Raw genomic sequence first — 71613 nt, 5'->3', positions numbered from 1 at the left:
GGCTACCTCTCCTTCTAGTTGCCCTATTGTTGGGGCATGGGGACAGCCTTATCTACCTCAGCAGACCCCACTACTTAACTGTGTTTTTAGGGGTATTTATCTCACTCATTCATTTTTAGTCATGCCAATCTGCCCAATACCTCTTATGGGAAGAGATATTTTTTAGCAAAAGTAGGAGCTTCCATTTCATTTGCTCCTTCCATTCACCTTCCTCCACACTCACCAGCAGCTCCACTCCTCCTCCTTCTAGTCTTCCAACCTCCTAGCCCCAATGTGTCTTTCCTCTACCAGCCTCCCAGGTGAACCCCCAGTCTGGGACACCCAAAACCCCTCTGTTGCTAAACACCATTCCCCCATCGTTATCCAATTACAAGATCCTACTAAGCACATTACCCAAGCTCAGTACCCCCTCTCTCTCCAGAGCCTTAGGGGACCTAAGCCTATTATCTCTGACCTTCTAAGACAAAACCTACTTTGCCCCACCTCTTCTCCCTTTAACGCCCCTATACTTGCTGTTAAAAAACCTAACGGAACCTATCACCTGGTTTAAGACCTCCAGCTCATTAACTCCACAGGGGTCCCTCTACATCCTGTAGTGCCTAACCCTTACACACTTCTTTCCATTATCTCCCCAGGAACCTCCCACTTCTCAGTTCTAGACCTCAAGGATGCTTTTTGCTCTATTCCTCTCAGCTCTCAATCTCAAAATATCTTTGCCTTCACCGGGCTGACCAAGCAGCTAGAACAGCAGCATTCTAGAACCCAAACACACCTCAATCACTTCAGGGGGTTCATACAGTACAGCCCACATTCTCGCAGACATCCCCGGACACCTGACAAATCCTGTCCTACCTACATCAGGTCTTTCATCCTAATAGCAAAGCTCTGTTTCATTTTGTCAAGGCTCACCTCCAATCCCCCCTGAGGACTTAGAGTTTTTAAAAACTATCACTGCCTCTTGTAAAATCTGTCAAAAGTCAGATCCCAAGACCAAATATCATAGCTTCTCTTTTCCACCCACCAGGCCAGGGCTCCCTTCCAGGAACTGACTGGCAGCTTGATTTTACTCATATGCTCACAGTCAGACAAGTTAAATATCTCCTGGTTTTGGTGCTCACAATGTCATGGTGGATTGAAGCTTTTCCTACCACTAACAAGAGGACCCAGTTTCTGATGTTCTTCTCCAAGAAATTATCCCCTGGTTTGGAATCCCAACCTTTCTTCAGTTGGATAATGGCTCAGAGTTTACCTCCCAGATCTCTCAAACTTTATCTAAGGCTTTTAACATTCTCTGGCGTTTTCATATCCCATACCACCCTCAGTCTTCAGGGAAGGTAGAACAAATAACTGTTCCTTAAAAAATGTTCTTGTTAAGATTTCACCAGAAGGTTGGAGAGATGGCTCAGTGGTTAAGAGCTCTGGCTGCTCTTACAGAGCACTGGCTGCTGAGTTCAATTCCCAGCAACCACATGGTGGCTCACAACCATCTGTAATGAGATCTGGTGCCCTCTTCTGGCATGCGGGCATACATGGAGGCAGAATGTTTTATATATAATAAATAAATAAATAAATCTTTAAAAAAAAGATGTCACAGGAGCTTTACCTTGAATAGGTAAAACTTTTGCCTCTGGCCCTTCTTAGGTTAGGGTTCTCCCCAAAAGCCCCCTTTCCATCTCACCCTTTGAACTCATGTATGGGCGACCGGTTTTAACCCCCAGCCTCTCACCTAAAACCTCTCCACTTCCTGATCACCTGCTTACTCCACTGTTATCCCATCTTTGCTCCCTATTATGGGATTTTACCAACTAATTATTACCTCAACTATGTGCTAATTCATGCCCACCACCAATTAAAATAGGGGATCGGGTACTATTCTCTCCCCCAGACTAACGCCCCTCACCCCTTTTTCCTAAATGGCAGGGCCCCTTTAAAGTAATTCTTGTAACTCCCATAGCTGCCAAACTCAAGGGACTCTTTCATTGGATTCACTTGTCCTACCATAAACCTTTTATTCTTCCAGCTCAAGATATTCCCTCATATACAGTAACTCAAACAGGGTCCTGTTCCCTTAAGTTCCAGAGGACACCAAGATCAGCCTCTCCTTCTCCAGTTCCAAAAATCAAAAGTCTCATCACTGTATTCAACTCTTCTTGCCAAAAACTCCATATACTCTCCCTTGTCCTCTTTCTCCTAACTGCTTTACCAACCTCTCTATATCTCCAACGTCATACTTAAATTCCCAATTAACCACTCATCTGTTATTACAGGGACCATCATTAAACATAGAGCCAGAGGTACAAGGATTGCCAAAATCCCAGGTGGTAAGAAATAATAACGAGTTTGAGAACATTCACAGCCCCAAACTCCAAAATCTCACAAAACAGACTTTAACATGACAGGTTTATCACTGACTGCAGCAGTGTCTTCTGGATGTTTAGGTGATACCATGATGCTAAAGAAAACAAGTGCCTTAAGATTTGCTTCAGGTAAAACATTGGGGGGGGGGATCTAATAATTCCCCACCTAACAATTCTCCCTTCCTTTCCTCCCTCCTCCCTATCATCTTCCATTCCAACACCATATCATTGTAATCATAAGCTTTTACTATGTTTAAATTTTATTTTTTTCAAACATTTTTTTCATTAGCTTCGGGGAACAATTGGACCTATCTAAATGGACCAGACTCACCCAGAATAAGTATCATTTAATTCTTCCCTTATCATTCCCTCCTTCACCCACCTCCTCCCAAAAACCCCTCTATCCACCATCTTGGGACTCTTCTCCCTTAATCACCAGGATCTAAATTTTTTTTCTGGACATAATTTTCTGCCTTTCCAGCATCTTGCGAGGTCCAAACTGCCACCCAGCCAGTTCCACAGAGCCCAGAAAAAAAACACAAAAGTAATCAGCCACCCCAGGATGTGGTCAAGCATCTCAACTCTCCAATGCTCACAAAATCAGCAAAAAGCAGTCATGAGAGACCTTACCATGCCCCATTCCCACCTATTAAAAACCTTAACTCCCCAAATTTTTGCCCCATCCCCACTGTAATGATCTGTCTCTTTAAGAGACAAGCCACGCCCACTCCCTCCCCCATCCACTGAGGCAGGCAGGTCTTCCTTCCTGCTTGCAGCCTTAGTTTCTCTCTCTTTTCTGTCTTCCTCTCAAAGAGACAGCTTCCGTCTTTCCCTTCTTTCCTCTCTCCTCTCTCTCTCTCTCTCTCTCTCTCTCTCTTTCGGTCTCTCTGTCTCTCTCTCTCTGTCTCTTTGTCTCTCTCTCTGTCTGTCTCTGTCTCTCTCTCTGTCTGTCTCTCTCTCTCTCGTCTTCTTCCCTTCTCCCCTCCCTTCCATAACCTCCTGAATAAATATCCAACCTCCCAACCTCACTCTGCATCCATCTGTCTCTCACCTGCCGCCACGTGGCTCGCGGCCAGAGACCAACCACCTTCAGAGACCTGCCACGTGGTCTCATGTACCATCCCTACCTGGGACTGGCTGCTCTTGGGACCCACTGACCCCTGCCTGCCAGGGATCCTGCAGCAATTTTAAATAATCCATTACACTCACCCATTAAAAACTCTAAACTCCCAAATTTTGATAATAAACAAAAGGGTGGGATGTAATGATTTGGCCACACACTGGTGTAGGAGGGTCTTCTTTCCATGTGCAGCTTTCATTGGTTGAAGAAAGAGACTGCCTTGGCCTTTTGATAGGGCAGCCCTTAGGTGGGTGGAATAGATAGAACAGAATGCTGGGAAGAAGGCAATGTGGCAGACGTCATGATTCTCCTGCCCAAAATGGACGCTAGTTAGACTCATGCCGGTAAGCCACAGTCAAGTGGCGGTACACATTAATGGAGATGGGTTAATCAAGATGTGAGAGTTAGCTAATAACAGGTTAGAGATATGGGCCAGGCAGTGTTCAAATGAATACAGTTTCTGTGTAATTATTTCGGGGCTAAGCTAGCCTGGTGGCGGGACACAGTCCTCAGAGCTCCTCTTACCACACACAACATGGCTGACACTTCTGGGTTCCAGGGCCACACATATGCAGACAAGCCCTCCCTCAGGCAGAAATGCCTAATGGCCCGGGAATCTTAAAGGACCCCGCATGACTCATGCTCAGCGTGGTTGCATCATCTACGCATGATGCAACAGTATAAGCCCTTGCACGCATGCATGAGCTCCATCATCTGCGTATGATGTAGTCATGTCAATCCCCTGTGCACATGTGCTAGGCAGTTTTTAAAAGCTGGATGTGCTATCTCTCTCTCTCTCTGCACACTGACTTCCCCAGGCCCGTACATGCCTCCTTTAATAAACTCCCAAGCGGGTTTGTTGCGTGTTCTGTGTTTCCTTCTCCATCGCGTCAGGTAATTTCATTACCTATAGTGCCCATTGATATACCAGAAAAATAGGCCCAGAGCTGTCAATTAATGGATTTATTAACTAAAACAATCTTGCAATAAAAAGACACTTTGTTTCTTTATGCATAACCACAGAAGCAAAGAGGACATTCAAGATTATAATTCCAGTTTGGTTGTACTCAAAGATCAGAGCTACAGGGCCTAATAGCAGAGGATGGCCATTGCCCTAGAAAAAGAAATCTGCTAGCTAATGGTTCTTGGGTCCCAATACTATCTCTTTAAACCCATGGGCAAGCAGTACCCTGTCATTGGTACTTGTGTAGGGGGAAATGAAGGACCTAACTGTGACAAGCTCAATAGAAGCAAAGTCTCAGTAGTTTACCCTGAGGCAATACCTGGTTTCGATAAAGACCACAAACTGAGACTACCCAGGCACCACTCAGGAACAGACCATCCAAAGGAAATGTCTAACATTCAAACCATTGTAGATAGGATTGCTTTTCACCAGGACACCCCTAGACAAATGTCAGCCAATCAGAATTGAACCTGTCACCCTACACCCTGCTAATGTAACCTTTCTGGTTTTTGCCTTTAAATAGTGCCCTCTAGAAGGGCAGGGTACCTCCCCTCACTGCTGCACTGACAAGTTCCTTGCTGGCTTGTAACAAACACATAATAAACCTCACTTCTGCATTTCAGTGAAATGGTCTTTTGGGGTTCCCATGGACTGTGCATAACATCAGCACACAGGCAGATATGGTGCTGGAGAAGGAACTGAGAGTTCTACATCCAAATCTGTAGGCAGGAAGGAGAGAGAAGGGCATTTGGGCCTCACTTGGGCCTTTGAATCCTCAAAGCCTGTCCTCAGTGACACACTTCCTCCAATAAGGCCACACCTTCTCTAAAAAGGCTGCAACAATAATCCCTTTCAGGTAGTGCCGCTCCCTGATGACCACGTGTCTTATTTAGTAGGGTTTCTATTGCTGTGAAGAGACCATGAAGTTTTGAAAGCCCATGCCGAGCCCAGAATTAATTTCTATCTGTCTGTCTGTCTGTCTGTCTGTCTGTCTGTCTGTCTGTCTGTCTATCTATCTATCTATCTATCTATCTATCTATCTATCTATTCTATCTATCCTTCCTATCATCCATCTATCTATCATCTATCTATCTATCTATCTATCTATCTATCTATCTATCTATCTATCTATCTATCTATCTATTCTATCTATCCTTCCTATCTATCTATCATCCATCCACCTATCTATCATCTATCTATATAACATCTATCTATCTATCTATCTATCTATCTATCTATCTATCTATCTATTCTATCTATCCTTCCTATCTATCTATCTATCTATCTATCTATCTATTCTATCTATCCTTCCTTCCTATCTATCTATCTATCTATCTATCTATCTATCTATCTATCTATCTATCTATCCTTCCTATCTATCTATCTATCTATCTATCTATCTATCTATCTATCTATCTCTACTCATCTATATGTTTGTAGATCAGGATGTAGCTCTCAGCTACTTCTCCAGCACCATGTCTGCCTGCTACCATGTTTTCTGCCATGATGATAATGGACTGAACCTCTGAAACTGTAATAAAGTCCCCAATTAGATGCGTTCTTTTGTAAGAATTCCTTGGTCATGGTGTCTCTTCACAGAACAGTAACTAAGAGAGAAGTTGTTACCAGGAACTGGGGTGTTGCTGTGACAGGCCTAACCATGCTGTTGTTTGAAGGAATATGGAAAACTTTGGGACTTTGGACTGTAGGGTCTAGGGCAGCTAATAAGGGACCCAGGGCAGCTTGGTACACACCTGCCAAGACAGGCTCAATAGAGACCAACCAGAAAGTAGGCCTGAGTCTCAGTTCACCCTAAGGTAGCACCTGACTCCAGGAAAGACCACAAACTAGGACCACCCAGGCACCACCCAGGAATGGACCAATCAGCATCCAAGGGGAAAAGCAATTAACGTTCCAAATGAAATTCCTAACATTCTAACCATTGTAGATAGGATCACCTGAGGTCCCTTAGGCCAGTACACACCCATCCCCTTTCACCAAGACACCCCTAGACAAATGTCAGCCAATCACAGGTCCTGAACCTTAGAAATCCCTCACCCCAACCTCTGCTATGATAAAAACCCCACCCCAGCTGAGCTCAAGGCTCTCTGTTCCAATGAGCGCTGTTTGTACACATGGAGAGTCCAAGTTTGAACTTGAATAAAGACTTTTTGTTATTATATACGGGATTCAGTCTTTGTGGTGGTCTTTTGGGTGTCCCATGATCTGGGAATAACAGGACTAGAAAAGTATTTGGACACTTTAAGTGTGGCTTAATGGGCCATCCTAGTAAGAGAATGGAAGACAATGTGTTAATCCCACCAGTCAATAATGAAACCACTACCATAATTTTTGATTCAAGTTTGAAGCAAGTTTTATTAAATACTGACCAAGATGATAGACATTGGTGAGGTTGATACCTGGGACTCCCAGAGTGTGGCACCAAATTATATTAGATAGGGACTTATAAAGGCTATGTACTCCCTGCCTCCATCCAATCAGGGGCAAGCATACATCCTGACATACTTCCTGCCTATGTACCTCTTAGCTACATGTGATCAAGCACATCCTGTGCAATTGGGGCAGCAAGCTTACTTACAGATGTGAAAACAGGAGGCTTGCTATCTTACGTGAACAACAGGCCCAGCATTCCAGAAAGTTATTTGTCCTTGGGCAAGTAGTTAGATGCCTTACTGGTTAGAGGCATTTCTGTTTTATAGATCTCTTAAGCACAGTAATTTAGGCTTAAAACATAACTTTAGCCATCGTAAGTGTTGGGACACACACAGACGTGAGCCTGTTCCACTTTGTCTGAAGGTCAGAGAGTTTGAGCATATTTTTGTTGCTCTTTCAAAGCTGTTGACACAGGTGTGGCTACAAAACAAGATATCCTGACCTAGGGTGTGGTTACTTGGTGTTTTGGACATTAAGATGCCCACAGAGGTAGATCCACTCCACCCTGACCAAAGGTCAGAGAATTCAAACATACTCCAGTGCACCTTCATTTAAAATAGGAGGTTTGACATAGGGAGTGGCTGCCTACAGGATACTTGGTCTAGGGTATGTTTACTACACATTCCTGTCCAAGACATCAAATGCTTTACTCAGGAAATAGTGGCTTGATGTCTCAAACATTGAAGCAAGTAACTGTTCTGGTTGTCCTTCGTGTCATGTTAAAGCAGCCTTTTGCCTTCTTCCCCACACCTTTTGTATTGGGGTGTAAGAGTGTATGGAAAATAAACGCGGACAAATTCAGCATTCGGTATTCGGTGAGTTGCCCTCCTGATGTGGGATTCCCCTCTGTATGCTGTGAATACCATTGGTTAACAAAGAAGTTGCTTTGGGACTATTGCAGCACAGAGTAGGGCAAGATGGGAATTCAAGCCGGTAGAGGAGGAAAGAAGGAGGAGTCAGTAAGACACCATGTAGCCGCCAGAGGAGAAAGACACTAGTTGGCAGTTGGAACCTTGTCGGTAGGCCAAAAATCTCATGGTAAAATATAAAATAATAGAAATGAGTTAATTTAAGATGTGAGAGCCATCTAAAAATATGCTTAAGCTATTGGCCAAACAATATTGCAAATAATATAGTTTCTGGGTGATTATTTCATGTGTTGGCAATTGGTAATGAACAAGCGGCCTCCCCCAACACCTTCCTGGTACTCTCCTATGTCTGTGTGTTTCTTTCTTATCTCTGTTCCCCATACCTAACATTTCTAATCTTTATGCCCCTACGCTGGAATATATGAACCCGCTGTGGTCAGGATCATGGCAGAAGTCACCCCAAAAAGGTGACTTATGACATATAAGCATTGAGGGCAATTTAACTGTAGGGGCCCAGCTCAAGAAGTTTCAGAGGGAAATAATATTAATATATGGCCTAGAGACCATTCTCTTAGTATTTTGGCAAAGAATGTGGCTACTTTTTGCCCTTGGCCTAAAACATCTGCCTGAAGCTAAACTGAGGAATTTTGGGTTAATGGTGATGGCAGAGGAAATTTCAAGACAGCCTAGTACTGACTGTGTTATGTGGCTATTGGTGGCCATTCTTATGCAGATCTATAATTGAAAGGAGCAAGCTAGTCAAGAAAAAATGCAAAACATCCAGTTTGAGGAGAAAAGGGATACCAGGAAGTATAATGTTGGAGCCAAGTCCAGTGCTCGAGGAGGTAAAACGTTTAAGAAAGCCCCGTTTCAAAATGGAATGAAGGGAGTGGTTACCTCAGTGAAGACTCCATTCAGCTAAGCTTCCAGATTGTGAAAAAGAATGAAAGCAAAGCTTAGGTAGTGAAGGGAATCAGGACATCAGAAAACAGATGCAAGTGTGTTTGAGTGAGGGGCTCACGCTCCAGTGCCAGCAGCAGCCGAGCTCGAGCGTAGCAGTTGGCCATGCGGCTCTGACTTTAGATTTAAGAATACAAGATAGGGATTGTGGAATCTCCCTCTGCAGCTAAGGAAAGCCACAGAGGGTGTCCCTGCATGGAGGCCCAGACAGACCACTGTGCAAAGCTGTGAAGTGAAGCCTGGGCTGATTTGGACATCCTTGGGGTTTTGGAGATGCCAGAGTCATGGGACACCTGCCAAGGAAAGCTGCTAACAGGTAATGGAAACCGGCTAAGAAAGAGAAGTGTGTTGTATTGCGTATCGCAGTCACTAAAGCTGAAATCAGGGGTTGGAGATCCCAAGAGCACTTTGACATGAGACGTGGAGATGCAGAATTTGGAGTTTGCCATGTGGTTTGAGGTCTTGTTTGGGTCCAGTATTTTCTCACTATGCTCTCTTTCCTCCATTTTGGAATGGTAGTGTATATCATATGCCATTATATGTTGGAAGTATGTGATCTGTTTTTTGATTTTAATTTCACAGAAATTACAGTTAAGAGATTACAGTTGAGAGATTGCTTGAATCTCAGAAGAGACTTTGGATTTTAAATGGTCTTGAAACAGTAAAAGACTATGGGGACTTTTGAAGTTGGACTAAATGTATTTTGCATTATGGTATGACTCTAACCTATGGGGCTCAGGGGGTGGAATGTGGGGACTTGAATACGAATGGCCCCCATAAGCTCATATATGTGAAGGCTTAGTACCAAGGGAGTGACGCTATTTGAAAGATTTGAAAGGATTGGAAGGTGTTGCCTTATTGGAGGAAATATATCATTGGGTTTCAAAAACCCATGCCAAGCCCAGAGTCCCTCTCGCTCTACTTTCGGATCAGGATGTAGCTCTCAGCTACTTCTCCAGCACGATGTATCCCCCTGCCACCATGTTCTCTGTCAGGATGATAATGGACCAAGCCTCTGAAACTTCAAACAAGCTCCCCATTACATGCTTTCTTTTAGAAGAGTTGCCTTGATCGTGGCATCTTTTCACAGAAGTGGAGCAATAACCAAGACATCGTGTCTTAGAGAAAAGTTGCAGCCTACTTCTCCATTGGTCTTACGCCCTTCAATGCATCTTCCACACAACAGGCTAATAGTCTTTTTGAAGAGAATAGAATTCCCATAATCCCATTGTTTGTTTAAGGTCCCCTGTGCACCTCATGGGATTCAGAATAAAGTCTGAATTTCTCCCTGTGTTCTGTAGAACCCCGCTGGCTCCAGATATTCTCCTGTGCCTCACTCTGATACACATGGCATTGCCTCAGTCCATAGGTACATCCTACCCCAGGTCCTGGGCTTTGTTCTTCCTTTAGCTTCCAGGGGTCTTTTGCAGCTCTTCTCACAGTTGGGTGTTTCTCATCTATCAAGTATAGCAAACAGTACCTTCCACTGAAAGTAGATGCCATGATTTGGACGTGGTTTGAGGGTGTCTGCTAAAGAAGGCCTTCCTCAGTCTCTTGCTTCTGATTCTAACACTCAGCTTTCTCTCTTAAGCATACTCTAACCATGATGCAGTCCACCATGAGATTCCTCCCCAGAGACAAGACGACGTCAGCACAATGCTTTTGGCCCTCTAGAACTCTAGGCTAAATAAAACTCCTTCCTCAATAAAATGCCCAGTCTCTGAGACTTGTTGAAGTCACAGAAATGCAGTGGAGGCCCCCAGTTACTCTCTGGTCCATCACCGTGGATTATTTATCGTCGTGTTTAATGTTGGAACTGGAGAGACAGACTGGCAGTTAAGAGCATATAACAATCCTGCAAAGAACCTGAGTTTAAATTCCAGTATCTGGGGTTGGAGAGATGGCTCAATGGTTAAGAACACTGGCTGTTCTTCCAGAGGACCTGGGTTCAATTCCCAGTACCCACATGGCAGCTCACAACTGTCTGTAGCTCCAGTTTCAGGGGATTTGAAACCCTCATCACCAGTGTCCATAAAATAAAATTAAATAAATTATTTAAAAAATAATTTCCAGCATCCGTATCGAGAGACTCATAACTACTTGCAACTCCAGCTCCAGGGTCTCTGACTCCTCTGGTCTCCTTGAGAAGGTGCGCACACACACACACACACACACACACACACACACACACACACACACACACTTTAACATAATATAAATATTTTTAAAGGTTTACTTGTTTTATTTACTTATCTGTGTGGACACCCCTAACTAGAATCTAAAGCCCACGAGAGTGAGAAGCCGGTCTCATCCTGTTGCTCACTGCCTCTCTAGCTCCCAGCTCGGTCCCCGGAGCACTGGACACTCCATACTGGTGGAAGGCATGTCAGGTCTGCATGACTTAGACACTGCCCTTGTAACATAACTCTACTCTTACATCCTAAGAGACCCTGAAGCCCACCAAGCCCACCGGAGCTGCATATCTGGCCCTGTCCAGCTCAGCCCCCAGCCATCCGGGCTACAGTCAGAATGTAAACTGGCCCCGGGAGCTGAGAGGAGTTGAACTGCAGAATTAGCAACGGCTCACCTCCATAAGCTGATCTCCCTGGAGCTCCTGGTATTAACTCTGGTTCCAGGCACCTCCACTTCAATTAAGACTCGGCACATTTCAAAATATCTTGGAACAGCAGGACACTGATTGAATTTGAGGTGCTGGGAAGCCAAATGGAAAATACAATAGTCAAACCACTAGTCCTCTTACATTGTCGTTAAAAGCTTGACCAGACAACTATTACACCTCCTTTAACGCGCCATTCTGTTCCAAATTAATCTGGAATAAGTATAGTAACTTGGGCTGTTTTTCACCTGTCCCTGAGGTGTCTGCTCTGACTCTCCATCTGAGGTCCCAGTTTGTGCCTCTGCCGTATTCCTTACAGGATTTGTGGATATCGAAAGTGTGTTTGAATTATTCAAGTGGTGGTCTGCATGCATTTTTCAAAAATAGTCTCTGAATGAATATTTCATTATGTACATTAAATACCCTGCTTTGGTCATATGAATTATGATATAGTCATCCAGCAAAATACTGATTAATCATTAAAAAAGAATGGTGAATCAGTACTCATTCATATAGAAACATACTCAAGATTTGTGTTAAATATATCTCTGTATATGTGTGCAAATGGATTTCCTTCCTTCTCCCTGCCCTCCCCCTCTCTCTCTGAGACAAGGTCTCAGTATGTAGCTCTAGGTAGCCTGGAACTTGCTATATAGGCCAGAGTGGTCTAAAACTCACAGAGATCTGCCTGTCCCTGCAGATTCCACGTGCTCAGATTAAAGGCATGTGCTGCCTTTCCCATTTTAGTTTGGTTGGTTTTGTTGACTTTGTGTGTGTGTGTGTGTTGTTTTGTTGTTTTTTTGAGACAGGGTTTCTCTATGTAGCCATGGCTATCCTAGAACTCACTCTGTAGACCAGGCTGGCCTTGAACTCAGAGGTCCTCTCGCCTCTGCCTTCCCGGTGCTGGGATTAAAGACAAGCACCACCGCCATTGGACTCACAATGTAACCTGCTTCCTGCCTCTGCATTGTTGTGATCACATGTGTTTTCTTTGAGCACAGAATATTTCTGCAAAGAGGCTCAAAGCCATCTGTGGAGACAGAGTGTCTACGCTAGCAGCTGAGATAATGTGTCAGGAGCTGGTTTCTGTCAGGCATCACCAAGGGCTTCTTCTCTGCACCTGTTGGGAGCAGCCAAAAAGCACTTATCCCAAGTGCTGCCGTCTTAACTTCAGACTCCATTTTACCTGTGAGGTGAAACAAAGTTCCGGTTCCCAAGCCCTAGGAGAGCTGGGAACTTTCCAGAGGCTGACCTACCTCCTCCCTGAGCCATAGAAGAATAGTCATTATGCATCTTTAGTTGTCCAGATATAATATGGCTGCTCCTAACCACAGAAGGAACAGTGAATCTGATTGGTTGGATGGAAAGGCTTGCTTGTATATCAGTCCACAATGAAGGCTCCTCGTCTTTGATTTCTGACTGGTAAAAATGGTAACTGTATCTTGGCAACAAATGCTTGTGATTTTTGTACTTAAATATTTGCTTCAGCTGGCATTCAGGGTGGCAGTTCAGCGGTGGAGTCTGCTCTGCAGCCCTGATGGATCAGCCCCCACCCCGGGTCCCTCACCAGGCTCTTCTTTCGTGCTCCCTGCGTTGAGTCTTGCTTTGCGGTAACCTCTTGTGTCTGCTTGGGTTGATTTGGAGCCTTGAACCACAACACAACTGTTTAGTCTCCACTGTAACCTGAAGAGGGAGATGCTACAATTATCTTGCATGTACAGATTAGGGAACTGAGGCTGAAAGAGGTGTCTTACACTATTTAAGATATTTTTAAAAGCCTCTTTATTTCTATGTTTTATTTATTTGGATGTGTGAAGGTTTTTTTTTTTTTTAAAAAAAAAAAAAACTCTTTGCCCTTTGGGGGCCTGCCTCCCAGCCCCCAGTAAATACACATCGACTTACTTTTACTTATGAATGTCCAGTCCTTGCTTGGCTTGTTTCTAGCCCGCTTTTCTTAACTAATTATCCCACCTACCTTTTGCCTCCAGACTTTTATCTTTCCCTATTCTCTATGTCTTTCTTCTCACTCCGTTGCTCTCTGTGTGGCTATGTGGCTGTCACCTGGTATCCTCTCTCCTTCTTTTCTCATTTCTCCTTCTTCCTCAGCCGAGTTCCTCTTCCTATTTATTCTCTTTGCCTGGCAATCCCACCCACGTATCCCACTCCTGCCTCGCTATTGATGGTTCAGCTCTTTATTAGACCAATCAGGTGTTTTAGACAGGCAAAGTAACACAGCTTCACAGAGTTAAACAAATGCAACATAAAAGAATGCAACACACCTTTGCATCGTTAAACAAATACTCCACAGCGTAAATGAATGTAACACATCTTAATATTCCACAACAGATATGTGTGCATGCTTGTGTGTGTGCACATGTGTGTGCCAGGACACAAATGCAAAGGTTAGTTAGAAGACAGCCTCAAATGCTCAGTCTGCCTTCCACCTTGCTTGAGACATGGCTCTTTCGGTGTTCACCACTGTGTCTGCCAGTCCAGCTGGCCCATGAGCCGCCGGAGATTGTCCTGTTCCACCTCCCTGTAGCTAATCTGGGAGGACAGATGAACACCACTGCACCACCTTTCCTGTGGGTTCTGGGGATCCAAAGCAGACACTGTCCACTGAGATATGTCTCCAGACTCTTAAACTGCATAAACAAACTATCTGGGCATTGGTGGTGCACACCTTTAATCCCAGCACTTGGGAGGCAGAAGCATGCAGATTTCTGTGAGTTCGAAACCAGCCTGGTCTATAAGAGGTAGTTTCCAGGACAGGCTCCAAAGCTACCAAGAAACCCTGTCTCGAAAAACAAAAAAACAAACAAAACCAAAAAAAGCAAAAACCGACACTAAACCTTTTCCTTTTCTGAAATATCAAAACTGAGAAGAAGATGGAAATGTTTAACTTCTGTTGCGGCAGTGAGCGCATACCCAGGTTGTACGCCCTCCCTCAGCCCTTCTCCCACAGCCTCCAGTGAGGGTAGTCAAGAAGCTTCTAGATGCTATGTAGAGCTCAGCAGCAGAAGTAGGGCAGAGAGAAGGCAAGGCAGTAGGAGGCCCTAGGTAGGAGGCCCTGGGGAAAAGTCCCTTGAGATTGCTTTCCTGACTGAGGGTGACAGCGCAGGAAGTCCCTCAGGCTGCCCTCACTGTGACCTTTACCTAACAGCTCCCAGGTAAGACCTGTTATTAAGCGTGGTGATGTTAGACCTCCCACGAGCATTTGTGTGACATTCATCTCCAACAGCCGTAAACGTGACCTGTCCCATTTTCATAATTTGGTATTTTATAAAACCGTGCACCACAGAACACCTGATGGAATGCAAGCCTGTCCTCTCCTGCCCCTCGCTTGGGCCTGTGCCAGACACAGCACTTTCTTCAGCCCTCTTTCATCCGGGGTCCCTTCAGAGCTGCTGCTCCCTGTGCTGGGGACAGAACTCAGGGTTTCAGGTATGCGAGACAGGCAGTCCACTGCTGGCCCATACCCTGCTGATTAAGCCGCTCTCACCCAAACTGTATGACTTAGGGAAAAGGAACAAGTATGGGCTCCCGATTCATGAGTCAGCGCCTCCCTTCAGTTACTGAGTGATTTCCACATTGGCAGTTTGTTGTTGTTGTTGCTGTTGTTTGTTTTGTTTTGCTTTGTTTTGAAGAGAGGGTCTCACTATGCAGCCCTGGCTGGCTTAGAATCCACTTTGTAGGTCAGGCAGACTTGAACTCAAAGGAACCCATCTGCCCCTGCCTCCAGGATGCTGGGACTCAAGGTGTGTGCTAGCACATCCAGCAGGAGGAACTTTTTTTTAAAAAATATATTTATTTATTTTGAGGAACATTTGATAAAGCAGTAACTGATAGCCATCTCCCAGTCGGTCTCTGGAACTTTCTCAAACTCATTCCTGTGGGCTGCCGCTGAGTTCTTCTGGAATTGGTTGTAGCCCAAGGTCTTCCCCAGCGCCTGGTTCTCTGGCCTCTGTGGGCCTCCTATTCTGCTGCCCACTGATGCCTGATTCTGAAACTGAGATAGAGATGGGGTTTTGGAAAACAAATCTGTACCCTCTACAAATTTTAGGAGGGCTCATGAGGCTGCATCTTTTAGGTCCTTGAAATCTATCATCTTGAAGACAAGACACTAAATGTCTTAGTGACTTTTGTGTATCTGTGACCAAAATACCCGAGAGAACAGCTTAAAATGGTAAAGATTTGTTTATTTATTAACATTATTTCCGAGGGTTCTGTCTAGCCTGGTAGGGAAGGCATGGCAGAGAGAGCAGCTTTACAGCACAGCAACCAGGACACAAAGAGAGGATGCAGAGAAGACCTGGACGGAGTCAGGGACAAGATGCCCCCAGTGACCTACTTCCTCCGGTTTAGCTCTGCTCCGAAGGTTTCTAGAACTTCCCACTTTCACCGGCTGAGGATGTATTGTAGGGGACATGAGCCTTTGGAGGGAATTTCATATTCAAACCATAACATCTGGGCAGTGCGTAAATTAGGTCAGTGTGTGTGTGTATGTGTGATGCCAAAAATATGAGATTCCAGTTGCCTGCTCATCCTGTCTAGGCTCTCTGAGATCCTATGTCAAGTTACACATGTAGAGAATCACTAGGGAAGACGTAAGACTTTTGGGGATGTGATGTGATCATCGTGTGGAAGGGTTTCCGGATCCCTGTAGCACCTTGCCATGGATGCTACAGACAGCAAGGGAGGGAAGAGCCTCTGCCAATCAAGAGTGTTACCTCCTGGGATCTGAAGCTAGAGCACTGCACACTCCTCTGGCCTCTGAGCTCAGCCCTGCTAGTCACCTCCATCGCCCTGCCTTGCAGGAGGACATGGTTGCGGGCTCTGTAATTAGTTAATGAACTGTCTTAATGGTATTTTTGTATTCATTCAACCTCCACCCTTAGGGCGTAATGGTATTGTAGGCTATTTTTAAAACGTTCTTGTATTCAAATAGAGTTTGCATCAGCAGAGACCACGGTGGTAGTCATCCTACTATCCCTGGTGCTTCCAAGCTGTGCTATAAACTACCCAGTGAGTTCTACCAGGAGCAGTCAGACTATCTTCACTGCTCCAGGGGCTGCCCAGCCAGAGGCCACTAGCCCTCTAAGATGGAAAGTAGTAAAAGCAGTTTATGGTCTGGATCCTGTGGGCCACGGTTTAGAACAAATTGTTTTCAAGAGCGCTGGTCATCATCTTTGGATGAGAACGAATTCTTCTTTATCTTTACAAGAAAATACTGACATGGTTCTTAGTCTTGCCTTCTTTTACCTCCTTTTTTGGAAATACTAGAGAGTTACAGTTACAAGTTTGAGCATGGGGTCCTGGCAGTGTAGCTCAGTGGTAAAGCTAGTGTGCACAAAGTGCCTACTATGTGCAAAGTTCTGGGTTCCATCCCAGCACATCCTTCCCCCACCACCCCCAATAGCCATGGCTTAATGAAGACCTCAAGCTTCTCTTTCTTTCATTTCTTCGACAAGTGGAGGGCATCGTTATTCTTAATTCCTTGTCTTGTTGTGGTGACGAAGAATCCTGACAAAATCAACCCAAGAGAAAGAACATTCCCTCTAGTTCACAGCTCCAGGCTGCAGGCTGTTGCCACAGGGAGCTCAAGGCAGCAGGGGCTTGAGGCAGATGCCATATTATGACGGTAGTCAGAAGAGGGTTAGTGCTTAGCACACTTTCTCCATTCTAAGCATTTTATTTACTTATTTATTATTTATGTGTAGATGTGTATGTATGTGTGTACACCTGTATGTGTATATATGTAAATGTATGTATTGCATAAATGTGCATTGCATATATGGAAATATGTATATTGCATACATGTGTATCTGTGTATATGTAAATATGCATACGTGTGTACATGTGTATATGTATATATGCATATGTGTACATGTGCATGTGTGTATATGTAAATATGTGTGCATGCATGTATATGTATATATGTAAATATGTATATGCATACATGTGTATTGTGCATATGTGTATATATGTGTACATGTGCATGTGTGTATATGTAAATGTGTGCGTATATATGTGTATGTATGTATATGCGTACATGTGTATGCGTGCACATGTAAATGTGTATACGTGTGTGCATGTGTATGTGTATATATGTAAATATGTATATATGTGTGCATGTGTATGTTTATATGTGCATGTGCGATCATGTGTATGTGTATATGTGTATGTGTGTGCATGTGTGCATATGTATGTATGTATATGTGAATATGTGTATGTGCACATTTGTATGTGTATATGTGTGAACATGTGTACACATGTAGACGTGTATGTTTCTGTGTCTGAATGAACTTCATGTGTATGATGTGCACGCAGGTGCCCTCAGAGACCAGAGGACAGTTTTTATGCCCAGTAACTGGGTTATAGACAGTGGTGAGCTGCCCAGCATATGTGATGTGACCCTAACTTGTGTTCTCTGGAAGAGGAGTAAACATTTTTTTTCCTGGTTTTCCTAGGCAGGGTTTCTCTATGTACCTCTGGTTGTCCTGGAACTCACTCTGTAGACCAGACTGGCCTCAAACTCACAGAGATCCCCCTGCCCCTTCTTCCTGAGTGCTGGGATTAAAGCCATGCACCAGCACCGCAGGGCGCCATTCTTAATCTATAAACCATCTCTTCAGCCCCACTTCCTCCATTTTAAACAGTCCAGGATCCCCTGCTCAGGGAATGGTCCCACTCAAAAGTAAGATGAGTTTCCCCACATCAATGAACTTAATTAAAATAATCTCCCATAGGCTTGCCCCACGGTCCATCTCCCAGGCTGTTCCAGTGGACGGGGGCACCATCTCAGCCATGGGCATTGTGATGAGTTGAATACTTCAGTGTATATTGGTGTCCAGCCCCATGCCAAGTGTGGTTCACAAACCTTCCATGACACCCTCATGGTAACTGAGAGTGATTATAACTGGATACTGTCTTTATCTACTTTTAATATCAGGAAACTGAGTCCTGGAGGCACTCAGTAACTTCCAGGTTCACATACAGCAAGTGAGAGAGTCAGAATCCTTAAGGCTGTTATAAGAATACCATGAGACGCCGGGTGGTGGTGGCGCACGCCTTTAATCCCAGCACTCGGGAGGCAGAGGCAGGCGGATCTCTGTGAGTTTGAGACCAGCCTGGTCGACAGAGCTAGTTCCAGGACAGGCTCCAAAGCCACAGAGAAACCCTGTAGCCTGATCTACAAGAGCTAGTTCCAGGACAGGCTCCAAAACCACAGAGAAACCCTGTCTCGAAAAACAAAAAACAAAAAAACAAAAAAAAAGAAAAAAAGAATACCATGAGACTCACTAATAAATATCTACCCTGTGCCAAACATCACCAACCGTGTTAAGCACGTCTCTGGCGGACCCTGTGCTAGCTGGGAGGGTTAACCCCCAGAGCTTTTCGTGCCACCCTTGAGACAAGGTCTCCCCAGTTCCCCATGAGGAGCTTTGGACTGTTCTGCATCGTATTTTAGTTACTTGTATGCAAGTCGGAATGCTCCCACAAGACTTGGATCTCTGAACACAAGATCAATCTCTGCTCCCTCTTAATCTCGTCTAAGTCCTCACACAACGTAGGAATTCCTGTTAACAGCCATCTCTACAAACCTAACTCTGCTGGCATCCACAGTAAGCAAAGCTACGTTGTTAAACGCCCAAAGGTCACATCTGCATTACGAGGAGACTTCTCTGGAAGCCTAAGAAAAGTTTCCTCACAGATTTGTCACCAGACAAGTCCTCAAGCTCCTGCAGCCTTGCAGCCTAACTGCTTCAGAACGTAGTGTGGAGACAAGGGACCCCTTTGTACAGTCCAGGACACCAATAATCACGTTCCAGCAGACTGGAATTCACACACGATAGAGTGAAGTCTGAGGGTGCCTGCCTGTAGACTGTCTTGTTTACATGTCCTAGAGCCAATTGTACAATTGCCGACTGTCTTTGCACACAGCTCTATTGCTGCGACACCGTGACCAAAGCAACACTTTTGAGAGAAAGCATTTAACTGGGGGCTTGCCTACAGTTTCAAAGGGTTAATCCGTCATCAGTCACAGTGGGGAGCATGGTGGCAGGCATGATATGCTGGAGAAGTAATTGAGAACCACATCTTGATGGGGGGGAGGGAGGGGGGGAAGGAGGGAGGGAGGGAGGGAGGGAGGGAGAAGGAGGGAGAAAGCATGGGATTTTGAAACCTAAAAGCCCACCCTCAGTGACACAGTTCTTCCACAAGGCCTTCCCTCCCCCAACAAGGCCACACTCCTTAAACCTAACCTTTTCAAATAGTACCACTCTCCAGCATCACACATTAGAACCTACAGGGGCCATTCTTACTCAAAACGCCACACCAGCTATGTTCGTAGAAGGCAAAAGCTTATTTTTCAGAGACATGGCTCGCTTTGGTGACGATGGCCTTAAGATTGTAGAGGCGTCTATGAGCTGCACAGGCTGACGTTCAGAACCCTTCCCCTCTTGCCAGTCCACCTGAAATTGCAGTCCCCTTCTATGCGACGGTGGGAAAGTTCCCTTAACTCCCTGTACCTCAGTTTCCTAACCTGTGAAATGGCAGCTTCACAGCCTCCCTTTGGAGCTTCTTGTTGGAATTCAGTAAGTCCTAGAAGGATTTAACTCTTTGAGGACATTATTTGGGCTCAGAGGTAGAGAGACTTTGGGTTTAATCCCCAGGAAAAAGGAGGAAGAGGAGAAGGAGGGAGGGGGAAGAAGAGGGGGGATGAGAAGGAAGCTTTATGTGGCATTCAGAAAGCTCCATGGGGGCTGGAGAGATGGCTCAGCAGTTAAGAGCATTGCCTGCTCTTCCAAAGGTCCTGAGTTCAATTCCTGGCAACCACATGGTGGCTCACAACCATCTGTAATGAGATCTGGTGCCCTCTTCTGGAGTGAAGACAGACACATAGAAAGAATATTGTATACATAATAAATAATTTTTTTTTTTTTAAAAAAAGAAAGCTCCATGGTGGGACGGGAAAGATATCTCAACAGTTAAAAGTGTTTGCTGCTCTTACAGAGGGCCTGGGTTCAGTTCCTAGTACCCATGGTCAGCAGCTCACGACCATCTATAACTCAGGTCCCACGAGATGTGACACCATCTTTCAGCTTTTACAGATACCTGCACACATGCACATACACACAGCGTGTACACATAACAAACAAATGAAAATAAAATAAATCTTAAGAAAGAAAGCTTCATAGAAGTTCTTTCCATGATTATACTCTGATATACATTACTTGATCTGCAACTGTGCTCTCAAGAAGCCGTACTTAATGAATTTGTATTTGGCATTACCTACCACAGTTAACAAATTGGGCTAATGAATTGATCTTATCAAAGAAGTCTTCCCATCCATCCATCACCAAGGTGGGTGGGTTTTGCTCTGAAATATGCTTGGACTCTATCTGTGTTTTCTCCATGGTAGGTTAAAACTAAGCCTTGAAGTTCTGGTTATCCACTCACCAACTGTGTGACACTGGGTAATTTTCTTCTTTAAAGAGTTATTTAATCTCAGCATTTGGGAGGCAGAGGCAGGAGGATCTCTATGAGTTTGAGTCCAGCCCTGATCTACAGAGCTAGTTTCAGGACAGCTAGAGCGGTTCCACATAAAAACCCTGACTCAAAAAAAAAAATTATTTTTATTTTATATGTATGACTGTTCTGCTTTCATGTATGTACATACACTGTGTGTACCTGGTGACCATGGAGACTAGAAGAGGGCAACAGATCCCCTGGAACTGGAGTTAAGGGTGGTTGTGAGCCATCATGTGAGTGCTAAGAAGGTCCTCTCTTAACCTTTGAGCCATCTCTCTAGCCTCTATGAGTCTGCGTTCTCCATTAGCCAAACGTAATAACCATGTTCCTTTTCTAGGTCCTTAGGAGAACAGAGTGAGAGTGTACTGCCAATGATAATTGGTTGAAGGCTCTTTTACTTTATTTGGATGGCAATTGTGGAAAGACAAGGACCTTTATGTAAATGAGAAAGAACCAAATGATTGGTATCTTCTCCCACATCTAGCTGTGGGATGTGAGGATCTTGAATATAATTAATCAGAGTAACTTTAGGGAATCCTAATGGGTTTTCCTTGGATGAGGGTAAACTCCAGGCATGGATCTAATAAAATCAATCCTACAGAATGCAAAGAAATGAGCTGGGGGTGGAGCTTAGTCCTAGAGCAGTGCCAAAGCACACCCAAGATTTCATCCCCACTACCAAAAAAATGAAAGAAATGAAGGAAGGGAGGGAGGGAGGGAGGGAGGGAGGGAAAAGGAAGGAAAGGAAAGGAGGAAAGGCCAGAACAGAACTTGTTAGGTGAAGCCGGATGAGGTGGCACATGTCTGTAATCCCAGCATTGAAAAAGCCGTCTCAAGAAGATCATGAGTTCAAGGCCATCTTCTACTATTTGTCCCCTTGTAGGTCAGCTTTGAACTACACAGTGAAATCCTATCTCAAAAAACCAAAGTGGGCTGGTGGGTAACGGTGCCTGCTACCAGACCTGACCACCTGAGCTCCATCCCCAGATCCACACAGCAGAAAGAAAGAACTGGCTCTTTTGTTTTGCTTCTTGAAAAACAGTTGGATACAGTCCTGGTTGTCTTGAAACTTGCTCTGTAGACCAGGCTGGCCTCAAACTCATGGATTCACCCACCTCTGCCTCCCAAGTGCAGGGATTAAAGGCGTGCACTACCACCGCCTGGCTATGAGAGAACTGACTTGGCAAGTTGTCCTCTGATGTCTGCATGCAAGTCATGCCATTCATGCAACCACAGATTTACACATGCACATAAAATAAGACATAATAAAAAATTAAACTCTTAAAGAATAAAGAGAAAAGACGCATTGAAAATGCTTCCTGCATGCAGTTGTTTAAATTTTTAAAATACATTTCCAAATAATGACGGCCTTTCTATACTGTTTGTGCTCTTACGGTTATTAACATAAAACTATCAAGAAGGGAAATAGTGCACACTGCTGTGGTTCTTTCTTACTTGCAAAAAACAAAGCTTCTTTCCATCCCTGAAAAGAGATCAAATTAAACCAGTTTGACCTGCTGGGGTGAATAGCTGCTACCCAGTAGAAGAATGTGATCTTCAGAAACAGACAACAAACCAAAACATTTCATTAAACTAAGGATGAAATTCCAGACAGACCTAAACGAAGCCATGAAAAAGAGCTCTTCAAAATGTCATACCCTATTTTTCTAGAAAACTGGGAATGGCTTTGGAGAAATTATCTGAGGAGTTTTTCTGTTTGCTTTCACCACAATTTGGGGAGGAGATTAGGTTTTTTGTTTGTTTTAAAGTGTTTTCAGGCTTAACACAAGAGTATGTGTCCAACAGCCAAGATGTGACCCAGAAACAGCAAAGCCCTTTTTAGAAACTTGGCTTCTAGAAAATTCTCTGATCACTGGGAGCTCGCCCCAAGGCCCCATGCTGCCTGTCTGCTTGTATTTAGACCCTTCACACAGACAAATGCACACGGATGCTCCATGGATGTGAGGGTTTGGGCTGAAGAGCAAGGAAGTCCATCCGATAACAAGACAGTAATAAAGCACCCTATTTTACAGCTGAAGATGAATTATTGTCTCTGCTCTCCGGGCAGCGGAGCCACCAGTGCCTGTTTGTAGTTTTATGTACTGTCTGGATTGTTTACAAGTGTGTGATTTTGGAACATAAGGTACTAAGGACAAAGCGATCCTCATAACCGTCATCGCCAGAGTCCCAATACTTCTGCGAACAAGGGAAGGGACTAATCATGCCACAGACCATAATTCACTAATTCCAGAATATTTATTCAGCATCGGCTTCAGCTAAGACTGAAATGCAGTTGGCCACAGGGATACATGCGTGCGAGGGACCCCTGCTTATGTCCTAAAGATGAAGATGTGCGTTATACACATACTCATTTTAAGGAGTCCAGTTGCAGCCACGGCAGCTGCCTGGGGTGCCAGGAGCACCTGTGGGCCCTTGACTGGCTCCTTCATGACCCTGGCTCTGCGCATTGGTTCCTGTGAACATGTTTCCCTTTCTTCTTCTCCAACCTGTTTAAACTTGACCTTGGTTCAGACACTACTCATTCATTTCCATCTCCTTCTCAAGACCTCCCTAGTTGGAGGCATCTCTCTGACTGGCATCCCACATCCTGATACTGTCAGATAATCACGTTGCTTGAAACAGGTACTCTGAAAGTGTTTTGGGGAAAAAAAAAAATTGACTCCTCACTTGGGCCTGCTACACAGATAAATTTGGGGTAAAACTTGGTGCTTCTCTGTTTTATGTCTGTCTCCTCTACTGTGTGTTCCCTGCTTGTCCCTGGAACAGGTCAGCATGTCAATCACTCAAGGAGGGTCTCTCTAACTTATTTCATCCTTCCTTAGGGCTGAAGGCCCTACACCTGCAGTCACCTTAGATTCTAGGAAGAACAAATTCCACAGGAAAGATGTCTCTTCCCCAAGATGAGGGCACTTATCCATGATGGCGAGGCTGCACCCTGGAGCAGAAATGACCATCTACTGAGAACAGACTGCGTCCCTCAAGTGATGACTGTGCCGAGGACGTCTTCAGATCACCTTGCAGAACTGACACAATGCTCAACCAGGCCATAGCCTGGCCAGGATTGCCTGATTGCAGACCCTTCGCCATCCCATTCTTCCTCCATTTACATCTAAACTTCATGTCAGTACCCAGAGGGTGAACTCCAGCTCACTGGACCCCTTTTTGTTTTCATCTCACCAGCATATCCACTCTGAGTTAAAATCCTTTCTCTGCTTGTCACTATCAAATTGGTGTGTTGGGCTGGGCGGCAGACACTCTTTTGGAGATGTGTGAACCTACGCTTTCCCCCTAAAACCTCCAACTACAACCTCTGATGGGCATGCAACCCATTTCTAATTAGCCAATTTTTCCCAGAAGTGTGTGTGTGTGTGTGTGTGTGTGTGTGAAGGAGAGGAGAGGAGAGGAGAGGAGAGAGAGAGAGAGAGAGAGAGAGAGAGAGAGAGAGAGAGAGAAATTTGTGGAATTTGCAGTATAGGGCATTGAGCTGAAGGCTTGGGAAGCATCCAAAGACAAATTGCTGGCAGAGTCCCTCTGGGAGGCCAGTCTGTATCCTCTTTAAGGCCTTCAGTGAACTGAACAGAGTGTCCCTTAGTTATGGGAGGCAATCTGCTTTGCTCTGTATCTGTGGGCTTACGGTGGTGCTAAGGACTGAACCCAGGGCCCTGCACATGCTAGGCAAGTATCATCGAGCTACATTCTCAGCTCTACACTCTATGGATTTAAATGATAATTTCTTTCAAAAGCCAACCAAACAAGAAGTCTTCCCAGAATCACCCCAAATAACATTTGCCCAAATACCCAAACACTGGTGGCACAGCCAAGTTGAGGTGTAAAACTAACCAGCTCTAGTACGTCATCTTGAAAGGCACAGAACAAGCTGTGTGTGTCCCGTTCTAGGTCGGGGATCGTTGAGGTATTGGGTAAATCCCTAGAGAGTCTAGAAGACCAGGACGCCCAGGAAGCAACTGTATACGCACCTTCTGGAAACAACAGGAGAGAAGGAGGCACCGAGACCCGCTTGAGTCCCACTTTGCACGACAGAGACGCCACCAGCACAACCCTGGTGCTTTTCCCATCCTGAAAATAGCCTAAGAACAGATTCGAGCAGAAATGTCTGCTGTCCCTCTGGGTTTGAACTTAGCCCAGCCCTAACTATGGGAGGAGGGGGGTGGGAGGAGAAAAGAAAAACACAAAGGAATGCTGTGGCCCCGGGAGACCTCCTTGGCTCTGGTCTCTGACCTGCCCTTTATGACATATGTGTGCCTCCTGTGGTCTTCCGCTTTCTCCCAAGTCTACTTAATGCATCCAGTGGATTTTCTTACCTTCTGTCTGCAACCAAGCTGACATCAGCCCCCTAGAGACAAACCAGGCTCAGGGAAGGGGGCCTGGTGGTTTCTCAGACAATTCAATTCCGAGCTTGAATTTGCAATTCTAAACCCAGAATTTAATTTCCTCCTTGGTTCTAGAGCTGACTGTTGATTGGACAGGAGGGGAAAGAAATTCCAGGCAACTGGAGCAGAGGTGGAATGCCTTGGGCTGTTTTTCAATGACAGTCCTCATCTTTGTGTGTCCACACTATCCGGTGGCCTTATTCACTTCCCTGTTTTGCATCTGTAAAAATCCCTTTCATTCCTCCTCAATCCTAAAAGAAAAATGGGCAAAGGATAGGGACAGACTGTTCATAGTAGAGGTGTCCAAACAGGAAAAGACACCCAATAGCACTCAACAGAGCCGTAACACAAACGAAAAGCACAGGGGAAAGGCGACCACTTGGCCAAGACATGTTTAGCTAGCGCAGTCCAGCAAAATTCTGAGACACAGGCACTCAGCTCTGTCCGCACAAGGCTGACCCTTCCTAAGCTTCTTGGAGAGGGGCTTAGCAAACTGACTGGCATTTTAAAAGGCACCGGCCAGATGACAAAAGCACTTGTACTTGCAGGTATTGGTGGATCTGGTTTGCACATCCATGCAAAAATCCCACTCATAGGAATATACATTGCAGAAGACTTAACATGTCTACCAAGCAGCGAGCAGTTAAATAAATAAGCAGACACTCTATAAGACCCTGCAGGGGGAGGAAAGGGATGTGTGGCCAAGACAAAGTGTTTCCCAGGGAAATTGTTAAGGGAAAGAGTGAAGTAGAGGCTGGGGAGATGGCTACACGCATATGAAGATCAACCCCAGACCTTACCGAAAAGGCCAGGACTGCCAGTGCGGTGCCTGTGAGTTCAGGGCTGGGGAGATGGAGACAGGAGGATCTCCGGGATTTGCTGGGCACCCAGTTCAGTCAATAGGTGGGAGATCGTGTCTCAAAAATAAGGTGAAAGTTAAGACAGCTGATGTCAGCCTCTGGCTGGTACATGTATGTACAAAGATGTTCATGTGCTCACACACGTGTGTGTGTGTGTGTCTGTGTGTATCTGTGTGTGTGTGTGAGCGTGTGTTTGATGCCAGAGTACTGCTATGCTTTCATCTGTTAAGTAGGAGGAACAGACTCATGGATGCTGACAAACAGATGGGCCGGGGAAGAATACCTACTAACCTAGGGATGTTGGTGGCTACTGGAATGGGGGCTGGCACGCTAGGAAACACTAGAAGAAGGTAGACTTACTCTTCACTGAGGGCCTACTATGGGTTGAGCTGTCTCCCAAATTCATACATTGAAGTCCTAACCTCCATCCCTCCGAAGTGTCCTTATTTGGACATAAGGTTAGTGTAGACAGAATGAGTGAAGACACATTGATGGATTTTAAAAAAAGGAAGATATTTAGCTGGGCATGATGACAAATACGTACAATCCCAGCACTCAAGATGATCCCCAGTCTACGGTTCAGTTCAAGGCCATCTTTTTGTTTGTTTGTTTGTTTGTTTGTTTGTTTGTTTGTTTGAGATGGGTTTCTCTGTACAACAGCCCTGGCTGTCCTGGAACTCGCTTTACATACATATGCCAGTCAGGGGCTGACCTCAGGTAGACCAGGCTGGCCTTGAGGTCATCTTAAATACTTAGTGAGTTCAAGGCCAGCCTGGGCTAAATAAGACTCTATCTCAAAAATTAGTGTGAAACTCAGGCACAGCTGAGCGAACAGGGAGAACGTCACGTACAGGAGAGAGAGCATTGTGTACAGGAGAGTGTCATGTACCGGAGAGCATCACAGGAGAGAGAGCATCGTGTATAGGAGAGTGTCAAGTCACGTACAGGAGAGCGTCATGTACAGGAGAGCGTCACGTACAAAGAGGAAGCTGGGTATGGTAGTTGTAAACCAAGTACTTTGGAGGCCATGGCAGGAGGATTGCTGTGACGTCAACAATCAGCCTGAATTACAGAAGGACACCTTGACTCAAATAGAAGAACAGTCGGGTTTGGTGTCACACCCCTTTAATCCCAGCATTTGTTAGACAGAGGCAGACTCACCTCTGGTTGTTCAAGATCAGCTTGGTCTACATAGTGAGTTCCAGAAGAGCCAGGGAAATTTTATATGCATATATGCATAGATGTGAATATATATTTGAGAGAGAGAGACCCTTTTTCAAAAAAATAAAAAAGAAAAGGAAGAGTACAAGTAGTCTTTTTCTGTCCCACCATCCAGTTCTCAAATGACAACACAGAGACCTATTAATTATGAAAGTGTGGCCTTAGCTTAGGCTTGTCCCACTAGCTCTTATAATTTAAATTAACCCATTTATTTTAATTTTAATTTATGTTCTGTCATGTGGCTGGTTATTTCATCTCTCTGTATTGTTCATGCTGCTCCTTCTGAATCTGGTGACTCTGCTTTTCTTCTTCCCAGAGTCCTCTCTGTCTCTGGAAATCCCTAACCGCTTCCTGCCTAGCTATTGGCCATTCTGCTTTTGGTTGCACCAATCACAGCAATGCATCTTCACACAGTGTGCCAATGTCCCACAACAGAGGAGGAGGAAGAAAGACCAAGGCAGAGTTTGGAGTGGTGTTGTAATTTGAAAGAGAATGGCCCCCATGGGCTCAAGAAGCTAAACTGTTTGAGAAGGATTAGGAGGCGTGGCCTTGCTGAAGGAGCTGTGCCACTCCAAGTGTCTGTTGCCTCTGGGTCAGGATGTGAAGCTCTCAACTACTACTCCAGTACCATGCCCGTCTGCTTCCCACCATGATGATAACAGACTAATCCTCTGAAACTGGAAGCTAGTCCCCAGTTAAATACCTTCTTTTGTAAGAGTTGTCTTTGCATTCCCAGAGCTCCAGAATTCCAGGGATGTCAGTGGGGTGCCTGTGACCTCAGTGGGCAGAAGCTTCCATGATGGGTTCTTTTTTTTTTTTTTTGATTTTTCGAGACAGGGCTTCTCTGTGGCTTTGGAGCCTGTCCTGGAACTAGCTCTGTAGACCAGGCTGGTCTGGAACTCACAGAGATCCGCCTGCCTCTGCCTCCCGAGTGCTGGGATTAAAGGCGTGCGCCACCATCGCCCGGCTCATGATGGGTTTCTGTGCCTGACAAGGAACAATGTGTGGCTGTGCTTGAAAGAAGACTGCTCTGTGATGACAGCAACGACAGTTCCGTGTGTCGCTCTGAAGTTAGGCAATAAAGACCTATGGTGTGGCTGCTTGGTGTTGTCTTTATTTTCTAGGGCCACTCTAATAAAGGTTTCACACGTCCCGGGTCTTAAAACAATAGACCGCATAGTGCAGGAGGCCAGAAGTTTAAAATTGATGAATCTCTCTCTCTCTCTCTCTCTCTCTCTCTCTCTCTCTCTCTCTCTCTCGTGTGTGTGTGCATTCTCTTTCCTCTCTCTCTCTCTCTCTCTCTCTCTCTCTCTCTCTCTCTCTTTCTCTCTCTCTCTCTCTCTCTCTCTCTCGAAGGTTCTAGGAGAGAATCCTGCTTGCTTCTTGTGCCTTCACTGACAGTTGCCAGTTGTCCTTGTCAATGCATCATGCTGGTTGTCTGAAATCACAAGGTGCTCTTCCCGTGGGTCTTCCCATCTCTGTGCCCACACTTCTTTCTTATAAGGATGCCAGTCTTTGGATTAGGGTCCATCTTAATTCAGTGCAACCTCCTCGATATGGTCACATTTGCAGGTGGCCATGAACTTGGGTCAGGAGATGGACTCTATCCCATAAAGCTTCCCACGGGAAGGAGAGAGGCACAGCGGCACGAGCTGTGTGTGTTCAGGCCATGGAATCCCAGAGACCTGCGATTCTGACTCTCAAGGAATGTAACCCCCTAGTGAGTTACTCGGTAGTTCTAGACTGTTCCTCATGCCTCCAGTGGGCTTAATAGCAGTCACACCCCTAGGTCTGCTGGACTGATAAATGAGTCGGGTCCTGACAGTCTTACCACAGTGTCTGTGAAGGTCACTGCCAACTCCACAGTCATCATCCAAGCACACCTCTGGGTGTATCTAGGAGGGTGTTTCCCGGAGGGTTAACCGAGAAGGAACGGTCCACTCTACACGTAAGCAGTATCATGGGCTGGGATAGGGGACTGCAGAAACAAAGTGAACAGGCACTGGTACCCGTGCCTCTGTTTCCTGACTGAGGTTGAGGTGCCCTGCTGCCTCTCGTGCCCGCTGCCCTGCCTTACCCACTGGGATAGACTGTACCCTCAAACTGTGAGCCAGCTAGAGCCATCCTTAAATTGATTTTGCCAGGGCTCTTGTCACAGCAATGAGAAAAGTGACCAGCATAGTGTGGACTGTTTTTAAGTTTGGGGAATGATAGTGAGGGGAACAAGTTGGGCTGTGTATCTAAGGCCTCTGATAGAGGAACTATTGAGGGAGGTAGTTAGGGGAGGTAGGAGAGGTAGTTAGGGGTAGTAGTTAGAGAAAGTAGTTAGGGGAGGTAGTTAAGGGAGGTAGTTAGGAGATAGCAGGGGAGGGGATTGTATTTTGTTTTTTGGGTGTTTTTGTTTTTTCGAGACAAGGTTTCTCTGTAGCTTTGGTGCCTGTCCTGGCACTAGCTCTTGAAGATCAGGCTGGCCTTGAACTCACAGAGATCCACCTGCCTCCCAAGTGCTGGGATTAAAGGCATGCGCCACCACTCTCCAGCTGAGATTTTATTTTCTTAAAGTGTGTGTGTGTGTGTGTGCGCACTCGCATGTGCGTGTGTGTATACACCACATACGTTTGGGCATTTGTGGAGACCAGAAAAGGGTATTGAATCTCCTGAAGCTGGAGTTATAGGAGACTGTGAGACCTCGGTGTAGGCACTAGGAACCAAACCCAGCTCCTCTGGAAGAGCAGTAAGCACGCTTAACCACTACTGAGTGGTCTCTCCAACGCCACCAGCAGAGTTCAGGCTTCCAGCAATGCACTCTGCACTGATGTGCTGTCTGTTAGAGCCAGCTGGGCAGTCCTCCCTCTGCCCTTGAGCTGCTGACCACACTTCAGATAAATCTTAACCTCCCTGCCAACACCAGAGTCACACCACCATCCTGCCCCCCACAGGCTCACTCGGTTCTCTTCTGCCAGCCCCAGCTTGACTGGAGATCAGTTCCACATCACTGTGTGACTCCCTACCTAATTTGATCCCTTTAAATCCTAGGCTCTGACCTCTTCTGGGCAGTACCCAGATGCATGACTGCTCACTCCCTCTTCCTTTTTCCCTTCTCAAAAAACAAACAGAGGTGAGAGAGAGGGCTCAATGGTTAAGAGTGCTTTTCCAGAGGACCCAAATTCAGTTCCTGGGACCCACATTTGTGGGCTCACAACTGCTCGCAGTTTCAGCTTCGGGAGAATGCCCTTTCCTGACCTCCACCATAGCATATACACACAGTCACATAAAAAGAAATATATAGCTCACATGGTGGTGACCACCTTTAATCTCAGCACTCAGGAGGCCAAAGTAGGCAGATGTCTTTGTGTTTGAGGCTATCCTGGTCTACATAGAGAGCTCCAGGCTAGCCTCTTTTCTGGCCTCTTTCATAGCATACACACACACACACACACACACACACTCACATAAAAAGAAATCTGTAGCTCACAAGGTGGGGACCACCTTTAATTTCAGCACTCAGGAGGCCAAAGCAGGTAAATGTCTATGTGTTTGAGGCTAGCCTGGTCTACATAGAGAGCTCCAAGCTAGCCAAGGCTACAAAGTGAGACCCCATCCCAAACAAAATAAAACAAAATCCTTACAAACAAACCGAAAAGGAAACCCCAGTATTTACAATTACAGCAGTTAGTTCCTTGGTTCCTTCCTTTTTTTTTTTTTTTCAGGGAAGAATGTAGAGAGTAAACTAGCACAATTGAATGTCTCTGATTAAAAGCCAGATGTTTGTTACAGGGTGTACCTGCCACAGGAGGTCAGAGAGTGCAGGGCAGCTGTGCTGGAGCCCGCACAGACTTCAGATTTTAATGACAAACAGACACAAGGTTAGAGCGACAGTCTGAAATGCTGTAGCTAAACCATATTGATTTTCCCCTCCACCTCCACCAGGGTGTATTTATAGAACTTATCATGAGTCTCCGTAGCATAGTCAGACCAGACATCTCCTCTCCCCCCTGTCTGTCCCAATGCCTTCTGCCCATGTCACCCCTTTCCCCAGCCATGTCTCCCACCTAGGCATTCTTTAGACGCCTCTGCCTTCCTCTTAGGCTGCTCATGATGGAAGGGGCCTCTGAAAGGGAGTGGCTGGAGGTGTGCCTGGCTGCATGCATTCATCTCTGATAGCAACAAAGGCAAACAAACATGATTTGAAATGATCAGTGTTCTGCATGGATCCCAGAGAACTGGCTGTTCTCAGTGCCAGCTCATGTTCCATTAGAAATGTATTAAATCATCCAGGCACTAAAATCTTTGGGGTAACATTTCCATTTAAAAATCATAGCTGGGCATGAGTCCCTCGTCTTTGACCTGAAGTATGAGTCAGGTCAATTGGGACCCATCCTTGATAGGCTGATTTAGACTCTCCCATAGTAACTGTCTGCTGCTCACGGTCTTGGCATTGAGAAGAATCATGTACACACAGCTATGCTTCTCAATTACAGCTTTCTACATTTTTTTCCCTCTCGGTGACTGCGCCATTGACTAATTTACCGTATGTACTGAGTGCCAGATTAATAGCGTGGGCCTGAGTCAATTGCTGAAATGCAGATCCCACCTCCACCAACCAAAGCTTCGTGCAAGCATCTCCAAACCCAAGCTGCCTCATCTGTGAAAAGGAAATCGCCAGCTGCCTAGCCATGGAGCTACTGGGAGCACGTGTGTCCCTGTAACCCTGGCAGGCCCTCAACTTTTGATCCCCCTGACCCAGCCTCCTAGGTATCTGGGGTCGAAAGTCTCTGTCGCAGGTCTGGCCCTACTTAGGGTCCTTAGGAAGGGGACTGTGATGTGAAGGTTATGGAGCAGGAGCCAGGAGCCAGTCAAGAATCCTCTTAGCAGCACAGACACAGGCTGAGCTATGGTACAGTTCCAGAGAAAACAGTAGTCAAACCCAGAGGGCACAGGAACTGGGATGACCTATTGGTCCTGTCCTGGGGGCTGGGCAGAATGGCCCTCAGTGAACACAGGCCACTTTAGAAGAAAGGTTGACCTTGGGCAAGGTGGTTTTCTTCACTTAGGTTAGTCCCCAGACAGTGAGCAAGTTACTAAACATCTCTAAGCCCATTTCTTCAAGCACACAAGGCTTTAATAAAAATTCCTATCTCACTGGGCCTTATGGTGCATGCTTTTAGTCCCATTATTCTGGAGGCAGGGACAGTGGAACCTCTGCAGGTTTGAGGCTAAATATGAGCCTGGTCTACATATCACGTTCCGGGACAGCTGGGGCTAGAGAGGCCCTATCTCCAAACAACAAACAAACAAAAAAGTCCGCGTTCTTTTGGCACTGTTGGTAGAGAAATGGGACAGGTCCTGATCTCCTCTGGCAGGTTCTCTGCGGAGGGGAGAACCAAGCCTTCACTCCTGGAAGGGGATCTAAGCTGCGTATCACAGCTTCCACCACAGAGATCAAATGCGACAATCCAGGGAGAGCCATTAACGCAGGGCCGGGCATGCAGTAATTGCCCGCCGAGCGGTAGCCATTACAACTGTTGCTGCCTTAATAACTATTATTTACCACACACTGCGCCCGGGGATGGGGACACAGTGGTGATCAAGATCCTGGGCCCGCTCTCAGAAACTCAGCCCAGAAGTAAATCAAATAAATAAGCTGTACAACGTAGAGCAACTGGGAGGGTGGGGCAGGATGTGGATGGAGGGTCACGCCACTCAGGTGTTGTGTATGGGGTGCTGGGAGGTGACAGAGAGTGGTGCCAAAGGCAATACCGGGGAAAGCCGAGATGGGAGGGCCAGTGAAGGGAGTGGAGAGAGGGGCTGTCCTTGTGGAGGAAGCAGCGTGTGCCAGACTCAGCTCAGCAGGACCAGCTGTAGTACGTGCCAGGGAAGTGAGGAAGAGTCCTTCAAATACCAGACTGAAGAGAGTGGACTTGGACGCTTGAAAAGGTCTCTCTGGCTGCTACACGGACCAAGGGCTTAGGGACAAGATCAGAGACTGGGAAACCCATTAAGAGGCGGTGTGAGGATATGGAGGGTGGGATGATCTGGACAGGAAAGACAAGAGTCAAGGAATATTTAGGAAGTTATGATTGGATGGTGAAAACGAAAGAACAATTGGGCGGGAGTGGGAAGGGCGGGGTACCGGAGAGATGGCTCCGCAGTTAAAGCATTTGCTAGTCTTATAGAGGACCAGGTTCAGTTCCCACAAGGAAGTCTGAAACAATCTGCAACTTCAGTTTCAGGGTTTCCAACACCCTCTTTGGGCCTCTGCAGGCACTTTACACACAGTGTACATACATACAAGCAGTCAAAAACAACCATACATGGGAAATAAATATTTTTTTTTAAAAAAGGACTTAGTCAGGCATAGTGGTACACACACCTTTAATCCCAGCACTTGGGAGGCAGAGACAGGCAGATCTTCTGTGAGTTGGAGGCCAGCCTGGGCTACATAGAGAATTAAATAACAGCATGGGCACATAGACCAGGTCTTTTTAAAAAGTCATTTCTCATTCATTCTTCAATAAATATTGATCTTTATTCTTTTATAGAAGGTGGACTCTGTGCTGGGTGGGTTCGGGTATAAAGATGGGTGGGTTCAGGTATAACGAAGCAAAAGGCAGACACTGGCCGGTGAATCTAAGGAGTCTAGACATTTCAACGTGACTGCCATATGATAAGTCAGGACACCCACATTATTCCCAGGTGTGTTTGGTGTCAGTCAATCTCTGGAGGCTAGCCATGTCAGTACTTATACTGAGGCTTCGGGCCTTCCAGGCTGGTAAGACGGTCCCTGGACGTAAAAATCACTCATTGGAAATACCGGGCAGAACCCTCTAGCATTTGCTACAGAATAAAAATCTTAGGGGAAGAGGCCAGAGATGGTATCTTTGAAGGTTCCAGAACATTCTCTGAATCTGAATTGGGAATTTGGGTTCAGTATTAGGCCACGGTGTTCCTGAAGTAAGGAATGAGTCTGTATCCTAGCCTCAACTGGATCCCCTAACACTCTCCGCGGGAGTGCACTGGGAACCAGGGGCGGACGACGCGGGGGGGGGGGGGGGGGGGGACGGGGGGGGGGGACGGGACGGGGACGGGAACCACAGGGACGCTTAGGAATCAGAGTCCACCTTTACCATTAAAAGCAGAACCAAATAAACAACAAACACACTCCAAATCCCAGAGAATATAAATTCTAAGGCTAGTCACTGTAAGAAAGTGTCTATACTAGAGAAGGCCAAGAGCATGAAACCATCAGTTCATTTCTTTGTTCTTCAGGTTTCCAAAGCAGGCAGGTGAGTTTCCACAGTACTTTCTTGCTTTTTTTGTGTGTGTGACGTCAGATCAGCATTCTAGAACTTCTCGGGAGAAGTCCCAAAGCCCTTGAGAGAAAATTATTAAAACGTCACTGCAGGACGCCAGTGTATTAGCGTAGTTGGGCGTGGGGGCGGACGAGACTTTCCGAGTTTAAAGATGATTTAGTCCCGTCACAGAGGCGGGGCCACAGGCACCCGGCCCGTGGGCTTCCTGGCCCGAGACTGCCTACGAGGAGTGAAGAAGTAGCGGCGAGTCCGGAGATCAAAACCACCGTGGGCGCACAAGGACACCGGTGCACACCCATCCACTGCGAGGCGCACTGGCCCCAGGACGCAGACGCGCCCCGGGACGCTCACAGGACAGCTGCTGGGAGGGACAGCGGGAGAAAACGAGGAGGCGGGGCGGGTGACAGATCCCCGCCTCCGATCCCGCCCACGGCCCCGCCCTACCGCGATTATAGCTGATGACTCAGGGCGGAGCTCCACATCCAGCCCGCGGCGGCCGCCAAGTTCTCTGGATGGGACCAGAAGTTTCTAGCCGGCCAGTTGCTGCCTTCCCTTTATCTCCTCCTTCCCCTTTGGCAGCGAGGAAGCTATTTCCAGACACTTCCACCCCTCTCCGGCCACGTCACCCAGTCCTTTAATTCATAAAGGTGCCCGGCGCCGGCTTCCCGAACACGTCGGCGACGCAGAGGTGCCCGCACTCCACGACCTCGTCACCCGCGCCCTAGCTCCGCGCCCCGGGCGGACCCCGACCCAGCATGAGCGCCGCAACTCAATCTCCCGTGATGCAGATGGCGTCCGGCAACGGAGCCGGTGACCGAGACCCCCTACCCCCGGGCTGGGAGATCAAGATCGACCCGCAGACCGGCTGGCCCTTCTTCGTGGACCACAACAGTCGCACCACTACGTGGAACGACCCGCGCGTGCCCCCCGAGGGCCCCAAGGTGAGTCGGGCTCGCGATCCCACCTCGACCGTGAAGGGGCCGGGTCGGGCCAGGGCTAGGGGGATCACCCCACCCCGCGCCCTGCTGCGCCCGCCCGGAGAGCCCCTTCCCGTACCCTCCCCGGACAGGCGTCGGGCCCTGGGGAGCCTCCGGAGGGGTGGCCTTGGAGGGTAGCCAGCGAGGTGCCACCCTCGTGGTGACATCATGGGGTCGTTTTCACCAGCTTCTTGCGGAGGACGAAGAGCCTGAGGCCGGAGCTGCCGTGCGCCGGGTCCCCCGGGAGGGGCGAGCGGCCCGATGAGCGGCCGAGGCCCAGGCCTGGCCCGGCCGCCGCCTTTCTGTCCCGCCGCCTCGCGTGCTGAGACCCTCGGCTCTCTCCGGGGCTGACGGCGCCCGGCCGGGCTCCCAGAGAGGCTAGAGGTGGAGTTCTTTGGGAATTTCACCTTCAAGTTCTGAACTTAGTTTTTTTTCCTGTGACTTTGCTGGATCTCAGGCATAGAGTGACTCAGTAGGCTCGAGTAAATAAGTTAATTTACCCCTATATTTAAAGTTTAACTTGTGTTATTGATTGAAACAGCTTTCATTTAGAGGATACTTGATCTTGTTGTTGTTTTTTAAGGATACTCTTTCTGACAGTTTCAAAACTAGAGATCCGACATTGTCTCGCACGCTTAGCCATTGCCTCACACTGGAGAGAATATATTTTTAATGGCGTAATTCTTTCTTGTTATTGTCGTATTAAAATACTCGGACTCTGTTAACAGAAACAGCTGGGGAGTCTTGTGAACACAGCAGGTGTATGCTGCGTTTGCGTACAGCCGGGCATGTTATGTCAGCATCAAGGGCAAGAAAATTTGAAAGCACAGATTTGAGACGAAGTCTGGGTCTGGCGTGGTGCAGTCCTGTCGTCCCAGCACTCAGGAGGCTGAGGCGGAAGGGTCTGGAATTCAAGGCCAGAGTCTGCCTCAAGAAATAATAATTAATTAAATTTGGAATGAAACTAGCCTGTGCTGCAAAATAAGGCCTTGTCTTTAAAAAAATTAAATTTTGAATAAAATACCTAAAGATACAAATTTAGGTAGGCTCTCTTAATATATAATTAATAAGAGTCATACTTAGCATACTGATAAGTAATAATTTTTGTAAATTTGATCTTTTGCCAAATGAAAAGTTTGGCAAAATAATTACACTTCAAGACTAGTCTTAAAGGCGTCGTGGCGCACACCTTTAATCGCAGCACTCGGGAGGCAGACAGGAGGATCTCTGTGAGTTCAAAGCCAGCCTTGTCTACAGAGAAACTTTCCCTTACACAAAACAAAAAAACAAAACAAAACAACCCCCCCCAATTATTGCTGTTTGAAGAAAATAAAAGCAGTAAAGAGTTGATATATTATTTGGGATTTTCAAAAAAAAAAACTCACCAAATTTGAAATGCTTTATAAATCAGCATTTTAGAAAATTCTATTTTCATTTTTATGCATGTGATGCTGGGGTTGAACCCAGGGCCTTGAGAATGCCAGACACACTTTTTTCTTACAACTACCGCTACAACCACGATACTCAGCAGTGAGCCACATACTCAGGAGTTTACCTTTACAAGGAATTAATTATGTATTTATTCCTGGCTGAAATTGGGTGGGCATACTTGTATCTTTTTTGTGTGTGTCTGTTTTACTCATTAGTGGGTAAAAATGTTCTCTTTTTCTGGGGAGTAGAAAACCCGTAGTGTATTACAGTGGTATACAGCTGTATTTTTGAAACCTCCTTCCTATAACTCCAAGAAGAATCACACACAACCTGGTGGCACCCCTTGTTGGGAGTGAGGATCCAATTTGAACATGCCCATGCTGGTGCTCAGCAAGTGGGAACTGGTTTTTGTTTTCCAAACAGGGTTTTTCTGTGTAGTCCTAGCTGTCCTGTAACTCTGTGACCAGGATGGCCTCAAATTCACAGAGATTCCTCCTGCCTCTGCCTCCTGAGTGCCAGGATTAAAGGTGTGCACCACCACCACCCAGCTTGAAGGCTGGGATCTTTCTGTAGCCACGAGGTAGGTGTTATAGCCACGAAGTAGATGCTTTAGACTGTGCAAGGTTAAAAAAAAAACAACTATCCAGGCGGTGGTGGCGCACGCCTTTAATCCCAGCACTCGGGAGGCAGAGGCAGGCGGATCTCTGTGAGTTCGAGGCCAGCCTGGTCTACAAGAGCTAGTTCCAGGACAGGCACCAAAGCTACAGAGACACCCTGTCTCGAAAAACCAAAAAAAAACTAAGCAAGTTAACATTGTTCTTACTAAACAAAGTGCAGAGTACTAAATCAGATAGATGTCCTAGGCTTAAAAAACCTAGAAATTTTCACCATTGTAATTTTAAACTTACAAGACCCTTAATGGTGCCCTGCTTCCTTCCGTATAAGGAAATGCAGAGAATTCAAGTGTGTTTCTGAAGGCCACCCACCTAGCTCCAATAGCAAACAGAGGGGTCAAACGGACTGACCTGTACAAAAGTGGAAGTGGGTGAACTTTTATGAAACTGGAGCATGCCGACTGCCCTGCTAGCCGGGATTTTGATGGTGGGTTGTGATTAACTCAGGAGAAGGGGTTCCTTTGCCAGCATGGTACCAAAGCATGAGGAGAAAACGAACATTTCCGTCCAGGAGCCAAGTCCCTCAAGCTGTGCTTGCTTTGAGCCTGGGCTTTGCTCCTTCCAAACTGAAGCTTTGATGGTCACAGAACATCTGTGTGACTGGGGCAGTTTTACTTACTGCAGGCTGCAAACTGGGAAAACCTTTAATATCCTACAATAGAAATTGGTTTCTACGGCTGATGGCGCACGCCTTTAATCCCAGCACTCAGGAGGCAGAGGCAGGTGGATCCCAGTGAGTTCTAGGCCAGCCTGGTCTACAAGAGCTCATTCTAAGACAGAATTGATAGCTACAGTGAAACCCTGTTTCAAAAAACAAACAAACAAACAAAAAACCAACAACAACAGGGGCTCGGAGAGATGGCTCAGTGGTTAAGAGCATTGCCTGCTCTTCCAAAGGTCCTGAGTTCAATTCCCGGCAACCACATGGTGGCTCACAACCATCTGTAATGAGGTCTGGCCTGCAGACACACACACACACACAGACAGAATATTGTACACATAATAAATAAATATTAAAAAAATTATAAAACAACAACAACAACAACAAAAGAACTAGTTCCAGGACAGGCTCCAAGGCTACAGATGAAACCTGTTTAGAAAAACAAAACAACAAAGAGAAAAAAAGAAATTGGTTTCTTTGTTTTTATGTGTCTGCCTGTGTACAGGTGCCCTCAGAGCCTAAAGGGTGTTGGATTTCCTGGAGCTGGAGTTATAGGTGGTTGTGACCCAACTTGTGAATATTGGGAATCGAACTCAGGTCCTCTTGGATAACAGAAGGCACCTCTTAACTGCCAAGCCATCTCCCTATTCCTTGACATAGATTTCTTTTTTTTTTTTTTTTTTTTTTCGAGACAGGGTTTCTCTGTGGCTTTGGAGCCTGTCCTGGAACTCACTCTTGTAGACCAGGCTGGTCTCGAACTCACAGAGATCCGCCTACCTCTGCCTCCCAAGTGCTGGGATTAAAGGCGTGCGCCACCACCGCCCGGCGACATAGATTTCTTGAAGCCTAAGGAGAAAGAGCTGCTGCCTAAACAAAGACTTGTCTGGGAAGAGCTAAGAGACCCTCAGAGCATATTCCCCTTGGGTGGGAGCTGCTTCTCAGTCGATGAGGATCCTTTCACTGAGCTGGGAAAGAAAGCCACGTGGTTGTTGACAGTCAAAGCTGATAAAGATGAGTCCTTCGTGGGGAGAAGGGACCCACTGGCCCTTTGTGTTGTAGTCAGTCTTACACTTTGTCTCCTCAGGGTTGATTTTTGTAGTCTCTGAAGAGGTGGTAGCAGGCCTCCTACCCCTGTTTTGTAGTGAACCAGTGTCTTGGCCTGTTCCTGCTGGAGCCGTGATGTCTGTATGCAACGCCTTTCTCAGCAGCCTTAGTTTTCCGCACAGTTTTCCACTAATCAGGGAGACCCACGCCAGCCAAGACCCCTTTTTCTGTAGCAACGTCAGTGTTCACTTTGGGGTCTGGAGATGCATGAGCCCTGGTAGCCCCTCCCCAGCATCTCTCCCCCACGAACAAACAGAGGCCAGGTACTCGAGATTGCTGGTCCCTTACCAGGCAGATTGTCCTCTTTCATGGAGCAGGGCTGCTTACCTCTGTGGATCTGGGGACTCACCAACCTGGCAGTCTCCAGAGTTTTGTTCTGTTCTTTTAATTCAGTTTAATTTTGTTTGCGTGGCACACACATCATGGCTTCTATGTAGAGGTGAGAGGACAAGGAGGTGGAAGTGTCCACCAAGTGGGTTCTTGGGATGGAACTCAGGCCCGTAGTCTTGGTGGTGGTAGGTGTCGTTACCTGTCAAGCCATCTTGATGCCCTCCACGGTCGCATTTTAAGACTGCTAAGGGGCTGGAGAGATGGTTCAGGAGGTAATCGCATTTGCTGCTCTTGCAGAAGACCTGGGCTCACTTTCCAGCACCCATATCACGTGGCTCACTCCAGTTCCACAGACATATATGTAGCCACGTGTAAATAAAATAGAAACAATAAATCTTTAAAAATGCACATCGTAGTTACTTGACCCACCCCACTTTGAATCTGAATTGGCCAGAATGGCACCCAGAAGTAAGTTCAAAGGGTTTTCTGGCGATTCTGATTCTTCCACCTTGGTCGTGACCTGCTTCACATCTGACCTGCCAACACTCCTGGTGTTTGACTGCTGGAGCCTCGAGACCCTGTGCCCAGTGGCAGGGTGATCGTGGCAGAGCGAGGAGACTGCCCTCCTCCCCGGGCCTGGAATTTTTGCCTCCTTTCTGTCCTCCACCGTCTCACCTCCACTCTGGGAGACTGGACGTAGATCTGCGAGAGGGAGCAACGTCCCTTCTTCACAGAACATTGGAAGTCTTTTCTGAGTTACGGTTAAAGTGGAAAGACCCATTTATTCTGCTTCGGGCTCAGCCGAGCCTCCTATTCTCTAGAGATGAGGTCATTTTGCTCTTTCTACATCCATCACAGGCCAGTGCGCCTCTTAGCAGAGTCAGGAAATGAGTGGCTGTTTATTCCCCTCGCCTTTCCAGCAGGTCAGTGGTTTGGTGGGAGTGGACCGGGAGCAGAGCCACGTGCCGCGGGAGGGTGTGCATCCAAGACCTTCGTTTTCCCTCTAAAGAACAGCCTGTGTATTTGGCTCACACAAGAACTGATTGCACCGCCCAGGACACAGTCTGTCCCTCATTTTGTGAAGTAGATTTGTCCTTTATGAGGGTTAGATTCGTACACAGGAAAATTGTGGCAGCGTTTGACGTTAGTCAGGGCTGAGAAAGCTTAAAACGTTGGGTGCCGTTGGGGCTGGTGGTGAGTCAGAAAGCCTCATACCACCCCATGAGGCTTGATTAGCACTGGCCCTGTTTCTGGGATGGCACATGGTTTCCTTATATAAACCACTCTACATGTTTATGACCGTTTCTCGACATTAAAAATGTTTGTTCTGGTATCTTCCATCCAAAATAGGAAACCATACCTAATCTGAACCTTTTCTTTTCTTTTTTTCCTTCATGTTTTAATTTGATCTTAAACATATGCGAGGCCTTATGAAGGAAAGCTGAGAGCTGAACAAGGCTCTGAGACTCTACAGTGACAGCCCTGATGAGCATCCTCATGCCCCACCCCCACCCCGCTGTTCTGTTCTCCTACCCCTTCCCCCCTGCTTTGCACTGTGAGGAACCACAACATAAATCTACTGCTGCCTCAGACCTTAGGGACGCCTAGCCAGGGACCGGATCTCCTCACTGCACATATATACAGGAGCTGACCTTTGTCCGTTGTCTGGCACATGTGACTCTGTGTGTGTGTGTGTGTGTGTGTGTGTGTGTGTGTGTGTGTGTGTGACAGTTGATGTTACAAAGCCATCAACTTGTTTCTATGAAACATATCTCTGGGGCCTTGGTAGCTCTGGGGGAAGCCAGGCAGTGTGGATGTGTGTTGGATGTGGATATGCGCTTTTGAAAACCTTGTCTCTTTAAATACTCCAGACACTGAGGTGGAAACTATTCCATGACGCAGAGGGATGTACCTAGCCTGTGGCTCCACAGACAGGCTGGCCTGTCGTTCCTGCTCCTGTTTCTGTGGAAGTGTCAGGCATGTTTACTGACTTGCCTCGCCTCTCTCGGGCCAGAAGCAGGCTGTGGCAGCTCTAGACTCCGCACTGCTCTCTAACCTGAATCTTTTCTAAGTGGTGGTCTCTCTTGCTTTGCCCTTTTGGCTCTCAACCCTGTTGAGTGTTCCCGGCAGTCTGTTTCATCTCGGCTTCTCCTTGCCTAGCAGAATCTGTGGGCATGGGACAATGGCTCCATAGAAGTATAAACATAAAGTGTATCTTAAGAAGCCCTTTGGCAATCCCCCAGCACAACCGTGTTGTCCTTAGGTTCCCAGATGTCCCCCAGAGGCCTGTCCCCTTAGTCACTTTCTGAATGGCCTTTTCTGTGCAGCGGTCAGTGCTGACTCCCTGAGCCCATCCTCGCAGGTCTGGAGGAGCTGTTTCGTTCCCATCAGTGACACAGCATCTTCGTCGGGTCTGTAGGGAGGGGCTGGGAAACGACAGCAACCAGACACTGCAGATCCGGAGCAGACAGCGCCTGGTGGCTCTGGCAAAGGAATCTAATTATTTTTTCTTGTGGCTGGCAGTAAGATCAGACACCACATATATAAAGTTCTTTACTGTCTATCCAGAACCACTTAGAATCGCTATTTGCCGCCAGTCTGCATCAGGGGAGCCTGTAAACCCATCACGTTTCCCGAGTTCCCAGCACAGGACTGTGTCCTTCGAACTGGGGCTTCCCACTGAAAATGCCTTAGCATTTTCTTGGAAAACAATTCTTCCTATTCCAAAGGATCTTCTCCAGTACTCACCAAAGTAGAAGTGTAGGGGCTTTTCCTCAGTTATTTCGAAATGTCTTTCTCGGACACTGAATGGATGAATAAGGAATGGGTAGTTTTGAAAAACCAAATGGTGGGAGAATTGGAAGGCAGCTGAGTGGGTAGAAGAAAAGGCATTGTGGTTGGTTCACCCTTCCAGGTTAACTCAGGCTGTCTGCATCCAAGCCAGATCCCCTCATCTGTGAGGTGTGACTGTCTTGTCTCCCTCCTGTAGCACCCCTATCTCTGGTGATGGTGAAGTCTTAGAGGCTGGGTGACTCGGAATGGAGCCCAAAGTCTTTGCTTGCCGGTCATGCCTTGGCTGGGCCAGTGACTCAGCACACAGCGGGCGCTCCCTGACTTGGAGAGTACCCAGACTGAGCCTCGGTTCAGGAGCAGTGGAACCGAAGGGTTTGGAGAGATCACAAATGTTGACACACAGCATTCAAGAGTGACAGTCAGGGAGCATGGGAAAAGTTATGTGCCCGGCCTTACTGCCAGACAAGCCTGGGTTCTAGAAATCTCAAGCAAGTTGCACGTCCTCCATTAGCCTGGTCCCTCTGTCGGTGGACCACTCTTAACAGGGTTGAGAGGATCAAAGGAGGGAGTGCATGGACAGTGCTTCGTTCAAGTTCAAGTTCAGCTTGAACTGAAGCCTATGTGTTGTTCCTAAAGATGTTTACCGTGAAGTGGGGAGGTCTCTGTAGACCGGCATCCAGCTGACCTTCCCATGTAGCAGACCTGGGTATACATGGGTCTTTCGGACAACAGCCAGGCCTGAAGTCTTTTCTCTCGTAAGTTTGTCCCAAATGTAACTGGTTCTCCCTTGGTTGGTGTCCAGATGGCCCTTAGAACCCTGACCTAGGCTTCCATTGTCCCTGTGAGGGTTGTGTTCAGGTACACGGTAGCTTGGGACACAGCAGGGGTTCAGATGAAGGCCTTGGCACCTTCTAGGGCCTCCATCAGGCCCCTTGGCTCTGAGGACTTGTTCTTTTATACCAGGGACGGACAGGAGGGACACTGCATTGTGCTGCATTGGACTCTTCTTCATTCTTCGGCCCTGACTCCTTGAGAAGAAGTTGTCCCTCATTGTCTCCTGAGTGCTCAGAACAGTGCCCGGCAAGAGCCAGGAGTCCAGTTCACGGCAGGGAATAAGTGACTGAGAACCTTAACATTAGAGGTGAAGGCCCTGTGACAGGACCACCGCGTTTCCCTTCAGTCTGCCATGAGTGACACCTGAGGAAGGCTGTGGAACCGCTCCAGGCCCGAGGAGGGCCTCCTCCTGAGCTTTTGAAATTCAGTTTGCTTCCCAGAGTAGAACTTTTCTGTCTGCAGGTGACCTTTCTTTTTCTTTTCTCCCCCAGAAGAAGAAAGTACTTGATTTTTCCCTGAAGCTGTGAGTATAGGAGCCTAGTGTCTCTCGACTGGGCTCCTCGTGGAGCTGTGCACCAGCTTCCCCTGTGACTAGGGATCCATCCCATTCTTTTATCTGACGTGTGGAAAACCAGAGGAAGGTTCCAGGGCTTGGGAACGTGGGAGGCTGGAGGCTGGCTGTGGGTTCCCATTGCTCCCTCCAGCAGGGGAAACCCTGGCAGCTGCTGCTGGTTACACTAGCCCTCAGACTGTGCGTGGGCTCCTCAGAGGGACACAATGTGAACTTTGAGGAGGTGGCAACAGATGCCTTGCTCCCAGGCCAACCTTCACGCACCCTGCCCTGGCCTGACTTTCCTCCCCACTAAGCCTTTGGGTGTGCAAGGGAGCCCCATTCCTTGCATTTATGTGCAGTTTCCCAGTAGCGAGGTTTTCTGTGTGTAAGCCCCTCCCCAAGTAGCTGACTAGCGTCTGAAAGAATAGCTCAGGGCTTAGGTTTTTAGGGTGCTTCTTTGGCCCTGTTTATTTCCAGGTTAGTTAGACCTTGGCATTCTTGCTAACTAGTCTTTCTCTTTATTTTTAAAAAAACTTTGTTTTTATTTTCTGTGCATTGGTGTTTTGCCTGGATGTCTGTGTGAGGGTGCCTCTGGAACCAGAGTCAGACAGTTGCGAGCTGTCATGTGGGTGCTGGGAGTTGAACCTGGGTCCTCTGGAAGAGCAGTCAGTGCTCTTAACTGCGGAGCCATCTCTCTGGGAATCTCTGGGAATGATGGTGCGGGATTGTAGCTCAACACAGGGAATAGCTCAGTCTTTACAAAGACTTTCTCATGTCCTTTAATGATAGACAGTTGAGGTGGCACATGCCTCTAATCCCTACACTTGGGGGACAAGAAGCAGGAGGATCGTGAGTTCAAGATCATCCTCAAGTACATAGCAAGTTCAAGGCCAATGTGAACATGCAAACCCACCCCCACTATAGATGGCTGTGAGCCACCATGTGGTTGCTGGAAATTGAACTCAGAACCTCTGGAAGAGCAGCCAGTGCTCTTATCCGCTGAGCCATCTTCAGCTCCATGGCCCTCTGTCTTTCCGGGAGTCCCAGAACAAAACCTGTCTCCTCAGAAGCACTGTGAACAGACTTGAGTGGCATGTGGGTCTGCCTTCTGATTCAGAATTTGCCCAGAATTTGCCCTCCAGAAGCAATGTCACAACCCAGGGGAGTAAGAGAGTTTTGAGCTTAGTTGCCAGAATGCATGTTGGCTTAGGTATCTCATCGATGATCAGTCATTTATGTGGTCTTTTGGACCCAAAGGCTGTGATGAGTACCCCACCTGATAGAGGCGAGCCCAGCCACTTCGTTTCTGCCCAGATCCTGGCCCCACTGGGGCTTACACTGTGTCTCTTTGAAACCTCTGCCTTTTCACTGGTGTTAGCAGTTTTGAGTATTGTTAGTAAGACTCAACAGCTCACCTGGGAGAAAGCTCTTCTGGCCTGAAAACCCAGCTCATGGAATTAGTGTTCTACTTAAGACTCTGGGGCTTGAGTTGAAGTCCTGCTCGCCACCATTGCTCCTGATAAATCGGAACTCTGATTTTAGGTATTAAGCCCAGTTCATTTAAGAGCCAGGAAGGGGTATCCAGGGTTCAGAGAGCCACCTACTGAGTGAGTGTACAGAGAACCAACTGTGGTTGGGTCGAGGCTTGCTTTTCATTCTGTTCTGGGAAACTGAGTCTGCCAAACCCAAGAGCTGTTCTCCCAACCCTGCTTTTAATATATGAGGGTGGGGGTGGAGTTCAGCCTTGTCTTAATTTGGGCTATAAAACTTTGGGGTACTGGTTTCTGATAAATGAAGGCATGTCTGTGGTGATATGGCCGTCGAGGAGTTCCAGGAGTTTCTGGTGAATACCTCAGGTCCTTCTTCACACCAGCACCACAGGCTGTCCTCCCAGTTTGAGTAAGATTTCTTGGCATGGACACAGCTTTCACCAGTTTTATTTTTCCTGGGTGCTCCATTGTCCTACAGCCTGAGAACCAATACTTTGTAGGATATTTCTGGGCTCCCCCTTGAATTTTATAGCTAAGAAAAACTGAGGTCTAGGGAGGGACTGCAGTCTGCTCACGGAGCACATGGGTGGGGCGGGGCAGCCAAGTGCGATTTTCCTGTCTTCTTGTCGGTGGTGTGTCTGTCCCTTAGTGTTTTCGCACTTCCTGCAGACCTGCAGACAAACCCATCACTCACTGGGCTCAGAGCCTGTCTTCAGGCTTTTTCTAATAATGTTTTATGCCTAAAAGGACACATTTGGGCTCATTTAGTATTTTTCCTGATTTTTTCCCTGGGTCATCTCATGGAGTTGTTTGGTACCCTAAGATAGCCTCAGGATTTTAATGTTTGCAATAATGTTTTCACTATAAAACAAGAGTAAGATTAGTGCATTCATTTATAAATTAATGCAGTAAGATAAGTGAAAGTCAGCCCGAGGCCCTCGTTTCCTAATTAGAGTTTGTAGGCCTTCCTGAGGGCTTTATCAACGATAAGGATAATGAGCTGGACTGCAAGGAGGTCACCAGGAAGAGGTGAAAGGTTCTCAGGCATCTGATCAGTAGCTGTGTTTGTGCCCAGCCCTTGTTGTGTGGGTGGAGAGGGTTCCTGAGGTCCTCACTGCAGTCAGGAGTGCAGGTAGAGATGGTGAGTCTTACCTCAAAGACGCTGGTGTGACCCCGAGTCTCCTGTGGACGTGAGCTTGAACTTGAGAATAGCTCTGAACCAAAGAGGTATGTTTAAATGGTATTCAAGAGGAATTACACATATTATACATTTTCTTTTGGTGTGTATGCATGCATGTTTCATCATGAGACCATCACACGTTAGAATGGACCCTGCATCTCTCCCAGGCAGTGTTTTTTCTTAATGAAAACAGGCTTTTGCCATTGAGACTCCAGAGTAAGAGCCGGAACATCAGCAAAGCCAAGGCACTGTGGTGCACACCTCGCTATGGCTGAAATTATTGTTGAAGTAGATGTGTTATTGACCTATTCTGTGAGTCAGTTGGTTTTTTGAAATATTTTTTTTTTCAAACAAAACCCAGCAGAGGGATAGAGGGGAGCCTGGGACTTCTTTAGGGTGCAGCACTCTTAATGATGGCTTTCTGTCAGTTGGCGTGTGTGGGTTACTAGTTCACACACCCACGAGACTCAGGACTCTAAGGAAAGTCCCTGGGCCAGGCTTACCTGGATGCCCGTCACTACGCTCCAGCTACTGCCAGCCAGCAGCGCCGTTTCCTGTTGACTCAAGGCCAGAGTCTTGGTGGAGGTTCCTGCTTTTCCTTCCACAACGGAGGGCTTCCTATCTCTTGCTCACTTCTCTTTCTCATTACACTCCTTCCCATGTCTGCCTTGGTGTCCCCACTCCTCATTCATCTCTGACTTCTTCAGTCCTCCTTGGCTCCTCCTACCTCACTGAGGCGTCTGTTGATGACCCTCTCCCTTCAGTTCCATCTGCCATAGCTGTAGCATCCGCTCTTGGTTACCGCACCTCTTCCTCCCTGGGCCCAGGCCTAACACTTCTGGCAAGATGCGGGTTATATGTTGCCCCTCCTGTCTAGGTCCCTGTGTGAGCTGAATGGGGCTGCCTACTTCTCTTTCTTTGCTTTTCCAGTTGAGGTATAGGTGAGCTGCATAAGATGCAAGGTCGTCAGTGCCTTTGGTATAGGGGCTGACCCTAGGAGAAGCCCCCCAGTCAGGCCTGTCTGTGAGAGGCATAGGGTCCGGTGGGTAAGCTGTGACGGAGCGAGCGGTAAGGGGCTGCAGAAAAGTGCAGTGTTTGAGGTGTATGCACATATGCACCACCCAGATGCAGAGAATCTTTTAACTCAAGGTTCCTTCTAGAACCTTCCAAGCCACTTTCATAGATGACTGCATGCAGGTTTATGTCACCATCAGTTAGCTTTGTCCTTCACTTTGGGTTCCTTTGATGCTTTGGAGTCTCTTGTGTCTCTTTAGGGAGGGAACCTTGATTTGTTCTAGGTATTTTGCATATCCCTCTTCAGTGTGTTGTATAAAACTTCACCCAAGGGACAGCAGTTAACGACTATCTAATAAAGGCCAGCAAAGGCAATTGGATCTGGAACATACAAGTGAATTTCAGTCTTTAAAACAAACAAACAAACGAACAAACAAACAAACAAAACCCTCAGGCCTGGAGAGGAGTCTCAGCACTGAATGCTCTCTTCTAGAGAGCTGGTGATTGATTCCCAGCATCCACGTGGTAGCCAATAGCTATTCGTGACTTCAGTCCCTGGGGATCCTATGCTCTCTTCTGGCCTCAGAGGATACCGGGCACACATGCATACATTCATGCAAGGAAAACACTAAAACACATTTAAAAATTGAAAAAAAAAATCAGAAAGCAAGGCCTAGCATCACACCTGTAATCGCTGTACCCGGGTAGTTCAAGGAAGACCAGAAATTTGAGGCCAGCCTGGGCTACATGTAAGGCCCTGTCACAAACAAACAATCTCACAGTACTGTAGGGCGCTTGTTGCCTGCTTTGCTTTAAAGAAGTGGAAGTAAAGGCTTACGGGGAAGGGAATTATCTGTGCTCACTGAGCTGTTGGCTGATGGTAAAAATGACGTTGGATTCTAGCGAGGCTATGGTAAAAATGGGCTTGGATTCTAGTGAGGCTGGCCTCCACGGTGGGAAACACATATCTAATACCTCAGCCACCCCGGCTTTTCAGGTAAACACGTTTCCCATTTGTTCCATGCGTTAACTTGTCTAGTTTTTGAACAAGGTCTCATGTAGTCCAGGCTGACCTCAAACTCAGTGTGTTGCTGGAGATGGCCTTGAACTTGTGCTGGGATTATAGGTGTGCACCACTGTATCTGTTCTTATGTACTCCTTGGGACTGAACGCAGGATTTCTTGCATGCTAGGCCAGCACTCTACCAAGTGAGCTATATCCCCAGCCCTTTAACTTGTCTTATTTGCAAGGGTCATATCTTGTTGGTTTGATGACCCCTGGGGCCCATCGGAGTGGTGGCTTGATGTTCCCTGGAAGTTTTAGATGAGGCTAGCTCAGGCTTGTTAGCTGCCTGACTCTAGGGGGTAAGTAGTGCCTGAGACTCTGTTCGTGCCGAAGAAACAATAAGTCACAGGCAGTCCCCCAAAACATAGGACAGGACTATGCAAAGTCTGATTTCAACTGCAAAGCAGGGTGCCTGTCCCAGTGAGTGGATACATTGCCTAGAAAATACGTTATTATAGCAGGATTCTTTGGTTGTCTCTTGCCAGCTCCCTATGGTGCACGCCTCATGGCCAGAACTGGGTTCTGTCAGTGAAGCCTGGATCTCCTCCCAGCTCTTGGGTGACCTGAGAGTTAAGCAGGCTAAAATAATGCTGATGTCCTGAGCACGTGGGCATTCTAATCTGAGAGTACCAAGTGCTTGTCTGCCCCTCTCCCCAAGGACACAGTGACACCCTTGCCTTTTCTGTTTTTTGGAGGCCCTCCAGGGGCAAGGTCTCAACAGGAGAGAGGCGGTGGATGGGCCTGAAAGGGTCACATTCCAGGACCAGCTACCTGGTGTCCAGACCCGTACATAAATAGAAAACGTGGCGGAATTAATGCCTTTTCACTCAAGGTGCAAATGAACCGTGAGGGGTCCGTTCTTAGCCTTTGCCCGGGTCTGCAGCTGTAGAAATGACACCCCGAGCTCACAGAGTCTCAGCTTCTGACATTTGTTTGCCATTTAGAGAACTACCCCACAGAGGAAGGCTCGCTCTTCTAAATACCGACCTACTTGGATATGTACAAGTGACAGAGCCCAGCTCCCCTCCTCTGTGGAAGGACGCGTCTGCTCAGGAGGCGGCTGGAGGCTAAGTTGCACAGCCGCTGATTGGAGAGAGATGTCATTGCCCAGTGAGTGGCTGGCCGGCCTCGGTATCTGAAATAAGATCTTCCCCAGAGGTACATCTGGAACTTGGCCTTCTCAAGGGTCCCCCAAAATAGCCAGGCCTCTAAAGGAACAACTTTGTGATAGGACTTGAGAAGGACCCCCAACTGTTCTTAGCCCAAACAGGGTTTAGCTTATTGGGGGATAGGGGAAATGTTCTGTGGTATCTATGGTACTTGTCAAAGCAGGGCCAGGGAAAGTTTAGATGAGCACAGCTCCTTCTGAGCACGGCAACGCGCAGGGAGGGACATGTGGCCAGGAAATCACTCAAAGGGAAAGCTGCTCCAAGCCAAAGGAGATTCTGACCAAACTCACCCAGCAGGATTCTTCCAGCCGAGGGTGATCAGACACCTGGGGAGGATGGGAGGATGGTAGCGCTGGGAACCTGATCGGATAGCCACTGTGGTGGGCTGGGAGGAGGGGGTACTGCTGACCTGGCTCAGTGGTTCTTTTGTCGTAACTGGATTTTACAAGGAAATGCACAGATGGGCCTAGCAGAAAGTTCAGCAACCTTGCTGTAAAGTCTAGCCAGGCAGAGACTTGCGAGCTGGCCCGGGAGACTGGCACCGTGACTAATCCCCGGGTTTTGTTCTCTTCTTGCACCACTTCTGCATTCCTGTGTATCTCCCTTTCTTGCAACGTGTTCTAAAAATATTTCCAAGTAGCTAGCCCCTGAAACACACACCACACCACACACACACACACACACACACACACACGACCACATTCACGGCACACAAACATATATGCTTCTCCAGAAAGATTTTCAAGTTAGGTTCTGTGATTGGATCAAATACAAACTTTGTGGTTGGGAAACATGAGAGCTTTATTGGGAGCTGAGAAGTTTGGTACAGTTTAGTAGCCCTAGTTGAGTCTTTCCGGGTCACCTCCTGGTGTCAGCCTCTGCAGATCTGCAGGGGCAGTTAGCTGCTGTCTGCTGCTGCCCTACACTCTGCTTTACTGTCACCCAGAAAAACCTGTCTCCCCACTGTGGGAGAGTGGGATCCCTCTTGTGCTTCAGACTGATACTTTGACTTCCAGGTGTACCTCAACTTTTTTTTTTCTCCTGAGACAGGTTTTATTACATAGCCCAGGGTAGCCTGGAACTCACTAGGATGGCCTCCAAGTCAGAGAACTGCTCGCTTCTGCCTCTCAAGTTCTGGGATTAAAGGAATGCACCACCATTCCTGGTACCCTTAAATCTTAAACTGTTGATCACATAGCGTCTCCGGGAATCTGGGAAAAGCAGAGCTGGTAGAGTGGTCTGTCCACTGTGCTCAGCTTGCCTGTCTGACCTGTGATGCCCAAGTCACCCTGGGGGATCAAGGCCTTCGGCACCACCCTTCCCCCTCAGGGTCTCTCTGCCCTCTTTCTAACCAGTCTTCATTTCTCCTTACTTTATTTTAGGAAACTGCATCCTCTGCCAATGGCCCTTCCCGTGAAGGCTCCAGGCTGCTGCCCGCTAGAGAAGGCCACCCTGTATACCCCCAGCTCCGACCAGGCTACATTCCCATTCCTGTCCTCCACGAAGGCGCTGAAAATCGGCAGCCACACCTTTTCCATGCCTACTCCCAGCCTGGGGTGCAGCGATTTCGAACCGAGGCAGCAGCCACTGCTCCTCAGATGTCCCAGTCTCCTCTGCGTGGCGGCATGACAGAAGCCACCCAGCCGGATAAACAGTGTGGACAGGTGCCCGCAGCTGCAGCAGCTCAGCCCCCAGCAGCCCATGGACCTGAGGTAAGAGACCAGGCTCATGCTGGGCCAGATACCTGGTGGTACACAGGGCTCAGGGCCCGGCCTGCTGCACCAATGCAGAGACAGTTTGGCAGCCTCATATTGCTCCCTGTATCTTACACCGGTGTTATTTCTGTAGTAAAAGAATTGGTGCCAGGCTGGCAGCTGCATGGTCAAAATGCATAGAGGAGAGGCCATAAAGGAGCTGCCTGCCTCCTAGGTCAGAGCGCTCTATTAACCCTGGACTCTGTTTCGGAGAGAGCCCTCAGTTATTCTGCTCAGTCCTTCCAGACGCACATCAACCATTTGGACCTATGCTGAGGATGAAATCAGGATGGCATCTCTGTCTTCAGAGCGTGCCGCTAAAGGAAACACAGCTTAAGTCAGAGGGCAACAGCTTTAGACTTGGGCTTGAGCCCTGGAGCTCAGCACTGCAAGGTGCGTTAATAGCGAAAAGATAGAGCCCGTCCGGTTCTGAGCTGAGGCTTGTGGCCGGCAGATCTGGTAGGGTTCCTCAGCAGTTAAGCCCTCTTCCTCCTCCTGTCTCCAGCTCATCCCCTGGGCCTCTGGCATTGTTCTTGAGTATGAGCCTTTGTTTCTTGCTTGTATCAGAGTCCTGACTGCCTCCCCTACATATGTTCAGCTTCACCATCCCGGGGTGAAAGGTCATAGTTGATGTGGGACACTGGAGGTCCCTCTCCTTCTTTGGAGGTGTGCTTCCTATGTTTGTAAAGTTTTGCAGTATCTGAGTCAAAACAGCATACTGGGCAGAGATCTTAGAAAACTTAAGTTAACAAGGCTTTTAGTTGTGAGCCGTCTAAGGAGCCATCTTCTTCACTTTCTGGATGGCTAGAGGGTAGATTAGAAGAGAAAGGGACCTGGCCTGCGTGCAGACACGGGCAGCTCCCTAATAGAGGTCCCACTGCATTCTCCAGTAAGTGGTTAAGAGGAAGTGAGGAGACCACACCCTTCCAGTGCACACCGCTGCCTGCCAAGGCACGTGCGCAGACGCATTCGGTTAATCCTTAAAGCAGCCGTGTGAGGTGGGCAGGCGGCCTAACCTTTGCCCGTATTTCAGGTGAGGCCCAGAGAACTGACCTTCCAAGTGTTTGAACCTGAGCCTTTTCATGCTGGGGTTCTGAGAACCTTGTGCGTGCTAGGCAAGTGCTCTCCCAGTGAACGACATTCCGAGCGTTAGGAGAGATGGTGCTGGAGATCGAAACCAGGGCCCCAAACACACTGAGCACGTGTTTCCTCACAAAGGGACACACAAAGGCTGCCTTTCTCCTCACACCTTGAAAATGTTTGTAGTGGGAAGGTTTTTGGGAACTGTGCTATCCTGGCCAGGGGGTGCCTGATGGAAATTCGGAGTGCCAGGACAGCAGGGTCACTCATGACACACGCCTCTGCCCTTTGTCTCTTCCAGCGGTCTCAGTCCCCAGCTGCCTCTGACTGCTCCTCCTCATCCTCCTCAGCCAGCCTGCCCTCCTCCGGCAGGAGCAATCTGGGTAGCCACCAGCTCCCGCGGGGCTACATACCCATCCCCGTGATACACGAGCAGAACATCCCTCGGCCGGCAGCCCAGCCCTCCTTCCACCAAGCCCAGAAGACTCACTACCCAGCTCAGCAGGGTGAATACCAGACCCACCAGCCTGTGTACCACAAGATCCAGGGGGATGACTGGGAGCCCCGGCCACTTCGGGCAGCATCCCCATTCAGGTCACCAGTCCGGGGTGCATCCAGCCGGGAGGGCTCTCCGGCCAGAAGCGGCACACCGGTTCACTCCCCGTCACCCATCCGCGTGCACACCGTGGTTGACAGACCTCAGGTATGGAGAGGCAGTGGCTGACAGAAATTCAAATGGCTGTCGCAAGCTGAGGGATTCTACAGGTGCGCTGGGCTTTCTCAAAATGCTGTCTAGTCAGCATAGGCAGAGCTCGAGAAACGCTGAACTCTGGAAGTTGCCGGTCCTTGATGAAACGCAGGACAGGGACTGTCGAGCCTTTAGAACTTTCCACAGCCGTTTGCTTCCCATTGCACTCACTGTAGGGGCAGAGGGGAGCTTGGTAATGCTGCCTCTCAGTGTTGTCTCTCATTCTTTATTCCTGAATGCTCACCACACCGGTGGTTCCTGGTCTCCCTGTGCCCCCACTCACACTCCAACCACTGTGTAGTCTCAAGTTTAAGAGGTACACTGTTTCTCTTTCTCTGGTCTCCAGGCAATCCTCTTGAACCCCCTGGGAGTTTGCTCAGGCCGGATCCAAGGCATAAAACACCAGCGCAGTCCCTGCTCCCCGCCCTCCAAAGGGCAGCTAGTCTGTGCCCTGAAGCCACATCCTTTCTCCCACGTCTTTCTTGAGTCTCTTAGGGTCCAGCACCTGATTATTCTGTACATTACCAAATGGCTCTCTTATCTCGTCAGCCCTGAGCCTGATAACAAGGGACCATGTCTGACACACTGTCCTCCCTTTACAGTAGGGCACTGCGGCCCTTGACTGATGCGTTGGCAGGTGGTAATGGAAAGTCATCTTGGTCCGGGGTATAGCATGGGTGCAATCCTGTGTATCCTCCTGGGAAGCTGGGAAGAGAATGTTACTGAAACTGAACAGCCTGCAACTTAGAGGCAGGACACTCAGTGTCCTTGGCCTCCTCTGGCTGCCACATGAGCAGCTGAATTATTATCAGTGTTTTTAAAAGGAAATCTCCTACAAATAGTGATATTATCTGAGTCCCTGAAACAGAAAACCTTCATCTTTTTGTTGATTCTGCATGTGTGTGGCGTGCATGCATGCATGGATACATACATGTTTTGTGTGGTGGAGGCCTGTGGTGGCCAGGACATGTCTTCCACTCTCCCACCTTTTATACCGAGGCAGGGTCTCTCACTTGAACGCAGAGCTTTGCCAGGACAACTAGTCTAGCTAGCCAGCTTGCTTTTGGGGTACCTTCTCTTTGCCTCCTGAGCTCTAGGATTACAGGTGGCCCACCACACCATCCAAGCAGTCACGTGGGCTCTGGGGACCCGAACTCCAGCCCTCCCGTGTGTGTAGCAGGTGTCTTGCCTGCTGAGTCATCTCCCTAGCGCTGTCTTTAGCTTTTTGATTTGGAAATTATTTCAAATTTTCAGAAGTCTTCTAAGACTCATACAAAGAAGTCTCAGGGGCCCTTCATCCATGTCCACTGTTTCGTTTGTTTAAGACATTCTCTCAAGTAGCCCAGGCTGGCTCCAAAGTTACTGTGTCTCTGAGGATGACTTTGAACTTCTGATCCTCCTGTTCCTATTTCCCTAGTGCTGGGTTTACAGGGTGTACCACTGTGTTGGGTTCATGTGGTGCTGGTATCAAATCTAGGGCCCTTTACACACTAGTCGAACACTGGCAACTGAGTTACATCCCCAGTACCCCCTTCTCGCCCCCGACAATGCCCGTCCTATCCGTGCTCACTGCTCTCATTTTCTGTCGCTTCTTTCTCTCTATCGTCCACTTTTTAACTGCACGAGAAGTGTTTGCAAATACCATGCCCTTTACTCCTGGAAACTTCAGCAAATATTTGCCCAAGAAGCACGACCACAGTAGGATGGCCCGATTCCAGAAATGCCATATTCTTGCAGTAGCACGATCCAGTATACTCTCCACTTTTTAGATTTCCTTCCCAGCACGTTCCCGTTTCGGGATCTGATCCAGGACTGCAAACACTGCCTTTAGACATCACTTCTCTTTAGTCTCAGGAACTGTTCCCCAGCCTCTCGAGCTTTCATGACCTTGACATTTCTGAAGAGCACGGGACGCCCTTTCCTAAGTGTTTCTCCTTACCCGGCCTTTTGTTGCATTTAGAGCCCAGGGTGGGGGGTGGCTGTGGAGGCAGGAGTGGTGAGGGCTGATGTGGGGCAAAGGGCATTTGGTGGAAGCAGAGCTTGCCAGTGAGGCAGACATGTCACTCGGGATCCTGGGGTTTAGCAGTCCCAGGAAAGAGCGCCCATTGGTAATGAGAATTTCCCTCAGGCTTGCTCCACGTTTCCCATGTCAGCCAGGGAGCATTTAATACTAGTTTGACCTCTGTTGACCTTGACCTTGGTGGCCTTTCTCTTACATTTTGTTCATAGAACCATTTTTAGAGCTTTCAAGGATTTCACTTATCTGACCATTAAAGCAGAATTAATATTTTTACTTGGGGCGAGACTAGAGCAACATTTCTTCCTGGTTGGTGAAACCCGGGCATACGAGGATTTTAGAGTCCAGGTGTTCATCTAGATGCTAGAAGAAGAGCCCTTCTCAGTTCCCATTCGGAACATAATTCATTTTTAAAAATATGACCGTGACCTCCAGTCCCTGGAAGGACTGTATGACAGATGCCAGGGTAAGGTGTTGTATCTCAGCAGGGCACCAGTGTCCGGGGGCCAACCTCTTCCAGGGGTCAACTGTTTTGAGCATCTTGCTTATTCTCAAAAACAAACAACTGGTCTGAGCAGAAACCACTAGACTGTTACAAGTCTGGACCAAGCATTTGAAAGGTCACCTGTGAGGGTCCAGCAAGGAGAGGCTGGAGTGGAGGCAGGGTCTCTGCTGAGGGCTGAGATAGAGTCACTCAGAAAGTACCCTGAGCAAACCCATGAGCAGCCAGCATGCTGTTTCATTTTTGAGAATTACTGTAGCCTGCTTTTTCTTACCATAAGAATATCATCTAGAGCCGGGCGGTGGTGGCGCACGCCTTTATTTAATCCCAGCACTCGGGAGGCAGAGACGGGCGAATCTCTGTGAGTTCGAGGCCAGCCTGGACTTCAAGAGCAAATTCCAGGACAGGCTCCAAAGCTACAGAGAAACCCTATCTCGGGGGGAAAAAAGAAGAAGAAGACTATCTATCATCTACAAGAAATACATTGATCCCTGGAGGCTTAGCAAATAATTTGGTCACATACGTAATTAATACTCAGTTTGTAATTTGGCTCTTGGCTGACCTTAAAGTCTCACTACAGGCCTAGAGAGTTGCTCAGCAGGTAAGAGCACTTGTTTGCTCAGAAGGTGAACAACTGCCCGTAATTCCAGCTCTAGGAGATCTGACTTCCTCTTCTGGCCTCTTCAGGACACATGACGTAATACAGGTCACATAGAAATAAATAAAAGTAAATCTTAAAAAATATTTTTTATGAAAGGCATTTTCTAGCTCAGTGGCTAAAGAGGAACTTGCCGTGCGAGGCTGACGTCCGAGTTCAGTTCATGAAGCTCATGGAATGGTGGGAGGCCAGAACTCTGCAAGTTGACCTCTGACACCCACAGGCACACCAGGCACACACACACACACACACACACTCAATAAAAGGGTTATTTCCGATTTTCTTACTATTTGGTATTAGCTATAAATTATTGCTTCAGATGGCTATTAAAAGTCTGTGTCCTCTTTTCTCAGCAGCCCATGACCCAACGAGAGCCTCCATCTGTCACCCAACCTGAAACCAAAGCAGAAAGTAAGCCAGGCCCAGCTGGACCCGATCTCCCTCCTGGACACATCCCCATTCAAGTGATCCGCAAGGAGGCAGACTCCAAGCCTGTTTCCCAGAAGCCGCCTCCTCCTGCGGAGAAGGTGGAAGTGAAGGTCTCCTCTGCCCCAATTCCTTGTCCTTCTCCAAGCCCAGCCCCTTCAGTTGTTCCTTCTCCCCCCAAGAATGTGGCTGCAGAACAGAAGGCAGCCCCGAGCCCTGCCCCTGCGGAGCCTGCATCCTCCAAACCAGAAGCCGAAGCCCCTCCTAAACACCCAGGTGTGCTCAAAGTGGAAGCCATCCTGGAGAAGGTGCAGGGGCTGGAGCAGGCTGTAGACAACTTTGAAGGCAAGAAGACTGATAAAAAGTACCTGATGATCGAAGAGTATTTGACCAAAGAGCTGCTGGCCCTGGATTCTGTAGACCCGGAAGGGCGAGCTGATGTGCGTCAGGCCAGGAGAGATGGCGTCAGGAAGGTTCAGACCATCTTGGAAAAACTCGAGCAGAAAGCAATCGACGTCCCAGGTCAAGTACAAGTCTATGAACTCCAGCCCAGCAACCTTGGGTCAGAGCAGCCACTGCAGGAAATCATGGGCATGGGTGTCGTGGCCGCTGAGAAGGATGAGAAAAGCCCTGGAAACGAAGATCCGCAGACTGAAAGCCAACAGCCGGAAGCCAAAGCAGCCTCGCCTCCGAATCCCAGCAGCACAGCGGACTCGGCTGGCAATCCAGTGGCTCCCTAGAGTCCACCCGGAGCCTCGGACTGACTGTGTGCTGTAGAGACTTTTAAGTTGCATGCACTGCAGGACCTGCAGTCAGCTGGTCCTTATTATTCATAGCCGCTTGGTATGCAGTAATGTGGGGTGGAGGCAAAGCACTAACCAAGGGGGCTTTTCTTCTGTATTCTTATCTGTATAAATAAAAGAAGTTGCCTGTTCTGAAGTCTAACCCTGCTGCTTGTTTTGAGAGCCCTTTCTGTGCATGAGTAGAATGAGTTAACCTGACTGTGAGCTTCCTGTAGCTCTGGACTGAAGGGCTTTGGGGGGATAGGCAGAGAGTTACAGGAATCTGAAACCCGGTTTTTGAGGACACGTTGCCATTTTGATGGGATAATCTTCATCTCATTACTGAAATACCTACCTTTAGCCGAAATGAGATGTGCAGGAAGCCCTAGGAATATCTGTATGTTGGAATGGCTTTAATGTTACATTTTGGGGTGGGGGAAAAAATAAAGTGATTATATAACTCTCGAGATGATTTTTGTGGTTTCTGAACTTTGAAGAGTGGCAGGTAGCATCAAGGTTGTTCCAGGACTGGGGGTGTAGCTCAGTGGGTGAAGTGGGGATCCACATATGAAAGGCTGGGCACAGGACTATCATCCCAGTGCTAGGGAGGCGGAGCCTAGGATGCCCAGGGCTCACTAGTCAGGCAGCCATGATGGACCAGTGAGCTCCAGGCTCGGTGAGTGACCCTGTCTCATTAATGAGGTAGAGAACAGTTGAGGGCAGCACCCCATTGACCTGTTGACTTCTTCACACGGGTATGTGCACACACATGAAAACACACAGGAAGGGCTGGAGAGATGGCTCAGTGGTTAAGAGCATTGCCTACTCTTCCAAAGGTCCCTAGTTCAATTCCCACCAACCACATGATGGCTCACAACCATCTGTAATGAGGTCTGGTGCCCTCTTCTGGCCTGCAGACATATACACAGACAGAATAGTGTATACATAATAAATAAATAAATTTAAAATAAAAAAGAGAAAACTCACAGGAAAAGACTGCCCCTGACTTTAGGCAAATGATAGATGAACTTGTAAGATGGTTTTGGGATCTGTCTGACCATGAGTCTTGGTCTCATTCTAGCTCGAACACAGGGGGACTCAGGGTTGCCAGCTTAGGGAGTGGAATTGCTTGCTGCGCTCCTCAGTCATCAAATGCTACCTCTGCAGACTTTCTACTCACCTGACCTCAGGCATCACTGTGGGGCTGAGATGGTTTATTGGTGCACAAGGAAGCCAGTTCTCACTGTTAACAAAGTGCTGTGTGGGGTCCAGGCCCCTGGGGACTGGAAATGCTCCCAGAGAGTCATGGAGGTATCTTGATTTGTCACTTCTGAGTCAGAGCTGGATAGGACCAGGTTTCTCTCTTCAGATTGGTTTCCTAGAAGGCTTTAGGGTTCAGGGTTTTTAATTTATCTCAGGTCGAGAAATACCAGGCTAACTACAAGATACATCAATTATATTTTTCTTGATTAAAAGGGGCAAACTCACGAAACAGGAACGAGACATCAAGCTCAGCTGTGTAGCACAGGAACCACAGAGAGTGCACCTGGGCCATGCATTTTTCTCCTGGTATCCAGAAAGCCACGCCCTAACTTGGTCCCTCCTCTTAAAGATAATTGGCTGGCAAAGATTCCCAATCACCTCCCCCTTTTGTCTAAACAAGAGCTATCCAACCCCAATACAAAACTATATACAATAGGAACAGATATCAAGTATAAAATTACAGCCAACATAAACAATATTAAGCAAGGAACACATGACAAATGTTTTAATAAACATTCTATTCTAAAGAGTCTAAGTCTTGCATCGGAAATTGGCTTGGCTAAATCATAAGAGGAAGGTAACCACGACTATCTAATCTTCAACCCCATCGAAGGCCTGAGAAGGGAGATAATATTATTAGAGTAGGCAGGAAGTGCAATCAAACAGCTTCCAAGAGTGAGCAGAATATGACAGAGACAACTGGCTACCTGAGCAATCACCCGAAGTCTCATTTGCAATGTTGAAGCAACGAACTTTGGCTAAGGTCTAGCATGATTGACAGACGATAGACCATTCTCAGAGGCAGGAAAATTTTTAGAACTGTCTTACCCTGTCTTGGCAAGGTTTGGCAGTTCTTTTCCTTGTATCCTGTTTATCCAGTCCGGATACCATGTATTTTGTCAGTGGTTGGAGCATGGGTAGTTCCTTGCCCAAAGGCCAATTGTGCCAAGAAGAAAACAAACTCCAAGTAGAGTGTCTTCGGTGTTCCACATTCTCTTGGGAATAGATTGGTGCTGTCAGGAGCAAGCGTGTCTCATGTCAACAGAACCCTGTTACTTAAATGCCATGTTCTACAGATCCTTGAAGTGGCTGAAAATTACTTATCTAGGCAGAATACAATCTCTTTGTATCTAAAGAACCTAATTAATCTTCCTATATGTATAACAAACATGAATAACTATTGACCTATAATATTTAATACTTGTATAACTTAAAGACTAAGACTTCGTATCAGAATATTAAATAATCTGTAAATAACTGTGCAGCAAATGAGGACAATGACCTCAAAATGTAAACGATGTCTAAGTATCTTGATCAGAGGTAAGAATAATATATAATGCAATATGAAAATATATCCTAAAAGTTGTATCAATATACAAAATGTCTTAAACAGAGGGAGAAACATGCATGTATACATTCTGACAGAATAACTTTGCATAGGCGTATAAATGTTGTAAACAGAAATAATAAATATAATTTGCACTTGTATCAATATACAAAAAACTATACCAATGTAAATTATCCACAAATTATAGCTCACAAATATTCACTGTATTACCCACTATTATTATTAGTGTGAATAAGTCCACACTAAATTATCTATTATCCCATTTTCCCCATCACAGGGTCACATATACTCAGAGGAATTTAAAGCTCTGCTGGGGCCATAGAGATGGCTCAGTGTGTGAAGGCGCCTGCCGCCAAATCTAACAACCTGAGTTCCATCCCTTGGACCAGTGTTAAAGGAGAAAACTGACTTCTACAGTGGTCCTCTGATCTCCATGCACAGGCCGTGGCACAGATGCATGCACACACAGTGTAATAAATCTAGGTGGCATGATGGTGCATACCTGTCCCAGCATTCGGGAGGCAAAAGCAGGTGGATCTTTGTGAGCTTGGGGTCAGCCTGGTCCACACAACAAGTTCCAGGACTGCCAAGGCTACGGAGATCCTGTCTCAAAATAAATTGGGTTACCCAAGAGACTCCCAAAACATACAGCCTGTTGTTATTTCCCTTGGTCTCCCCCCAGAGGTGGAAGATAAGTCTCTATTGCTGAAGACATTGTGCATTTCAGAAACAGGGCCCAGAGGCTCCCAAGCTGGAACTGATCTGAATGCCCCACCTTCATGGAAACAGAAATTACCATGCAAGCGTCCAAAGGAGAAGCAACAAACAGTCCCGCCCAGCTAAGATGCCTACAAACCATATCAATGATCAGCATGGCACCATAACCCTAAGGATGCAGTAGTGGCACACATACTTTGGTGGTGACCAACAGCTCTAATTGGACTTAAGACCTGCTCAACAGGGGAGAGGCTGCCTGGTACTGCCAGCTACTCACTGCTAATGAAGTCCTAGTTACCAAAGGAGAATCTGCAACAGCTTCGCTAAACCAGCATCATCACTAAGTGCATTTTAAACCTTTGTCCTCCTCACAGGTAAGTGTAGTGTTCACCCTTCACCTAGGAAGCTTCTTGCAACAGAGGGAGGCAGCTACAGAAAGCTTCAACTGATCAGAATGCCAAGCTGTGGATCCCGGTGTCAATGGGGATACATCTACAAAACACTCCCACACCAAAGACTCAGGGAACATTGCAGAAAAGGGGGGAATATGTTGTGAGCTACAGGATCAGGGTATTTTCTGTGAGATTGTGTCTCCTGGTGTCTTAGTTAGGGTTTCTGTTGCTATGAAGAGACACCATGACCATGACAAGTCATGCAAGGAAAACATTTAATTGGGTGGCTTACAGTTTTAGAGGTTCAGTCATTGTCATGGTGGGACATGGCAGTGTGCAGGCAGATACAGTGCTGGAGGGGTAGCTGCATCTTGCTCAGGCAACAGGTCTGCCTCTCTGGGCGTGAGCTGAGCATATAGAAGACCTCAAAGCCCACCTCCACAGCGACACACCTCCTAATGGTGTCACTCGCTTTGGGGGCCATTTTCTTTCAAACCACCATGCCTAGTTGTGTCAAAAGCTACACCCATAATAAAGTCCTACCAATGTGACTGCCTAACATGAGCTGAACAAGTACAGCACTAGTAAACATGACCCATGTAGGTAAAAGTCCCTGAAGCCCTAACCCTACACAAAGAACTACAGGCAACTAAGGGATGCTGAGTGGCAGAAGTGATCTTCTGCAGGGAAGAGCACACCAATTGGTTATCTAATAACAGACTAAGCAGGTTATATATATTAGGGATATATATGCAGATGCATATTCATATATGAATGCAATAACAGTGAAAAAGAGGCCATGAATTTGAAAGAGCAAAGGGGTATATCGGAAGATGCAGAGGGAGGAAAAGGAAGGGAGAAAGGTAATCATAATCATAAAGAAAAAAGTAAAGTCAAGACCACAGCCCGTGTGGAGATGTGCTCAGTGTTCTACCTCCTTTCTTCATGCATCCCCACCCTTGCCAAATGAGGATGAAAAGGAAGAGAGGGGCCTGAGACACTGAAACATGCGAGTAAGTTGACTTCAGGGCCCCACGCTGAGTGCCTCATGATGATCCTGAGTTTAATATTGGTGCCTGACGAAGCCACACAAAAATACACACTGCTGTATTTGCGGCTCTTAGCTTGCTGAGGAAGGCTGAAGTCATGCTGGTGGGGTTCTGCCAACATCATTCCTGAGTGAACTCACTTGGGGAGGACAAGCCAATGTGCCAGAGACTCTAGAAACTCAAAGGTAAACAGAGAGAGAAGCCTGCTGAGTGCACCCTCCCCTGCCACCTCCCAGAACTGGAGAGCAAACGAGGAGCCTCCTACATGCTTCTTCCACTAAGTGGGAATCCTAGTCTGACCATGTTTGTAAACTAGCTACAGACAGAGAAGGCCATCATCACCCAGACATTAAGGTCCCTTGAGATTTTACTGACTCAGATTGAAAGAATTTATATGTATATATAAAGCATGCATACATATACAATATCCATAAATAATTGTGAGTCAGTCTCAATCTCTAACACAGACTACTTTGTTCCATCTAAGCCAGATATAATGTGGACATCAAGATGACAGCTTATGTAGTCCTGGGTTTTGCAAGGAGATCAAGCATACTCCTGACTGCAAGGAAACATAGCTGTCTCGGTCCCTTAGGAGTTCGGGGTAGGGGGCAGGTAGCACTGCTGAGTACCCAGTATCAGGGGACTTTGGCTCATTTAACCTAAACCCAGGTAACCAGGTAGAGCGTGTTGCAGTTGAGTGACTCCAAGTTCAAATCCTAGCTTTACTGTATGCTCTAAGTTTGAGTCAGGACTGGTTACAGAGACTTTCCCTCCCCAGGGTCCTTGTTTACGAAATAGGGGAACGATTAAATGAATTCAGACATGGGAAGAGGACAAGGTTAATTGTAATTTACATCTTCACTCACTAGATGCAGCCAGGAGCGGGCAGGATTGGCATACAGATCCATGCATGGCGTCTTGTGGTCTAGCGCCCAGAGGGCTACGGTGGCTGGATTAGTCACTTACAAAATGCCTGACAAACAAATCCAGGAGGGGGGGGGTCGATTTTAGTTCACCCCTGCAGGGCACAGTCCTTGGAGGAGGAGACTTGGTAGCAGGATCTGGAGGTGACCAATTGATTACTTTGTGTCCGCAATCGGGAAGCAGAAAACAGTGAATGGCAACGCTCAGCTCAGTTTTGCCTTTTTGGATCCAGAACCCATCCCAAGGAATGCTGCCACCCAGATTCAGGGCAGGTCTTCCTACTTGGATTAACTCACAGGAGTGCGCAGAGGTATGTGTCCATGGTGATTCTAGACCCGTGTTGACAAGACCACAGTAGTAGAGTACCGCCAAAGGGCCACAGAGTTTTGAGACTCTCTTACCTCTTCCAAACGCAGAGGGCATTAGTTTTCAATACATCTGTTCACAGTCCTATGGGGTTCTTTCCTATCGCCCAGATGCAGCAACTAGCGCCGACTGCAGACAGTCCTTGGCTTACCACGGTCCAAGCCAATGTAGGACCCCAGGTCGCACTGAGTAGAAACTATACTTCAAATATTGAATTTGGATCTTTTCCTAGCTCAGTGATACGTGTGCAAATTTGGTGTGAGATGCTGGCTGTGATGCAGTGCTGGGCAGTTGCCACACCATCACAAGAAGAAAATGGCCAGCCCTGCAGTGTTCTGTTTTATTGCTAAGCCAGAATGTTCAGAAGGTTAGATGATGTATGTACCTTTTCTTTTTAAATATTTATTTGGAGGCCAGAGAAATGGCTTAGAGATTAAGAGCCCTGACTGCTCTTCAAGAGGACCCAGCTTTGATTCTCAGCATCTGCATGCATGATAACTCACTCTAGTTCCAGGGAATCCAAGTCCCTCTTAGAGTTTTTGAGAACACCAGGCACACAAGGGTTTTACACACACACACACACACGTACACATGCAGGCAGGCAAACACCCATGTACATAAAATAAAAATTTAAACAACAAAAAAATCTTAGGCTTCCACACCCCATCCTGCTATATACACACACAGTCATGAACTGCCAGATGTGGGTGCTCTGAACCCCTGGGCCATCTCTGCACCCCCTGCATTTTCTGTTTATGATATAACATATGATAGGTTTTCTGGGATGTAACTGTTACTAAGCTGGGCATCTTTTAGGCCTCTATACTGAGAGCCACACGCCGCCTGAATATGAGCCCCCTGCACCCCTAGTGTGGTTTCAAGCTTTGCTGTATCCTCCTCCTTCTTTTTTCCTCTTTGCTCCCTCTCTCTCCTTCCACCGCTCCTACCCTGTGCCTCATGTTCTCTTTTGTCCCTCCTGAGGCCCAGGTCATCATAAATCCCTCCTCGTGTGGGCCTTATGTTCTTTCTCCTGCTTTCTCTTGTCCTTTATCTTAATTGTTGTCACCCAATGGTTTTCTAGTTTTTTAAACATCTTCATATATATCAAATAGCCTTTGCAGGACTAAATCCATCTCGAAACTTCCTTTTTCAAAGTGTTGTCCCAGCCTGAGTTCACAGACACACTTAGTGGCCACAGGGCCCTGATCATCTGCTTAGCATGTGCAAGGCCCTAGGGACAGCTCTAGTAACACACACACACACACACGCACCACACACACCACACACAAAGACATACACGTACCACACACACATCACATAAGCACACACCACACACAGACACACACACCACACACAGACACACACACCACACAGTCACACACACCACACAGACACAGAGACACACACCACACACACACACACACACACACACACATCCTTTTACTTAGATCTTATGGTTCCAAGGTAAAATGAATATTTCTTCAGAAGTAATCCCATCCTCTTCCTTTTGTGTGTTTCTTTGTGTTTGTGGGTTTAATCATTGTGTGTGCACACGTGTGTATAACACACAGGTAGAGGTCAGAGGACAACTTGAAGGAGCCCATTCTCTCCCCCCACCACATGGGTTCAGGGATGGAACTGAGGTCATCAGGCTTGGTTTTGAGCATCTACAGCCACTGAGCCGCCTCACTACCCATTCCCTGTGTACAGTCTCACAGTGAAGCCCACTCTGGCCCCAAACCCAAGGTGATCCTCCTGATTCAGCCATCCAAGAACAATGTGTATAGGCGTGGGCTACCACGCTTGGTTCATCAGCTTGCTCTCACAATCCCCAGTGTCTCCACTCTCTGGACCTTTCACTGCTAACGGCGAAAGGTGAGAACGAGCAAGATGGTTTAGCAGGCAAGGGCGCTTTCTACCAAGCCTGATGATTTGAGTTCAGTTCCCTGAACCTACATGGTGTAAGGAGAAAGCTGGGTCCCAAGCGCTTACACGTGTGTGCGGCACACACCACACATACATATACACAAATACACACAAATTATTATTATTATTATTGTTATTATTATTAATTTTTGAGACAGGGTTTCTCTGTAGCTTTGGAGTCTGTCCTGGAACTAGCTCTTGCAGACCAGGCTGGCCTTGAACTCATAGAGATCCTCCTGCCTCTGCCTCCTGAGTGCTGGGATTAAAGGTGTGTGCCACCACCACTCGACTACAAATAATTTTTTAAGTAAGTGTTTTTCTTGGCCTGTTGGGTACACTTGTTACTGCTGTGGTGTTTGTCTCTGGCATTTGTCCTTTTGCCCCAGCCCAGAAGCTTAGCCAGGAGCTCCACTGTGGGTGGAGCATTCGCTACAAACCCCTGCGAGTGTAACCCACCTGCTTGCCTCTCTGTAACATTAGACAAATGGAATCACATGCCAGCAGCCAATATCCAGGCCAGCAGTTTATTTTGGGATGTGCAGGAGCCTGTGAGAAAATGCTCGAACGTGTCTTAGTCACTAGGGCAAAATACCTTTCTTCCCGAGTTCCAGCATGTTTTGAACTTTCTGAGAGCGTAGCGAAAGCTTGGGCAGGTCCACACTCCGGAGTGACATCCCCTCCCTTCTCTATGCTGCCTGTGGCTGGGCCCGCGCCTCCTGCCACATCCTCCTGGCTCTGAAGTGCGCTGATTTAGGGTGTGAGAACAGGGCTGTATTTAGCTCTGGGAAGCCTCGAGTGGGCGGGGGGGGGGGGGAGGGAGCCTCCCTTGATACATAATTTAAAATAAATACAATAGTACTAGTAATAGAAGTGTAAAGATCTCAGCTTCCCCCGCTAAATTTTGTCGACTTTAACAAAATTTAAAAAATTCCTCCAGGGGGGCTGGAGAGATGGCTCAGAGGTTAAGAGTACTGACCGTTCTTCCAAAGGTCCTGAGTTCAATTCCAGCAACCATATGGTGGCTCACAACCATCTTAATGGGGTCTGGTGCCCTCTTCTGGCCTACAGACGTACATGGAAGGAATTCTGTATACATAGTAAATAAATAAATATTAAAAAAAAATTCCTCCAGGTGTGCATATGCGTGATTGGACGTGTCCCCATTTTCTGGGACTTTCTGAGATTTCAGCACAGCAGGAACCAGTAACAGCTGAGAAGAGCAGCTTCAGCCCCGGGGAGAATGCTGGGCAGAGGGAGGATTCAGTCCTGGGATAGAGTGGCAGACAGACTCCATGGTGCCCACTCTGTACCCAGTGGGAGGTAAGGCAGCCGCAGGTGCTGACCTGGCAGCTTGGACGCAATGGGGTAGAGTTCCAGGTGCAAAGAAAGCCAGTCCGGGGGCTGTGCAGAGGTGGGGAGTGCACCTGCTAAGTAACCACAGTAAGTGGTTAAGAACACCTGCTAAGTTACCAGCCGCAGTAACTCATGTCTACAATCCCAGCTGAAGTAGCAGCCTCAAGTCAGACAGGGCCACAGACTAAAGAAATTGCCAAAAAAAAAAAAAAAAAAAAAAGGCAGTCAAAAGCAAAAGTGTTCTTTAGAAGTTTCTCGAACATTTCCTTGCTGTCCTTGACTGTCGAACATTTCCTTGCTGTCCTTGACTGTTCCAACCAGGGTTTCACCTAGCTGGCAGTCCTCATGGAGACTGCATTTTTCTCAGCGACCTATTGCTAAGGGAGACCTCCTTTTCTACCCTCAAGAGAAACTCGATCCCCTAACCCCACTCTCGCTTTCTCCATTTGCCTTGTCTCTCAACTAACTGCCTTCTTTCTCTCCTTAGTTGACAAGAAGAACAACCCCACCCCACCCGAAAAAAAAATACTCCTCCTCAATGCTCAGCTCACCGCCCTTTGTTGGCAAATATCTTCAAAGAGCCACCCACGTGCCCGGCTGAACTCCCAGGGTTTGCACGGTCCTCTGCCGTCCTCTGCGATCCACCCGTTCTTCCCTCCCACTCCTTCGAAACCTTTCCTTGTGGGCGTGTCTATGCAGTCATTGCAGAGCTTCCCCAGTTCTCCTCCCCACTGGCCTCCGACTCTCCATCCTCCCTGCCCCCTCAAGCACCGCGTCCCTCCCTCCGCCCACCGCCCTTCCTGTCACCACAGGGTGAGGATGAGTTCACATCGGCTCAGCAAGGCAGTAGAGCCCACGTTGGAACAAGCCCTGGCTGCTGCTGTGCCCGATGTGGTAATATGGGAGCTTTGGATGTAGCTCAGTGCATAAAGTGGTTGCCCAGAGTGCTCTTAGAACCACATAAAACTTAGCATAGTGTTGCATATCTGTAATCTCAGAAGTCAGGAGGTGGAAGAAGGAGGACCAGAAGTTCAAAGTCATCCTCAGCTACATAGCAAGCAAGCAAGCTTCAGGCCAACCTGGGCTACATGAGATCCTGTCAGAAACAAACACAGATGTTTATTTCTCTAGAGAAAAGTGTGTCCTGACTCGGGTGCCCAGCCTTTTTTTCTGAGTCCCTGGTCGCCTGTGGTCGGTATCTCTAATACCTTTACTCAGAAGAGTGAGCATTTACCTGTATCCTTTGGGGCCTCAAGTTCAAATCCTTAAGACCTTTCTGAGTCAAGACAAAGCCAGGTTTGGGCCAGCAGCAAACCATGGGGGCAATGTCGAGGTGGCAAAGGCCAGTCAGGTGGATGAGAGGCAGTGCCAGCTGCCACAGGTTTGGGTGACAAGAAGCTGATGCTCAGTTGCTGCCAAGAGAAACACAGTGCAGTGTGGTGAGAGATTTCTAGTTTCCAAGAAAGACAAGAAATCTGTTCTGTGAGATCTCTCCGTTTAAAAATATTTTTCAATGTTTTAAAAGAACTAGCCAGACCCAACAAAATCTGTCTTCGAGCCAGATTCGGCCCTGGGGCTGCCAGCAAGCAAGCTCCAAGTTCCACTATTCTGTAGAATATCTAATACTCTCCATTCCCTGCTGTTCCCCCGGCCCTGAAGGTGTTGAAAGCCAAGACTATAACTTGGACTCTCACCCGGCCAACTTGGGGTGGGACAAGTGACCTAGAGAGGTGGCAACAGGGGAGCATGCTTGTAGCTCTCAATTGTTTCCTCCACCCTACCAAACTCCCTTTTAATCTGTGCCCATCCAAGTCCCGCCCATCCCATAAGTGCACCCACACCTCTGCAGCTGCCTTCAGGATCCTCTCTCAGCTCTGCCATCCCTCTTTACTGGCCCACGCTGCTCAGCACCAGTGCTCAAGGGGTGATGGCAGAGAGTTGGCTCTAACAGTCAGGAGGGTTGGGTGCCAGTCCCAGCTTCCTCATTCAGTAATCAGCCACATTCTTAACCTGTTTCTCACTTCTAAGTGCTGGGAACAGGTGTGCACTTCCACACCTGGCTAGGCATCTTTTCATGTGATTATTTGTAGAAGCAAGAAACAGGGACAATGAACCCTCTCAAGGACCTAATGACATTTATTTTTGCCAGGTGGAGGTGGTGCACACCTTTGACCCCAGCCCTCGGGAGGCAGAGGCAGGTGGATCTCTGGGAGTCTGAGGCCAGCCTGGTCTACAAAGTGAGTTCCAGGACAGCCAGGACTACACAGAGAAACCACGTCTCAGAAAAACAAGACGTTTATTTTGAAGGTCTCAGCTGTGGAACCGAGGAGGCAGGCAGACCAGGCCTGGAGAGGAGAGAAAGATGGCCCTCTGGCTCCCCTGACTGTGCTGCTTTCTCATCCAGTTTGAAAGACAAGAGAACAGCGGTTCACGTATGATGCCCTCAGGCAGGCTCAGGTTGGTACCGATGGCCATTTCAGAGATGTGTCTTTTGGGAGAATGACCTCAGTAAAGAAATCCTGGATGATGGAGGTGGGTCTTGTATTAATCTGTTGCTTTCATTGGTTAATTAATAAAGAAACTGCCTAGGCCCATTTGATAGGCCAACCCTCGGGTGGGTGGAGTAAACAGAACAGAATGCTGGGAGAAAGAAGCCGAGTCAGTGAGTCGCCATGATTCTCCCACTCCAGACAGACGCAGGTTAAGATCTTTCCTGGTAAGCTAGCTCGTGGTACTACACAGAATATTAGAAATGGGTTAGATCAATATGTAAGAGCTAGCCAATAAGAGGCTGGAACTAATGGGCCAGGCAGTGATTAAAAGAATACAGTTTCCGTGTAATTATTTCGGGGCATAAGCTAGCCATGCGGGCGGCCGGGTGCCGGGGACGCAGCCCCACCGCTCCTCATATTACAACACCTGGAGAGTAGTGGCTTCCAGGATCTGGTTAACAGGGGTTGACACTCTTGCTAGATGACCCTAAAGACCAGTCGCTTGTGCGGGTCTATAACATTAGCATACAAAGGGGGATGATTAAGAGTGCCGGTTCAATTCCAAAGCCAGGCTACAAACATATTGCTCTTCATATTTCCAAATAAAATTTAAGCAAACCCAAACCTAAGTGGAAAGTTGAACTGAAAGGAGAAGGTGTGAGGGCCAGCTCCTGCTCAAGGACCTTAAAAGTGTGTGTGTGTGCGTGTGTGTGTGTGTGCGCGTGTGTGTGTGCATGTGCGTGTGTGTGTGTGCGTGCGTGCGTGTGTGTGCGTGCGTGTGTGTGCGTGTGTGTGTGATCCCTATACATCTTAGCGTGTAGATTTGACTGACAGATCATCTCTTCATAGATGCTGCTACAGTTCCCTGATTAACTCATGGATCATGATCTGCCTTAGGCCAGACATCTGCTCCCCCTGAAGCCACCTTTATATAACAGCTGGATGCAGCTCACTAATTTTCACCTGTGGACTAACGTCCACCCTCCTACCAATATGTCCTCCCACGAACTCCCATTAACCTCCCTGCCCTCTCCCCATCCCCTCACGGTTTCCACTGAGATTGTTAAAGTTTGTTCTTTGACCATCCCAACAGACTGTCTTAGAGTCCCAGAGAACAAGAGACTAGAGATTAGCCACCTGAGTTTTCTAGACAGCAGACAGGTACATCGTCTTCCTTGGAAACTGTCTTTGCCCACTCACTGGGTGGACCTGGGGATGGATGGGCTTCATCCACCTGGAAAATGAGTGTCTACTTGCCTACTATTTTCAAAACTGGATGAGTCCACACATCCTTTAGCTGAATCAAACCCTTTTTCCCCTTTAAGCCTGGCATAGTGGCACACATGTCCAATCCCAGTCCTCAGGAGGCAGAGAGGCAGGTGTATGTACCTTTTTTAGTTCAAGGTGAGCTCCTCGACAGCAAAAACTGCACAGTGAGACCCTGTCTCAGTTTTTTTCCTTTCTTTTACAGCTTTATTTATTTTTATTTATGTCTGTGTGAGTATATGCCCACATGTATGAGAGCCCATAGAGGTCAGAAGAAGGTGTTAAGGGACAACTGATTATTTTTCTTCCTTTTCCTAGCTAAACACAATGTTAGTCTCTGTTGGGGAAATTTGTTTGTGTTGATTGCTCTGAGACCACCAATGGAGTCTGGCCTTGGTTCAGAGGACAGAGTCCACGTTCAATTGGCTGGAGTGAACCATAGAGTTCCCTGGCGAACTCAGAAGAAGAAAGAAGGACACACAGAGGAGAAAAAGGAGGAGCCGAGAGGTTGCATGTGTACTCTTCAACCTGAGAAGTGGGGAGAGGAAGGTGTTCATAACTCTGTTGCTCCTTGGATTTCTCAGGTTTATC

At 47.4% G+C, this 71613-nt stretch overlaps 1 protein-coding gene across 2 annotated transcripts; it reads left to right on the top strand.

The window, feature by feature from the left end:
- Positions 1–35175: 35175 nt before the first annotated feature.
- Positions 35176–58383, top strand: Bag3 (BAG cochaperone 3). Of its 2 annotated transcripts, none has more exons than XM_057778209.1 (4): positions 35176–35622; positions 51339–51668; positions 53092–53493; positions 57072–58383. In XM_057778209.1, the coding sequence occupies exons 1-4, from the start codon at positions 35437–35439 to the stop codon at positions 57879–57881; spliced, it is 1728 nt and encodes a 575-aa protein (XP_057634192.1). In that variant the 5' UTR covers positions 35176–35436; the 3' UTR covers positions 57882–58383. The 2 variants fall into 2 exon arrangements, with proteins under 2 accessions (XP_057634192.1, XP_057634191.1); XM_057778208.1 differs by having other exon boundaries at positions 57069–58383.
- Positions 58384–71613: the final 13230 nt, after the last annotated feature.

This window comes from Chionomys nivalis, chromosome 8 (genome assembly GCF_950005125.1).
Source record: "Chionomys nivalis chromosome 8, mChiNiv1.1, whole genome shotgun sequence".
NCBI classification, from domain to species: Eukaryota; Metazoa; Chordata; class Mammalia; order Rodentia; family Cricetidae; genus Chionomys; species Chionomys nivalis.
Note: the sequence above shows the minus strand (reverse complement) of the source record. Positions and strands in the feature narration are given on the sequence as shown.

Bases quoted from the DNA above. Each gene is read 5' to 3' on its own strand.
- Bag3 (XM_057778208.1), top strand. From the start codon at position 35,437: ATGAGCGCCGCAACTCAATCTCCCGTGATGCAGATGGCGTCCGGCAAC. The intron at 35,623-51,338 runs GTGAGTCGGGCT...ACTTTATTTTAG, and splicing joins TGCCCCCCGAGGGCCCCAAG to GAAACTGCATCCTCTGCCAA. The intron at 51,669-53,091 runs GTAAGAGACCAG...TGTCTCTTCCAG, and splicing joins CAGCAGCCCATGGACCTGAG to CGGTCTCAGTCCCCAGCTGC.